This window comes from Oryx dammah, unplaced genomic scaffold, assembly GCF_014754425.2.
Source record: "Oryx dammah isolate SB20612 unplaced genomic scaffold, SCBI_Odam_1.1 HiC_scaffold_29, whole genome shotgun sequence".
NCBI classification, from domain to species: Eukaryota; Metazoa; Chordata; class Mammalia; order Artiodactyla; family Bovidae; genus Oryx; species Oryx dammah.
Window position 1 is genome coordinate 101,953,623 of NW_024070213.1, and position 72,089 is coordinate 102,025,711.

The 72,089-nt window shown below is 36.4% G+C and overlaps 1 protein-coding gene across 1 annotated transcript; it reads right to left on the reverse strand.

Moving 5' to 3' along the window:
* Positions 1-24,408: 24,408 nt before the first annotated feature.
* On the reverse strand, positions 24,409-46,272 carry ALX1 (ALX homeobox 1). The gene is made up of 4 exons (XM_040234474.1): positions 45,823-46,272; positions 42,452-42,756; positions 39,302-39,430; positions 24,409-25,042 (listed from the first exon to the last, which is right to left on the reverse strand). Exons 1-4 carry the CDS (start codon positions 46,046-46,048, stop codon positions 24,722-24,724), a joined length of 981 nt encoding a protein of 326 aa, XP_040090408.1. The 5' UTR covers positions 46,049-46,272; the 3' UTR covers positions 24,409-24,721.
* Positions 46,273-72,089: the final 25,817 nt, after the last annotated feature.

Genomic DNA, 72,089 nt, shown 5'->3' on the forward strand with positions numbered 1-72,089 from the left:
GTGGGGACCATCCTCCCTGGGACCTTGCAGTCATCTCTGTGTCACTGCTTGTGTCCGCTGACCATCTCAATTATAAGCACAGCCCTTTTCCATGCCCCTACCTTCTCTTTCCTCTTCATTTTTTTTTAATTTAGCACTTTATAACATACCATGTTTTCACTCATTCCTTTAGAATACAATCTCCATGGGGACAAAGAATTCCGTTCATTTTATTCACCACTATATAGCATGACCTACAACAGTGTCTAGCATTGAAGAATAAATATTTCTTGAATGAATGAACTAATGAATTCTATAAATACTGCATTTCTGCTATGTTCCAGATTCTCTGAACAAAAAGGACATCGTCCCTATATTCATGAAAAGTGATAGTGCAATGAGGAGATAAACACAGGAACAGCTATAAGTACAATAATTGCTATAACCAGGGAAACAGAAGGTGAAGGGTGACTTTGAGCAGAACCCTAAGGTCAATGTCACAAATGGTCAGGAAAGACCTCCTGCTATAAATGACTTTTAAGGCAGAACTCAAAGAGTGGGAGGATAACTAGATAAGGAGAGAGAAAGACAACACGTTTTCCAGGTAAAATCAGTAGAAAAGAATCTCAAAAGGAAGGACCACTTCAGATGGTCCTTCCGCAGAGACTCTGAGAATAATTATGAGGAATACTCCTTGTGGTGCAGGCTCTAAGATTTGGGATCATTTTCAGATCAGGATCTACAAGTGATTCACTGATTTACACAGTCCTTCTGAGACAGTCAAGCAGATTACTTCCATCAGTACTGACCAGGAGTCCAGGTGGAAGTCACCATTGCAGATGCTTAAATCAGTCTATTTAATAAATTGACAGTTGTTTAAAAAGAACCAAAAAAATCACCCAAACCCTAATGATCAAAAAAAGATCATAGAGTACATTCAGGAACTGAACAACAATTGGCCATGAGCTAGAGATGATAGCAGATGCTGAATTACAGAATCCCTTTTCAACTATGTTACAGGATTCTGACCTCAATCTAATACACTTGGAGACACTGAAGAGCTTGAAGCAGAAAAGTGACTTGACATAAGATGTGAGTTTTACACCTGATTGCAGTATAGAGCTGGGCTATGGACTGTGACAGAGAAGACACGGATCAGAGATGCAGGAATTCAGGTAGTAAAGGGGACTGTTGTTCAGTCACTAAGTCATGTTTGACACTTTGCAACCTCATGGATAGTAGCACACCAGACCATCTGTCCTCCACTGTCTCCCGGATTTTGCTCAAATTCATGTCCATTGAAACAGTGATGCTATCTAACCATCTCATCCTCTGTTGCCCTCTTCTCCTTTTGCCTTGAATCTTTCCCAGCATCAGGGTCTTTTCCAATGAGTCAGCTCTTTGCATCAGGTGGTCAGAGTATTGGAGCTTCAGCTTCAGCCACAGTCCTTCCAATGAATATTAAGGGTTGATTTCCTTTAGGGTTGACAGATTTGATCTCTTTGCTATCCAATAGACTCTCAAGAATCTTCTCCATCACCACAATTTGAAAGGATCAATTCTTCGGCACTTAGCCCTCTTTATGGTCCAACTCTCACATTTGTACGTGACTACTGGAAAGACCATAGCTTTAACTACACAGGCTTTTGTCAGCAAAGTGATGGTGATATCTCTGCTTTTTAATACACTGTCTAGTTTGTCATAGTTTTCCTTGAAAAAAGCAAGCATCTTTTAATTTCATGACTGCAGTCAGTGTGCAGTGATTTTGGAGTCCAGGAAAATAAAATCTGACACTGCTTCTACTTTTTCCCCTTTAAAAATATTTATTTATTATTTGCTATGCAGGTCTTCATTGGTACATGGGGTTTCTCTAGTTGTGACGAACCTGGACTGTCTAGTTGCAGTGTGTGGGCGTCTCATCCCAGTGGCTCCTTCTGTTGTGGACCAGGCTCAGGGGCATGCAGGCTCCAGTGGGTGCAGCAGGTGGGCTCAGTGGCGCACAGGCTCAGTAGTTGTGCTTCAAGGGTTCAGCAGCCCCATGACATGTGGGGTCTTCCCATATCAGGGATCGAACCCATGTCTCCTGCATTGGGCAGCAGATTCTTCACTGAGCCACCAGGGAAGCCAGGAAATAGGGTCTTCATTTGACTGAATTCTTCTATAAGGTACTGGCATACTTAATAGCGAAACTTCAGTTTCTTAGGAGCTACATGAGTTTTTTAAAGAGCTAAAGTTATCTATCCCTGCCAATGGAAAGTCCAATATTAAAATACTCTTAAAGTGGGATTTTTTTTCCATTCAATCACAGTCAATTTAATGAAAATGACATCACATAAGACTGTAAACATTTTTATGATCATGGTTGAACTATAAACCCCAGAGGGCAGAATCTATGTCTAAGGATGCATTCCTGTATCCTCCATGATACTTAACACAAAGTATATATTCAAGTTTGACAAACAGCTGTATTGTCCATATCTGACTCTAAATTAATTCACAAAATTTTATTGAACACTTCCTATGTGCTATTCATGGTGTAATGTATTGCTGCCCATCAGTAAATCCTGTCATCTTATTTTTTTTAGATTTTATGTATATTAAAAGAGGTGTTAAATAACATGAGAAAAAGATACATAACAATGCTAAGCAACAGAAAATAAAATGTGAAATTATATTCTCAAATATATGTATGTAATTATATTTATTATAAAGTAATTATTATTTCAAGCATGCATAAAAATGGACTCCAACTAAGGTAATACTGTAAAATAGTTTGTGATAATAGATTTACAAAAACTTTTTCAATTCTTTATCTTTTTCTATACTTGGAAATTTTTCTGTTCTGATCACGTATTACTATTATAATCAGATAAAACAATACTGAAGTTTTTTTAAGTTTGATATAAAATAGGAGGCAAAGACAACATATGATTTTACATCAATTTTTATTTTGTTATCGTTTAGTCACTAAGTTGTACCTGATTCTTTTGTGACCCCATGGACTATAGCCCACCAGGCTTCTCTGTCCGTGGGATTTCCCAGGCAAGACTATTACCTTATTTTATTAACATGCTGTACTGATTATTTCCTTAGAAATACTTTGCACAGAAGGTGATTTTTGGTGGCACATAAATTGGCAGCTCACACCATTAATATCATAAATGAAAGATGTTGTTTTTTATCCTTTCTTTTCTTTTCCTTTCTACACACCTACTTTCAAGAAGTTCTTCTCCAGGATCACCCTGGCCTCCAGGGCTCTCATGTCACTTGGCCTCCAAAGGTGTGTAATGAGGTGTCTGAGCCAGCGATAATCCCCAGAGGTTCTCAGTGTTCCAAAATTCCCTCTCTCCCTCCCTGCTCAACAATGAAAACTTGAGGCCAGTATTTTGGAAAAGCACTTCTGGAAGGCTGCCAGCCCCTGCCCTGGACATTAGTGAGGCTTGATTTCCATTCCATTCATGTGACCGTACTTCTTAAAAAAAAAAAAAAAAAAAAAAAAAACTGATGTGGTAGGTTTTTCAGAGGTGGGAGCATTGATAGCAAAGACGGTAGAAGAAGAAATTAAAGTTGTTTTACAGAAGCCAAAGTGAGAGAATTCAGTTCGTTTAACACTATTGTGCTCTTCTGAGGGCCGTATTATATGCATGCTTATGATTAATTGCACATTTACACTTTCTGATGACTCCATAGTAAAGAGCTTTTGCCAAAAATGAACGCTTGATACCCTGCTTTTCTGTTTGCTGTGTCAGTCTGCTCCCAGATTAACTGTACATATATATCTCAAGGCTTTGAAAGAAGAAATATCAGCACACAAAAGCTTGATTCAGTGATACAAGCTGGAAAATGCCCCAGAAACAAGTGGGCCTTCCTGTGGCTGTGCCACAAACGGGAATTCAGGATGTCCACTGGATTCCAGGATTCAGTCACCACTTCACCACTATATCCACAGTGAGCTTACCCTGCTCATTTTGCATCCTGGGTAATAAGACTTCACAGTTAGGTGTCTGAATGAGGGGCTCTGTAACACCACTTGTGGAGGGGTGTGTTGTGAAGTCAGTACTAGTCAGCCAGTCTCCTATGGGACCTAAAAGCATCTTAAAGGCTTATATTCAAAGTTCAAAAAGTGATTAAAGACCTGGGGGCTGTAGGTTTCTCTGAAACTTGTACCCAAACAGCCATGGAAATCAACATGGCTGGCACTTCAAAACATATGTTAAAAGTGAAAGGTTAGTGGAAGGTCAGGAGAGGGTGACAGGTCACCTTATGTCCTTTTAAAATGGCTCATAGTCAAAAGTACCTTGTTTGCAACGTTACCTAATTTTCTCCCTCTATCAATGGAATCAAAATTAATAATCCAGAGATCTCTTCCTCCTCGAGGCAGGAAGCTTCCACACTATGCCACTCATATATTCCTTGCAACTGATTAAGATTGCCTTAGATGTGGGAAAGCTGTTTCTGATCCCCTTATCACAGTGTAAAGTAAAACATGCTTGACTGGTTAATAAAAATGGAAGATGGAGTTACAAAGAGGAAAAGTTCACTTGAAAATCCAAACAAAGACTGAAGTTCTTTGGTCACACCCAAGAAAGTCAGACAAGCATATTTTGGAAATAGAGGGTTAAAGGGTCCAAGGCAAAATTTTTCTAATTTACTATTAATTATGAATTTATCTAAATAAAAGGGTACTCTATATTAGCTGTATGAATTCAAATACGTAAGACAAAATCCTCCAGAATGAATGTTTTCCAGGTTTTAGTTAGGTATGTATTTGCCAAAGGCATCTGTAAAAGTAATTTTTTCATATGTACAGGGAACACTAAATGAGTCCACTGTGCTTCATAAGTTATTAATATGTATGATTTTAACTTCTTCTTTCATAAATCACTATTCATTCTCTCTAGATTTTCCATGTATAATAGAATCCATTTCAGACACTGAATAAGTAGTCACTTTCTAAAGTTTTTCTATGACAATTAGAATCACAGGGCATTAGATCTTCAGTGAATCTTAAGACTCAACTAGATTTGGCCTTATTTTACAGATGAGGAGTCCAAGACATGGAAATTAAAAACAGAGCTGTGTCAGAACTGGTTCCCTAACAATGCCCTTTCCATGGAAGACCACATATACCATAATGGTTACAAGTGCTGGCTGTGCAGTCTGGTTGCCAGAGTTTGACTCTTTGGATAAATTACTCTCTAAACCTCAGTCTCTTCATCTGTAAAGTGGAGAGAATAGCAGTACCTGCTTCACAGAGTGATTCTGAAGATTGTTGATGAAGTGCTTAGCAGGATACCAGTTAGCTCTATTAACCTTTGTAATACATCAACCATTTTTAATAATCTCACCCTCTTTGGGCTGTAAGAGCTAAAACCAACGTTTTTCTCCAGGAGAAGTTTTATTGAATGAGGATGTTGTTTGAAATCAAACAATCACCATAACAAATCATTTGTTTCTATATTCCAAAGCCTCTTAGCAGAGTATCTGATACCACTAAATGTCCATTTTTTAGTAACATCAATATCTATTACCCAGTCATTCAATAAGATGCAAGAATTATGAGATCTCTGCAATGTGTCTACCTGGGTTTGATCCCTGGTTTGGGAGGATCCCCTGGAGAAGGGAACGGCTACCCTCTCCAGTACTCTGGCCTGGAGAATTTCATGGACTGTACAGTCCACGGGGTTGCAAAGAGTTGGACATGACTGAGTGACTTTCACTTTCACTTCAATGCGCTACTATATATATAAAAAATATATAGAAAATAATTAAAAGCCAATTATGGAATATAAAGAATATTAAGCATATACTGTTTAATTATCATGGTCTTCAGAAACAAGTTTTCAAGATCGAATTCTTTTGATTTTCAACAGGAGGAATGTCTTTTACGCACACTTGTTTTTAAGTAAGGAGACCCACCAACTTATATCTAGCTCTTGTCATATCACTTTGAGCATATTTTCTTAAAGCATACCCTTTTCTGTGGTTGAAAAGTTCACAAGAGGCCCCTTTTGTTTCTCAAGCCTCACATAAATGAAGCTGTTTCAGGACATTGCTAAGCACTTTAGAAGAGTTTGCAATGTGGTTCATTTTAGTGCTGGGAAATCCTTCTTGGTGTTACCCTGACCTCAAGTGGTCTATTTCCTAATGCTTTTAGCAGAAAAAAAAAATCATATTACATTCAAACCTATTTTATTACTTATACAGTTTATAAATTAGATAGGAAACACCAATCAACTTTAAACAGCCAGAGTTTTCCTTAAAGTATAAAACAGAATTATTCAGAAGGCCAACTTGCTCTTTGCAGTTCATCCTACTTCAATTTTGGTCCTCCTTTTCCTTACCTTCTCTCCAAGAAGCATGCATCTTTTTATTGTCCAGGACCTCACATTTGATGCTTCTACTTGGTAGTTACACACAAATCATACCTTTATTTTCCCACAGTGAAACCTATGTACCTATTCTCTCAAGACCCTGGGCAAAGCAGATCTATTTCCTCAGCCTTGGTTTCTCCCATGGTGAGAAGTTATAAGGATACCTACATATCAAGTGTTCTGAGATCTACCAAACTGTGGCATTATCATAGCAGCGTGGGTAAGACTGCAGGCTCACAGATCAGAAGGAGATCATGTCAAAGCACTTCTCAGCTTCATACTATGCCTCTTGAGTTAGTCACTTAAGTTGTCATCATCTGCAAAGTGGCTATAAATGGTGAGGCTGACTTCAAGGGGCTGTTGAGATAACTAAATGAAACAAAGCAAGTCGGAAACTTCACATTGTGAGCAGCACACAAAGCGCTCACAAAGACAAGCTACTGTCACCATCAACAGGCGAAGCAACTGGCACAGAACTTAACAAGTGTGGATAAATGAAATCATTAAAAAATTAGTGCTAAGGCATTTGACGACAATAGGAACAAATGCAGCCTCACCTCTAGGTTAATAGGAGATGTGTCACTTTCAGATGCAACACACTGTATATTAACTCTTGGGTGACACTCAGCCTCATTCGGATGATGAAGAGAAGTATGATTTGGAAGTCAAATCTGTGGTTCAGGACTCTCAAAACTCACAGGGGCCCCGTCTTGTACTCTGATCACAAAGCAGGCCTGCCCTGACTGACTGTTCCCTTTGGGGGCTTCAGCCATATCACATGTGCTTTTCATTAGTGAGAATTGTATTTTACCTTTGAAGTCCTTGTTTTTAAATCCAATAATACTAAATATTCAACCATCCAAATTATATATAACTGCTTTAGGATTTTACATACCTCCTTATGGGCTTACGAATTTCTGTGTCAAATACAAACTTTATTTTATATACACTAAATCCCAAAGACATTTATTTTAGAAACTCTTTGGCACTCTCTTTCAAAACAGATGAACGTGACCCAATGAAGCTGCATTTATTCGATAAATTATGTGATCACATCTCTGAGTAAGGCATTCCAAAAACCTGTTTTTAACAATAAGAAGTCCAGTCAATATACTCCCTTACCCTGAAGAGAGCATCAAAATCTATATTCCTATTTCCTAAATTAGGTGATAACTAACAAAAGAAATTCTGTGATTAATTAGACTAGAACAATTCCATGCATTATACATCACTTTCTAGAGATTCACATTAACATGTTAAAGTTCTAAAAATTCCTACAGGGCAGAAATCTGTTTCAACTAGTGTTGCCTAGCTGATAAACTTTCGTGTTTTCACTTGAGTAACACCTATTATCAATCTGAGGAACTAGTGTTCCTTGAGACATATTATGGAGAAAAAAAATATTAATTCAGTTGATTAATATAAATTGTTTTTCTAAATGAACAATATTTGGCATCTGACCTGTCATGTCCAGCCTCTGGAAAGGAAAGAAATTCCAATCTCTTGCTACGATCTAGGTCAGTTACATACTTAACAGCCTACTGTTGAACTTTGCATACCTCTGTCTTTGCAGTTAGAGGAGCTGAGGTTGGCCAGGAATTAACTGAAAATAATTTATCTAGTTTCACAAAATTCTAAACCAAGCGCTTTAAAGTGAAATACAAAAAGGAATTTCTATAAACACATCAAAAATAGGTGCAAAATATATCTTAATAGTTCATCTAATAGCAACCTACGACAGCAAAGTGTTAGAATTAAAGGTGTCATATTCATTCATTTCAAAACACTTAAGAAATATTTGTTAAGCACAAAATATCAGATATCTAGATGCTGGAGACATGCTGTTGGAAAAGATACAATCTCTGTTCTTAAGGAATGTAGGAGAGATGGATGTATTACACGAATAACAGAAGTGAATACTGTGATGTGATGAGCATAGGAGGCTATGGGAGCATATCAGAGGGGCATGTGACCAGTCCTAGGGATGCGGTTTCAGAGAAGGGTTCCCTAGGACACAGGGTTGCCAGAAAAAAAAAAAAATAGAGAATGCCCAGTAACATTTGAACTTCTGATAAACAATGAATAATTCCTTAATATATGTTCCATGCAATATTTGTAACTAGGTGCCCTATGTTTTTATTTGCTAAATCTGACAACTCCAATGAGGACATGATGTTGAAGTTGCAAACTGAAGGAAGAGTCAAATGGAGAAAGAAAAAAGAGCAACAGAAGCAAATGGCCCCCTATGTACAAAGACGCAGATTTAAGTATGAGCACACTGCCTGCAGAGAAGTTCAGGTCAGGATGGAAGACTTAGAGATTTGAAGGGAACAAGGAAGTTGTAAACATATTTTGGAGTGTCTGTTTTCTTTATAGGTGATGGGGGGCCATGAGATGGTTTTATGTTTAGTGTTAACGGATTTGTGCTTTAGATACAGCAGTCTGGAATAGGGCCAGACTGGATGCACGAAAGCCATTAAGAGAGTGCTGTTAGTAAACTTACTGAAAGATGATGGTGCCTTTATTAATATGGTGATAATGAGGATGAAGAGATATGAATGACTTCAAGATATATTTAGAAATTAGTGTCATGGTTGGGGGTTTATATCCTGAAGTCAAACTGCCTTGCTGCTTGTGATCTGCATCTGGTAATATACCACGGGGGTTAAGAATAAAAAATGGTTCAGTCTATTTAGAGAGTCCCCTCTGAGCTCAGGTTTTTATTATTAATATAAGCCTAAATAATAATGTAGGATTATTGTAGTATTATATTAAGTAACACATGTGAAGTGCTGAGCACAGGACTTGGTGGCTAATCAGCTATGAGAGAAAAGAGAGGGGAATCAAGAATGCGATTCAGAGTTCTCTTTGGGAAGTTAGAATAAGAGAGGAATAAAATTCACAGTAGCCCAGAGATAGACCCACACAAATATATTCAATTGATCTTTGACAACAGAGCAATGGTGATTGAAGACAGAAAGGATAGGGACTTCCCTAGTGGTCCAGTGGCTAAGACTCCACACTCCCAATGCAGGAGGCTTGAGATCCCTGGTCAGGGAACTAGATCTCACTTTCTGCAACTAAGAGTTCACATGCTGAAACTAAAGAACCAGCATCCCGCAATGGAGATCGAAGATCCTGGATGCTACAAATAAGGCCTGGAGCAAGTAAATAAATAATTTTTTTAAGCTGATTTTAAAAGAGAGAGAGAGAAAGAACAGTCTTTAAACAAATGGTGCTGGAACAGGTGGGCAGCAACATGCAAAAAAAGCAAATCTACACACAGACCTTACACTTTTTATGAAAATGAATGGAAAATGGACCAAAGACCCAAAGGTGAAAGCCAAAACTGTAAAACTCCTAGGAGATAATAGAAAAGAAAATCTAGGTGGCCTTTGGTTTGGTACATTTTAGATACAACTCCAAAAGCAAGGTTCATGAGAGCAAAAATGGATAAATTGGACTTCTATAAAATTAAAATATTCTTCTCTATGAAAGACTCCATCAAGAGAATGAAAAGACATGACATAGAATGAGGGGGGTTGGAATCGTCACAAAACATATATCTGATGAAGAACTTGCATCTGACAAACACAAAAACTCTTAAAACTGAATTAAAGAAATCTGATTTTTGAAATGTACAAAAGGTCTGTATAGACACTTCACCAAAGAAGATATACAGATGGCAAATAAATATATGAAAAGATTCTCAAGATCATGTGTCATCAATGAATCGCAACCTATTTTTAGGAGAGGAGCATGGCAATCCACTCCATTATTCTTGCCTGGAGAATCCCAAGGACAGAGCAGCCTGGTGGGCTACCATCCATAGCGTCGCACAGAATCGGACACGACTGAAGCAACTTAGCAGCAGTAGCATATACCTATTAGAATGTCCCAAATCCAGAATTCTGACAATACCAAATACTGTGAAGATTCAGAACACTCATTCACTGCTAGTAGGAATGCAGGTAGTACAGTCATTTAGGAAGACAGTTTGGCAATTTGTTACAAATCTAAACATACTCTTGCTCTACAATCCAGCAATTATGCTCCTTGATATTTACCCAAAGTGAATACTTACGACCACACAGAAATCTCCACATATGAATGCTTACAACAATTTTATTCATAATTGCCAAAACTTAGAAGTAATCAAGATACACTCTGATAGGTTAATGGATAAACAAACTGTGGTACATTTATCCATACAATGGGATATTATTCAGTGACAAAAACAAATGAGCTGTCAAACCACTAAAAGACATAAGGAAACTCAGATGCACTTTGCTAAGTGATAGAAACCAATATGAAAAGGTTCCATGGTTTCCTATACAATATTCTGGAAAGGCAAGACTATGGAAAAGTAATAAGGCAAGACTCTGGAAAAAGTAACAAGATCAGTGATTGCCAGGGGTTAAGGTGGAGGGAGGCATAAAGAGGCAGAGGATAAATGATTTTTAGGGCATCAAAACTATTCTATATACTACTGTAATGATGGATACATTTCTCAAAACTCATAGAATGTACAACACAAAGAGTGAAGTCCATGTAAGCTACGAACTTTAGTTAATAATAGTATGTCTAAATGGGCTCATCAGTTGTAACACATGTACCACGCTAATGCAAGATGCTAATACTTGCAAGATGCTAATACTAGATGAGGGTTATACAGGAACTCTCCGTACTTTCAATTTTTCTGTGAACCTAAAACTTCTCTCAAAAAATAAACTCATATCTATGAGTATATATGTATTATTAAGATACACACATAGACACATACCTCTCCTCAGAAGAGAGATCTGGTGTTTGGTCAAGGATATAGTTATTGCAGCAGAAACACCTGCAAAAAATATTGAGATTAAGAAAAGAAGAGGACAAAGTCGAGCACCCAGAATCATCACCATTTAGACACAGAGGAAGCATGGCCTGGGGAGAATAGGGAGAGGAAGAGGATGACTAGGTGACTGGCATGCCGTGGAAGCCAACACGGAAGAGTGCCTTTGAGGTGGAAGGGACAGTCAGAATTAGATATGCCAAATGGCTCTGAGAATTTGGATGAGTTTTTGCAGGCTGCTGTAACAAAGTGCCACAAAATGGATCTCTTAAAACCACTGGGATCGATTGACCTGAAATAAAAGTATTAGGCACTGCAGTTCTAGAGGCCCTGAGGGAGAACCTGCCCCCCAGTCTCCCAGCATTTGCTGACTGTCAGCAATCCTTAGTGTTGTGGCTCGTAGACACGCCCCTCCAGTCTCTGCCTTCATCATCAAATGATATTATCTTCCTGACTGTAAGACAGGGAGGGAATATTATTTCTCTCTTCTTATGAGCTCAGCAGTCATTGGATTAGGATCCATCCTCAACCAGTATGACCTTATCTTAACTGGATCACAGCTGTAAAGACCTTATTTTTAAATAAGGTCACATTCACAGGCACTGAGGGTTAGGACTTCGGAGGGACACAGTTCAGCCCAGTACAGAATTGATCAACAAAGTGCCCACTGGATTTAGGTTGGTGATCTGAAAATGTACTTTCTACACTATTCCATACATCTGAAATGAACACAATATTGTAAAACAACTATACTTCAATAAAAAAAAAATTAAGGTTGTCCAAAAACATTTAGGTAAAAAGATGACATTATAAAAAAATTAACAAGTTAAAGATCACTTAAGCATATTGTATCAATACAGTAAAATACTTAGCAGCCCTTAAAAATCCTGTTGTCAAAAAGACATAGGTGCTAAGTGAAGAAAAAGTTACGAGAAATTAAATAGGGTAGAAAGCTATTTTTAAAAGTATGTGTATAGAATGTAAATGTATTACAAAAGAACTGGAAGATGGGGAAAAAAATCCCACAGTATTTTCCATGGATTGGTAGAAATCAACACCTAGTTATGGAGATTTGAATAGTAAATGCTAAGTGAAAAAGATATTGAGGGCAGATGTACCTTCACAGGAAGTTTTGGGGCAAATCTTCACTGTAGGAAGTAATGAAGGGCCATGAAGATTTTTTTCCCCATGATTATTATTACCTATTAATTTATTTTTAACCAGTGAGATTAGGTGAATGGCAGAAAGGAGAAGTTTAGACAGGACATACTGTAAAAACTCTGACAAGATGGAAAGGGATGCAATACAGAACAAGGATTCGGATTAGAAACAGAGTATTTCTTCCTCCAAAATAAACCAGAAGAAAAATATTTATGGATTTAGGTATGTTTTAGATGCAGCGGCAGGAAATTGACAGAGCTCCCAGGGGCTTTTTCTTTTTTGTCTTGTGAAGAAGATGCAGCGAGGTGGAGGAGCATTCAGGTACCGGATTTGAAGAGTGGACAAGCTTGGAAAGGTTTATGTTTGAAAATGGGAAGAAGGAGTGACTGGCTTAGGCATACGGAGGGTCCCTTTGGGACCAAAGGCCCTCATTTTTAGTGGAATTAATATACATTCTTTTAGTGGAGATAATCTGCTTATATTCCTGATTTTCTTTTAAAGTGGTCAGCCCAGGTGGAAGCAGGTGTGATAAAAGGAAAACAGCAGGCATTGGAAGGGATTAGCCAAAGAGTAGTGAAAGAATGGGCTGCGATGTGTAAGCTGGAGAGGAAAAATGTAGATATGGAAGGGAGCGTCAGAGAAAACATGCCGAGCCGAGGGACGGGAGGATTTGATGGGGTCAGATGACAGGCACATTGAAGAAAGCTAAAATTTGTGAATGGCGTAGGATCCTGCCCAAGAACGGGAAGGTGGAATCTCAGATTGCCAAGAATGGCACAATTTTGGGTAATCTGAAGCTCTGAGCTGTCACTAGGGACAGAGATGCCTAAAGGAAAGGGGAAGCAACAATTACTGGAGTTGATGTTGCAACACACTGAACAAGCTGTAATCTGCTTACTAAAGTTTTTGAAAGTATTTTCTACATCAGCCAGAATGTAAAATATAGTTGAACAATATTAAAAATATATTTACCTTAAAAATTTATGCAACATCTTGTCTCTAAACAAAGTTGCAAATTGGTGAATTTTATGCATTAACATCCTTTTCTCTTTCTTGGTGCTTCTTATTACTGTTCCTTTGCCCTATTTCCCCCCATAACAGACCTACACATTCTCTCCCCTTTGAAGACCTCTTTGCTTTCTCCAACATTACCTCTGTGCTCCTAAAACTTCTCTGGTTCTCTAACTGGAATCTATCAGTTTTAATACCTTAGATTTTCAAGTCAGCTCTTTAAAGCTGTTGATTAGATAAATGAGTGATTCATGTCGGTGCATTGAAAGGGAGCAAAGCAAAGAGGACAAACAGTAGATCAAGTGTCTGGGCCAATTCCTAGTCCTACCACTTAAGTAGCTGTGTGACATTAAAGAAACTTAACCTCTCTGTGCTTCAGTTTCTTATCAAAAAGAGGAAATTGAAGGACTTGCTCATCTGTCATATAATAAGCACTAAGTGTTTGGAAAATAAAATGAGTGTTAATGAATTTATGCTCTTCCCTCACATAAACTTGTTCGGATTCCCGGATGTAATACTTTAACACTGAGACAGAATTCTAGTGGTGGGCCTTTCACACCAGCCATGCGGTTGATGAGCTTCTCTTGTAGACATCTCTTACACCTGTGCAGTGCCATCTACTGGTAAAAAATAATAATAGGTGGATTTACTATTTTTCCTCGATAAATTTTTTCAAGTTTCTGAACTTTTAAAAATACAGAGATCTCTGATCTTTTGCTGACTGCATATCATTCCCCTAAACGGCTTTTTTTGTTTTTCAAAAGGTAGAGCTTGCCCAATGAAAAATAAGACAAATACAACAGATGCAGAAAAGTTTTAGAAGGAATGGCTCTCTTCAAATATTCTGAAATAAAAGAAAGTGAAAGTTGCTCAGTTGTGTCCAACTCTCTGCGACCCCATGGACTGTACAGTCCATGGACTTCTCCAGGCCAGAATAATGGAGTGGGTAGCCTTTCCCTTCTCCAGAGGATCTTCCCAACCCAGGGATCTAACTCAGGTCTCCCGCATTGCAGGAAGATTCTTTACCAGCTGAGTCACAAGGGAAGCCCAAGAATACTGGAGTGGGTAACCTATCTCTTCTCCAGCAGATCTTCCCAACACAGGAATCGAACGAGGGTCTCCTGCATTGCTGGCGGATTCTTTACCAACTGAGCTATCAGGGAAGCCCACAAATGTCCTAAACTGATTATATTATTTGTGGGACAAAACAATAACTTATTTGTAACTAAGTGTCTAATTGCTGAATGTTTATACACCGATTCAGGAAGACAAGTGAAGAGCTAGACCGAAGCATTGCAGGTTCATGGTAGGTGTACAGCTTCCATGTGGTTTATCAGCTGAGTTTACTCAAGATTATGTCATTCACCTTAATAGCACCAGCCAAATATGCACTTTAGGCAAAGACAGTTCTTTCTTACAGTTGCTGTGTTGTCCCAGGGACTGGGAACTGCTCTTTCCTCAAATGTCACCTAAGGCATCAGACTTGAAAAATGGGTTTTGGCTAGGTATGGGCTCCAGGAAAAGAGAGAATAGATAAAGGAAGAGGGGATAGATAAGGAGTCCAGGAAAGAAACTATAGAAGAAAGAACACAAATTAAGAGATAAGTAGATTAAACAAGCTCATACAGTGAGCTGGAGAGAGAGAGAGAGAGTGCAATCAATCTTTTTTCTTAGGTACTTAAATTGAGATCTTCACCATTTTTATAATTGACTCTAAATGCTGAACTCTACAGTTTTGTTGTACTTGCTGCCATCAAACTGGTTTCATGGATTTCTTTAATGATTTCTGATCAGTTTGACTAATTGATAATTGTGGTTGACTTATGATGGCCAAGGATAAATCCATATGATTTTTTTTAAAGTATCCATGAAATTCTCTATGCATGGGAAGGCTGAAATGAGAGATGATTTCTTATCCTGTGTTTTAGATTCTTTTCAGGTGATCAGATTCAGCAGTCTTCACAGCAAAGCTAAGAGCACATCCAAAAAGAAAAAAAAAAGCTTCTGTTTGTGGACCAAGATAAAGGCAATCTTCCCCAAAGGGGTTTGTTTGTAAATTGCTTTAGTCCACTTTACAAGGTCAAATCCATTCTCCTAATGATGAATCTCATCTGTTCTGGCAGAGAAAGAAATGTTTTCTTTCACTTCTATGTGTGGCAAGAGCTCATTCATCTCAGTAAGTTCTGAAGAGAAATCTAACTACATCAGAGAGAGGAGTATTCAAAGGGCAACGGATGGCCAGAAAGATATATGGAATTCACTTTCCTGAGACGGACATTCAAATGGTAACAAGTGATAGAAAACAGCTCTATATTTCAGCATGATGTGTGTTCGCTCCCGATGATTAAACCCCCTGTGAGCCATCTGCGTTTAATGGGTTAGAACTACTTTGTAGCTGCAGTTTTTTCCTTCCAGCGCTCTCTTATTTATTTGAGAGGAGACCGAACTCCACTCTTTAAAAGTTAAGCATGTAAGAAACTCTGCCAAGAGAATCAGAAAGAAAAGGCAAATTTATAGCCTAGTGTTGTTTTAAGCATTTAGTAGTATAAATAAGAAGTGTAGATAAATGTGTACAAGTAGACGCATAAATGACCCTCTGTTTATCTCAGTTACATTATTTGCCTAAATTCCAGAGCAGAATTAACCCAATTAGTTTATATAATGGCTAATGCTGTCCCTCAGCTGAGCTATTAGGGACATGTATAATGAACGCTAGACCAGGGATGGTGTTATTTTACTTCTAAGTCAATCCTTGGGGACTGTGGTTTGTATCCAGTGACTTGTGCAGATAAAAATCAGAATCCAGTGTGGAAATTATTGTCGCTCAAAGCAAGGTACACTATTGGTGTTATTGATACAATCAAATCGAACTTCTGGTTTAAAATGCCAATGATGATAACGACTTTCTATATGCAACCTGGTCTTGCCTGAGACATGTCACATTTTACTAACATCTCATTATTTTTCTCTGACTTAGGAAAGTCAGCAACAATAAGCACTCAATAAATAGTTGTTGAGCTGAACTCTGAGAACTGAGAGGTGAGGTGGCACTGACTGTCAGTGACACATCTGGGATCAGCATCTTGATTCTGTTCTGCCAAACAGTTAGTGATTCCAGCTAAAGCCAATGGAAATATTACATGAAGAATTTAAGAAAATGTTCACACAGCTACGAACGTTAATGTGAGTCATATAGCTATATGAACCTAGGAAGTTCTCTCTTGCCATGTATTTTCAGTCTTAATACACTGACTAATTTCAGAGATTTTCCTCTTCATAACCTCTAGCTATATAGCTCTCTTCCTAGGTCATTAATTTTTTTTTTCCTAAGATATTTCCCTGAATAATTTCTCCTGCCTTTTTCCCTCCTTTCCTTTGAACCAGAAAACATATCTACAAGGGGGAGGTTTCTTAGGGCTTTAAAAACATCAATCAGTTTCACAGCTGAGAATGGAGAGATCTAGATGAGAGAGAGCAGTTCTTCCATTAAACCTCTGTTTATAAAATTTAGGCAAGAGTTTTGCATAAAATGAGACAAGCTTTGACCATGTTGAGGCAGTCAAAGAGTTAAATTAAAGACACAAAAGCAAGGCCCAGCTGCACTTCTTTTTCTTTTCCCTCTCATGGAGTAGGGAGTATTTTTCCTGTAGTGACCTCAGAATCTTCTGTCTTTTTCTTGGTCAGAGATCAAGGGGTACAACCAGGGTGAAACTTTCTTATCAAATTTTTGTATCAACTTTCTGAGTGTGTATTTTGAAGTTGCACTTACAAATTTTCCTTTTATTCCATTATACATTTATATAAAATCTTACTGAAATAGGTTTGCTATATTTTCATATTAGGTAAGTTACAGTAAACGTCATCTATCCAACTAAACAGACTATTCTTTGAAGACAAAAGTCATGATTGCATTTATTCAAAACCTCCATGGCTAGCATAGCACACTGTAATATTATGAGCTCAGCACATATTCACTAAATTATTTGAGAGTAAAAAAACTTGAAAAATATTATTGAATAAAACAATCTCTCTGCTGAACCTGAGAACTTCAATCTAGTTAATAAAATAATACGGAAAAGAAACATCTAAGTGGTATGATGTACATTAAAAGAAGTTTGGAAATACTTTAGTATGGACATGGCTTTCCAAGACACACTTGGATTTTCTTTCAGAGAAATAGATAAAATGCTGTATTCCTATAAGTTTCTATTCATCCTTCAATGTCTGGCTCAAATGCCACTTCTTCTCTACAGCTTTCTATGACTATAAAGGTTGAATTAATTGCTTTGTTACGTTTCTCAATGGTATTTTGCTTGCACATCTTCCAAGCCATATTTTAATTATTTATTGTACTCTTTCATCTCCACAACAAGCAAGTAGTTTCTATAAGGTCTTGGCACAAGGGGAGTTCTCAATAAATGATAAATTTAGCTTGAGTAAAACTGAATTTAAATATTAAAAATAAATTCAGAAAAAAATTAACTGACAATAGGAGGAAACAGTCTGTGAAATACCATATTTCAATTACATATTTCACAGACTATGACAAAGTGTTTTCAAATGCATATTTGAATTATTTTTCTTCATAGCTTTAGGGAAAGCATGTAGAATAAGGACAGGAGAGTTGTTGGACTTAGAAGCTCCTTATCCTGACCATAAATTTAGGTGAGAACACCCACTGTCACAAAATGATGAAAGTTGCCGAAAATAAATATGAAAGTGTGTTGTTAATTCAAAGTTTTATACAACTCTTTCAAACACCAGGAGAAAACTAAGGCTCAGAGGAACTGAATAACCTTCCAGACTTTAAAGCTAAAATGTGGGGGAACAAGGATCCGTAAGGCCAAACTCCTTCCACTGTGCCGCCCAAACCATTTGCCTCTTCCCAAATGCCCAGCAAATGCCTAGAGAAGGAAACAGCAACCCACTCCAGCATTCTTGCCTGAGAAATCCCACGGACAGAAGAGCCTGGCAGTCTAGAGCTCATGGGGTCACAAAAGAGTCAGACACTTCTAAGCGACTTAACAATGAACAGCAGATGTCTAGCACCCATCTACTGCGTCCCAATTCCTCGGTGACCCTCACTAGAGTGTTTCATTCATTCATTCAACTGCAACTGCCTGCTTGAAAAAGTCCTGTTCTCTTTCAGCCCTCCATTCAGACAATCTGATTAGGTTTTTATGCACTCTTTTATACTCTTTCCATCACATAGGACCATCCTCTAGGGTAAAAATTATTTAATCTGGAGAAATGACCCTGGTTTATCAAAAGGGTATTTTGAGGGTAGCTTTTGTGCTATGGACTCCCTCTGGTAGTTTAGTGATCTTGTAAACTCCTTCGCAGATGTTTTAAATAAATAAAATGCATAGGCTTAAAAGGGAAAGCAATTATATGGAAATACAAGTGTCTAAATAGATCATGGCATCTGGTCCCATCACTTCATGGGAAATAGATGGGGAAACAGTGCAAACAGTGTCAGACTTTATTTGTTTGGGCTCCAGAATCACTGCAGATGGTGACTGCAGCCATGAGATTAAAAGATGCTTACTCCTTGGAAGGAAAGTTATGACCAACCTAGATAGCATATTGAAAAGCAGAGACATTACTTTGCCAAGAAAGGTCCGTCTAGTCAAGGCTATAGTTTTTCCAGTAGTCATGTATGGATGTGAAAGTTGGACTGTGAAGAAAGCTGAGCGCAAAAGAATTGATGCTTTTGAACTGTGTTCAAAGTCTCAAGAGAAGACTCTTGAGAGTCCCTTGGACTGCAGAGATCCAACCAGTCCATTCTAAAGGAGATCAGTCCTGGGTGTTCTTTGGAAGGAATGATGCTAGAGATCAGTCCTGGGTGTTCTTTGGAAGGAATGATGCTAGAGATCAGTCCTGGGTGTTCTTTGGAAGGAATGATGCTAAAGTTGAAACTCCAGTACTTTGGTCACCTCATGCGAAGAGTTGACTCATTGGGAAAGACGCTGATACTGGGAGGGATTGGGGGCAGGAGGAGAAGGGGATGACAGAGGATGAGATGGCTGGATGGCATCACCGACTCAATGGACATGAGTTTCAGTGAACTCCAGGAGTTGGTGATGGACAGGGAGGCCTGGCGTGCTGCAGTTCATGGGGTTGCAAAGAGTTGGACATGACTGAGCGACTGAAGTCAACTGAACTGAACTACTTACAAAACTAATTTTAGGATGTAGTAATATTTGTGAATCTTTATTGATACATAACAAGATCTAGCAAAAGAGATAAAAAATACCCTAATTTTGAAATAGTTTGAAAACTGTTCTAATCATATAATAAACTTCATCAACCATTATTTCAAGATATCATTAATACTCTATGCAAATATCTGTTCTATTGGTGACAAAGTGCAGGTACTGCTAAAGCTACTCTGATTTGTTGTCCATATTTATAAATAAAATGCTACATTTCATTCTAGGTGTTATTTGAAACAAAGACCTATTATTTTTCTATCACAGTTTATGGATCCTCTGAGTTCTATCCAGAGGTACACCCTCTTTAATCCACTCTCCCTACATTATGAATTCTGCTTGTAGAGGTATGGAGAGTTTGAGCATTTGAATCTTTTCATATTCTCTAACTGGACTGTATAAGTAACCTGTGAAAGTCACTCAGTTATGTCCGACTCTTTGTGACCCCATGGACTATACAGTCCACAGAATTCTCCAGGCCAGAATACTGGAGTGTGTAGCTTTTCCTTCTCCAGGGTATCTTCCCGACCCAGGAATCAAACCCAGGTCTCCCACAGTGTAGGCAGATTCTTTACCAGCTGAGCCACAAGGGAACTGTTTTTATAAGTAACCTATAAAGGGCTCCTTTTGCTTTCCACCAAAAACTTACATTTTGCCAATGCTGGTTATTGTTCTGAATTATTGTCTTAAAGTGTATGTCAAATTAAATAGATAAGAAAATATTACCAGTATATATTATATGAAGATGCATGAAAACCTTCAGTATGTAGTGTCTTTTCCTAAAGTCCGACTTGCTATAAAATAGTGTCATGATGAAATGCTCATTTATTTGTCCCTTGAACTTGGAAAAATGCAAAGTGGTATACAACTCTAAGAAAAGAAACACTTCTGTCAATTCTCTACTGCTTTATGCGGTAAAACTGAAGAAATAGCTAGACCTTGCCTTGGAGTCTTGCTTGCCATGTTTGCAATATATTTCCAAGATAAATGATGGCAGTATGTGTATTTAAAAAGTAGTTACTCAAATAGAACAAAATCTCATTCTAGCATTTACTATACACTGTAAAACCAGTGCCACATTTGTTTTTGAGATTCTGGGCTGACTCTACTACTGTTAGGCATTTTACTTCTGATTTTGTTTTCATTTGCATCATTAGGGACATTACTGCCTGGCTTGTATAAAGCACATGCAATATATGACAAAAACAAAAGTGTAACTTAATATATAACATTTTATTAAATTCCCTCACCAAAGTCATACTTACCTTAATGCAGAATATGAATAGCTATAAGAAGATGTCTGTTGGATTTTTAGATGCCTAATTTCTGTAAGTAGAAATGGCTTGACGTTAACCAATTATCACTAGTGGTATAGAACCTCTGACTGCCAACGCAGGAAACACAAGATACACTGGTTCAATCACTGGGTCACAAAGATCCCCTGGAGGAGGAAATGGCAACCTACTCCAGTATGCTTGCCTGAAGAATCACATGGACAGAGGAGCCTGGTGGGTTACAGTCCACAGGGTTGCAGAGAGTTAGACACGACTGAAGCAACTGAGCACGCATGCACACACCCACGTATCTTTATAGTCTAATCAGGAAAAAGATAAGTCAACCCAAGTTGGATCTTAATAATAAGCTGCTGCTGCTGCTAAGTCACTTCAGTCATGTCCAACTCTGTGTGACCCCATAGACAGCAGCCCACCAGGCTCCCCTGTCGCTGGGATTCTCCAGGCAAGAACACTGGAGTGGGTTGCCATTGCCTTCTCCACTTAATAATAAGATGGTTTCCATATTTTTCCTAAAATACTTGGCAGTGAAAGTGGTCATTATTTTTAGTAAAAATATATCTAACATAATCACTCATCATTTACAATACTATTTGACTTAAATGTTGAAAGACAAAAGTCAGGGTCATTGGTAAGTTTAGAAAATTCTTTGAGAATTTCAAAAGGCTTATACAAACACTGTAGTTGATCTTTTCACTTATTTTTAGCCAAGGAATTGTTTAGTTACTGATAAACTAAAACTATAGCATTACATGTAAGACAGCATTACATAAAACACGAGGTGAGGAATGAATGGTACTATGGAAGTCAAATAAGGACCCAGTTATTGAACTGAAAACATAGATACTAAAAGGAAACAGTAACATATCGTCTTTGTGAAAACTGCATTGGTCTGTCCCTTACCCCTTCCTTGGAGGTAAAAAAATCAACAGCCAACTGAAATGATGAAATTAATACATTCCAGTAACTTATACACACAATTTCATGAATTTCCTTAAGGTTATTCCAGTTAAGCAATCTGTTATTCTTTTAAGATATGTTGTCAGGACTGAGGGCTAGGATTACAATGGCTTTCTCTGCTTTCATAAAAAGTTACATAAGAAGAAAATAATCAATAGTTACTATATTTAAGAAATAAATATTTTCAAAATTCCACAAACCATTTTCTAAAATTTGTTTTTCAAAGAAATGGCAAACTTTAGCTAGTATTCCATTAAATTTGCTTAAGTTCAAACCTTAACCAACTCACTCAGAAAAAAAAAAAAAGAGTATAGGAATCATCTACTAAACCATCTGTGCAAGAAAAGTGTGGAAGGGACAAATAGAGGATGAGATTGTTACAGGGACAAATGTCCATGTGGATCAACTATATGATGAACAAAGACATCCAATTTCAACACTGTTGAGCCCAAATAAAACGAAATGCTCCTAAGTTTTTCCTTTTTTAAATATGTACATTCAACATTTTTGTGAGTGTTATGAATTCTAGTATATATAAATTTTTTAACCTAAGTTCAGAAAGAGCAAGAGAAAATTCAGGAAGTGCCTCTATGCACTCTTTATTTTAGCTTTGTCTTATTACACCAGAAGTAATTATATTTGTTAATTTTTTGTTATATTTTAGCAACTTAAATACATAATAAAATTTTCAGCCAATAAAAACAAAGGTTGGAATGTTAACTGAAAAAAACTCATGCAATTCTTACTGCCTTCATAAAATGTGAAGCATGATTGAGGGTACAAACTTTAGGCACGTGTCTGTCCACAAAGATTACAAACTCAAGAACAAGAACTATGGATCCCTTACTTATTTTATTACACACACTGTAGGTGTCAAAAAAAAAAAAACCCATGCTGATTGAATTAAATTTATACAAGAACTGATGTAGAACTTCAACTAAAAACATATTATTAAATTGAAAAGAATTGAGTTACAGAAGCTCCAACTAATTATTAGAATATAATGAGGATAAAAACTTAAGAGAAGGAAAAAATAAGATATGAAGTAAAATTCAAACCTGATTTAAAAGTTTTCTCTCTCATTTTAATTAGGCAAGGGACCCTAATTTTCAATTATGAAAAAAAGCAGGAAAAAGTGAACATGGACACCACTGAGTGGGGAAATTTCTGAAAAGAAAATCTTACATTTTAGTTCTATGTTTTAGTTCACAAATTTCTACTGACCACATACATGTGTATATTAGAAGTCATTCTCTTCTAAAACATGAAGGATATTTAACAGCTGCCTGAACAATCCTTGAACAAAAGCTCCTGCATGTAAGCATAATTTTCAGGGCCAAAGTTGCACAAGTTTGTCTTGGGAACAAAACTAAAAAGAGAGAACACAAAAGTCATAAAGAACAGAGTGATTATGAAGTCAAGGAATGTTTGTTTAGGACGTCACTCATCTCTATCATCTGCTTAATTTAAAATTTTATTGCAGAAGATGTCTAACTACTGTAAATATTTTCCCACTAGAGACACTTACCGAGTTTAAGTACTTTTCCTGAAATTTAATTTTTAAAAATCAGTTAATCTTGTCCTTTAACCTTTAGGACTTCCATTCATATCTCTAAAGGCTGTAGGAACCACAAGGAAGATTCTGAGTACAAAGAGCAGATGGTGCTCTGATCCAAGTCATGGAAGTCATCTTCATTTCAATTAATTTACTTTGCCTTTATGAACTTAAGAGTCTTTCAAGGAGGCTGACATTTCACTCATCTGAAAAAGCCTGGAATGTGACAGGGGAAAGGGAGGAGAAGTAAATCAAAGGGCTTAGCAGTTTTCCAGATGCAATGTATTTTTCTTCTCTTCTTTTCCACCAGAAATTTGAGAGGCTTCTGACATTTTAATTCCATGCAAAACCACAGTAGCAAAAAATGTGTACAGCTTCTATGTCAAACAAACAAACACACACACGTACACTTGGACATACTCATGATACAAATATACATTCCAATTTGCTGTTCCTTTAAGTGAATATTTTTTTGAGTGTATTTATTAGATGTTTGTGTAGTTTCACCAACCCCATTCTAGTTTAAAAGCATCAGCAGATTTTGCAACTTTCTTTTTCTCTTGTGTGTGATAACTAATCGCTGAGGCCATGCCGGCTTGTTCATTAGAAAAGATACTATTTATAGAAACTGTTCTCATAATTGTACTTTTAATCATATCAGGATATTTCAGTTATCACCTTTGGCCACATGGTTTCAGGAAACGATGCCCAAATACTTCATGCAACTGCTGGTCATTTCTGAAGAGCTCTTTTTTCATTGCATGGATATTCACTAAAACATCTAGAGGTAAAAAAATCTTCGAAGCCCATAGATAAATTCTCAGCAACAGAGGATATGCCCGTTATGCCTTGGAGCCAGAGATGGAAAAATGGCAGTTAACTCCCCAAAATACCCTGCTTCAATATTTACCTGACAGTTTCAGTATCTTGACATTTTCCCCAGTGCATTTCCTCCTTTTTCAGGTATTATTTTACAAGGGATTTCTTGTTATACAGAACTAACATAAATCAATCTATAACAGAGGAATTTGTTTAATACATTTATTCTTTTAAGAAGTTGCATGATCATATTTCATTGACTCGTACAATAGAAAGAAAAATCTTACTACTAAAACAGAGTTTGTGGAGATGGGTGCATGGTAAACCTATTTAGTCTTTTCAGAGGTTCATTCTTAGATTTTAATGTTAAATAATAACAACTATTCATTTAAGCTGGTCTCACTGTATATCTTGACCTTTAGCAATTCCACACACAGCAGCTTATTGTGGTATCCATTAAATAGGAGAAATAAGAATGTTTTATTTTGCCATTAAGAGAAAAATAAAAAGAGTACTGTATGTTACATGGCCCATGAAATATTGGCAGTGTGCTCCTTGGCTTTCATTCGAAGAACAGCGATACTGGAGGACCTCCTTTCAAACTCTGGCTTTGTTTCAAATGCATGTCCATTGGTAGCCCCGGTAAGAAGAGAGTCAGTGAAAAAATTGTTGAGCGGCACGTGGCTGAACTGGTTCTGGTGGTTTGAAAACCCTGTGTAACTGGAATCTGTCCGAGGCGAGTGAGAGTAAGGTGTCATACACGAGGAAGTGTCACGTGGTAACATGCATGAAGTAACCACAGAACCACCACTTGCATTTCCTGCCCACAAATTGTTCTGAATCTGGAATATATAAAACAACAAATATTACATTTACGCGTTCTCACTTTTGTTCCTTACTTTGGGAAACTGAATTTACAAAGTTGTGCTAGCTGTTCTTTGTCTGCTCCTATTGGGTGGTCTATAATTTCATTCTGAGTACATCAAGCAATTACTGAAAAATAATTATTTGAAAGATTCTTCTGGTTTGTTATACTGGAATGGATCACCAAAACCCACATACCTGGTCACATAAAATACTCTCAATACATGTCAATCTCTTGAGGATTCTTTTTACAGTCATGACTTTTAAAATGAAATCTGATTTAATCATTATTTTTTATCAATTCATGTGTTTAGAAAAGTGATTAAAATATGATTAAGTTTAAATATAGTTTTCATCTTTCTAAAGAATATTACAGAATTGCATTTTTTTAAATTTCCATAGCTGACTCAGTGTGGTATTCTTCACTGGAAACCAATGCTGATACCAGGCTGGTTGTTCTTTAGAGATATTTTTAAGCAAAATTCATTTTGGAAAATGTTTACTGTTTCATTGTTTTTCATTCCCTCTAGTCTTGAATATCTCTGTGAAAGGACAATTCTATACATATTTTAAATATTTATTCTATGATTTATATATGATATAATGAGGTTGCAGCAGAATTATAACCTGTGAAGCAGATTTAGAATTCTAAAATTTGACCAGTACCCAATAATGGAAGCACAACTGAGAAAAATACTCAAGTATTAGCAAAAATACTATCTGAATAAAAATTAAGTATGAGGTAACAACTTACATAAGATTGAAAACTGAGTTGTCACTTGTGCCCAAGAAATTCACAATCATCACATTAAATCCCTATAGGAAACATTTCTATATTGTGCAGTATTATCAGCAAACACAAATTTCTTTAAAGTTACTAGGATACAAAAGAAACACTAAGTCAAATTTGTATACTACGAATTTTTAGGAGGCATCTTAGACCAGCTATTTAAACAAGAGCAAGGAAAGTGATCACACGTACTACTGAGAAGCAGAGAGAAAATCGTGACAAATGGCAGGAGCTGGGAAAAAGCAAGGAAAATGCTGCTTGGTATAGCACAGTGGAGAGACACAGCCTTGGAATATGAAATTTGAAAATTTATGCCTTTTATAATATTACACTAGATTTAGATTTATACTACTAAAACATAACAGTAGTATATATGTTTATCCAACCTGGCTTTCTTTTCTTTTTTAAAATCATAATTAGAATACAATAATCAATTACTTAACACATACAGAAGAATGGTTTTCTTATATTTCTTTTTACATAGAAATTTCAGTATACTACTGTAGCCTCTGGTATACTCTTAAAAACTCAAGCTTAAGCCATACTTTTAAAGACAACTTATTTTCAATTAATATCCAAAATATGTAAATGAATATTCTAGATTACATTGTAGAGACGTTACTCTGTAAGTCTGAAAAGGGCCACTTAACCATTTTCAGGACTGAACAAATATCATCCTTCAGGTGGGGCTTCAATGATTGGCAAGATGCCCATTTTAGTGTTGTTTTTATAACAGTTCTTTATATAAGTATTTTCTAAGCTGCTTTAAATATGCCAAATCTGTGAGAGATATCTATAGACCTCTATCTAGCTATGTAACCAGCTGTCCGTCATGATTTTCATACTTTATCAATCTTTAAATTGTCATGGGCTGTGCTGTTTAAATTTGGCTCATCTTACTATATGTATCCCACTTTACCCAAAATATGACTGGTGTCAGTGATTGCTGAGCTATGTATCTCAAACCAACAGGAGGGGATGTTAATGTCATTATTCTGTCAAACTAGTTCTTCTAACTTGATCTGGGTGATTTTCCTCTGACATTCAATCAAACATTGTGCTACACTGAAAAACCACAGTCACATGTCTGACAAAAGGGCTTTCAGGAAATGAAAGTGAACTTGCTTGCTTACTTTTGAAAAAATAAATGCAAGGCAAGATAGTGGTGGAGAAAGATTATGTAGGCTTTATGTTTATTAAAGGATTCCTCAACTTACAAAGCCTGTTGCTAGAAATTATTATTGAACTCATCTACTCGTATTCCAAATGCACAAATATATTTAACAACTAGGTAAAAAAAAAAAATAAGGAGAGTAAAAGCAAGGAAGGTGATCTATGAATTTAAATAAGTATTTTCACCCTAAATGAATTTAGGAAAATCTCTCCATTTTCTATGACATAAGCAAATATTGTCATTTTGATCAAAACTTCTTACCTCAACATGATCAAGCAAGTTAAATGCATTATTTTTCATGAAACAGAACATACAGAAAGGTCTTCTGAACAGAACAGATTAATAAAGCAAGTTACTAACAGGAATACTTTAGTTTTCCTGACCGGTGAAGCTGTCACACATTTTTGCGGATATGCCCGGGTTCCCTGATCTCTGTTTCCCATCTCTTTCCTGTCTTTCTTTGATTTTCAAATTTCTGACATGTTTTCATTTGACTTTGGGGATCTAGATGGTTTCTATATTACAGCTGGATGCAAATCATAAAAAAATAATATTCCCAGTGAACAGAGGTCTTGCTTCCTTGGAAGCATTTCCTCTGGAGGTGTCAAACATCTGATGAGGGCAATCAAGATCATGCTCATGATATCTAACAGTTATCAATTAATGGCCACGTGTCAAGCATTTTGGTTAAAAGCATGATGACTTCTGAATCATTCCAATGCACAAAAAGGTATGTGCTTTTACTATCCCCATTTCGTAAAAGGTAAAACTATAAAACAGAGAGTTTAAGAATCTCACCCAAACTGGGTAACTCTCAGGGAGGAGGTCAAATCTGAACCCCGGAAACCTTATGAAATGCTACAATGACATAAAAACTAGTCTTATGAGTTGAAATTATTTACTTATTCACAATCCCAAATTTGTATTTATAAATTCCACTTTCTGAAAGCAAACTTCCCAATGATCACTCACAACTGTTTCTCATCCCCAGGCTTGACACAGTACATGATAAATCCGTAGTACACATTTATTAAATACTGGAAAATCTCTAAGAATATGAAATTTGGACTGATTCTTCTTGAAGATATAATCAAAATTTTGCGGACAATTTATGCTAACATATCTAAATTTTTTTCTCATGATTTGAATGCCAGAATCACTATACTACACAATCTTAACAGAAATCATCAAAATTACACAGCTAGAGACCCTGTTGACCCTGTATCTTTAGGAAAGTAATCTTTTTTTCTTTTTTGTTAAACACGTATTATCTTATCTTCTGGAGATTCTGATTCATTAAGCAGGTAGTGTAGCTGAGGGGCTCTGTACTAAAATAATGGCAAAGATGATAATGGGGCTGCCCAGGTGGTTCTAATAGTAAAGAACCCACCTGCCCATACAGGAGACTCACGAGACGTGGGTTCAATCCCTAAGGATGGTAAGACACAAAAGCAATTCAGAACATCAACTAGGATAAAGAAACACTATTGAAGTCCAATTTCCTTCCAAATGCAAAAAATTTTCGTACATTTTCAATTATGTTCAATTTCTGTGATAAGAAGCTCACCCTGTTTTAAAAAAACATTCCATTCCCTCCTGGGGAGCTCTGTAAAAAGGTGTAATTTTTCTCTATTTCTGTTCCTTATACAGAATAAGCAGCATCCTTCTTACATGAGAAAATGTTCAAATATCATCATGAGATTATTACACAATCATAAGTCTCTCTTCTCGAAGGATTCTTCATATTGATTTCCAGACAGTATCATTCTAGGCACATTCCTTTGGATGTGTTGGAGGTTGCCAATGCCCTTTCACTCTTATAAACATCCAGCACTGACAACAGAATATAATATTCTAGATATTGTCTGATCACTGTGGGGATAATCTAGCAGGTATCATCTTTGTTTCAGATCATCTACTTCTATTAATGTCTGAAGAAGTAATGTGGTTAAACAACCAAGTTGTTTGAGCTTGTAAAGTTTAATAAATCTACCACTGTTCAGGTGGGCTCCTTCGATGTCTCCTTCATTCCATTCTTCTAAGTGGTCATTTTAAAATGATGTGCTAGAATCTGTAAGTCCTATTGTCTAAAACTACATATTTAACAACAGAGAAGTCATACAAAAATCTTACTCTCTGACTTATGAAAAGAAATACTATATTTGCTGTTAAATTTTGAAATGAAGGAATGTTATTTTTTCTAAGATCACTACTCATCTTTCTAATATTTTTTATACTATTTCATAGACACTGCTACTGCTGCTGCTGCTAAGTCGCTTCAGTTGTGTCCAGCTCTGTGTGACCCCATAGACGGCAGCCCACCAGGCTCCCCTGTCCCTGGGATTTTCCAGTTAAGAACTGGAGTGGGCTGCCATTTCCTCCTCCAGTGCATGAAAGTGAAAAGTGAAAGTGAAGTCGCTCAGTCCTGTCCGACTCTTAGCAACCCCATGGACTGCAGCCCACCAGGCTTCTCTGTCCATGGGATTTTCCAGGCAAGAGTACTGGAATGGGGTGCCATTGCCTTCTCCATCATAGACACTAGCACCAAATAAATTTCTGTAAGCTTTTAACCGTATGATATGCAAGAGATTTACAACCAGGAGCAATGTTATTAAATGCCCATATTCTTTTTATATGTGCTTTAAAAAAAAGAAAAGAAAAACGGAAAAAGAAAGATTGTCTGTCTTTACATTTTTTCTTCTTTGTTGTGTTTAAAAGGAGCGGATAATCTAAAAATATTCCATGTTTTAATGTGGTTCACAGCATTTTTTAAAGTTCTGGGGGTATGTTAAAAGCATTGTCCACAGAATTTAGCCAACTGCCTCCCATTAGCATGAAAGAAAGTTTAGCTGACTTACTACTCTCCACTTTGAATGTTTGCCCCTTAATGTTTTTCTAATCAAGTGAAAACCTTATATATTTAATTATTCCACAACTTTGAATTTTGGAGGAAAAATTTTTTTTTGTCTGATTCTTTCCAAACTGAAATCATTTAATGTTCACCTTCCTTCCAAGGAATTAAAAGCAATAATAGCTAAAAGGAGAGGGTTAATATGTAAGTATACATACATATATTGAGTTCTTCACTGTGGATCTATATATGTCATGGATTGATAGAATAGAGTAAATCATGGATAGGAAATCATAAACCTCATTTACCTTCACCTTAGAAACTTGATATAGATATATTCTTTACATAACCAAAGCTAGAAAGAAAATTTAGTATGCTAAATGTGGTATATATTTCTAATGTATTTTCTGATTTTACTGTAGTGGGGAGTTTTTCATACTTCTAAAAAACCTCTTAATCTCAGTTTATTATTTTTTCCCTTAGTTGTAAAGTAGCATGATGTGTAAAAAAAAAATCAAATAGTTTCCTGATTTATACACTCTATATCTCAATGTTATGGTATTTATGGAGGTATTAGCCTACGGAATTTAATTTGGATTTAACAGAAATACTGAAAAAATGTGAGAATATAGGAGTAATTTTAGAGCATTCTTAATTTTAAAGCATCTCTAAAGCCAACTAAATAATTTTTTTCCTACTAAAATAAGTTTACTTAATCTTACTCCTCTACATATAGACTGTTTCTTTCTGCCACCAACATTTATATGTACACGAGACACACACACACACACCAGGATACACGTATTATCCTATACTCATAAGACCTTCACATCACAGCCCCAACAGTTCCCTGTGGGAGTTAAAAGGCTGCTATGAAAAAACAGAGAGCAGGGATTCACAAAGAGGTATTTGTGATGATGTTACAGCAATAGTTTCTTTCCATTAAAATCAAAAAGTTGATTTTGGCTTCTCCTGTTTGACAGAATGCTTACTTTTATTGACTACTCTGAGTATTATTCTATACTTACTATAAAGATTTATTACCACATTATCACTATAGAATTTAATTTACCAGATTTTTATATGGCCTCTTTTGAAAACGCAAACATCACTTTTTACAAAAGTAGTTTGACTTTTTAAGAGACCATTATATTCTTTATTGGCATATCCCCCCTTTAAAATTCAGAGGGATAAAGTATTAATAAGAATCATATGCTTATTAACTTGCAGATATTTTTAGCTGTTGGGACCTTAGGGTCCCATTAACTTTTCTAGTAACTACCTCAGTAGGCTTCTGGCAGAGAGAAAGGGTATAGGTGTTTTTCTAAACAGTGAATTTGCTACCAGTGAATAAATAACATACACTGAGACTTTGTGTACCTGGGGGAAAAAAATCCCAAGTTGAATTAATCACACAGTCAAAAGATAAACCTGAGCACATCTAGGTACTACTTGAGATAGAAATGAGGGTACGTTTTCATCAGAGCCCTCTTATTAGATGTAATTTTAACTAAATATATATATATAAATACTAAGATTTTGGAGGAATTAATTTCAAAATTTTTTTAAATGTGTTTTTAACTCATAGTATTACTAAGTTGAAGTGGTCAGAAAGTCTTTATTCATCAGAAAAGGACCACATGTTAATTGTTCATTGCTACTTTTGAGTTCTTAAATGAAATATCATCTTAGAAATGTATATATGGATTTCAAACAGGAGGAATGCCTTTTCTGTTAAAAAAAAACAACACTATTAGATGTAATAGTCATGTGAGACTAACAAACTGGAAAGAAATTTGCTATACAGAAAAATAAAAGTGTGTGTCTCTTGTTAGTGTAAAACTTAAAAGACTATCTCAATTAGTCTCATAAGCAATGTTAATGTCTATAAATTTCCAGAATGATATCATATAAATGTTTAAATTTTGCAATTCAAATAATATTTGAAATATGCTCCAAATAAAAGATATAGGAAACATTAAGAACATCTTTCTTTCCCTTTACTGTCGAATGTGTTCTTAAATTTTAAATTGTGATCATTACAAAAAAATTTTATAGGAAATATCACCCTACATACCTTAAAATGAAATCATAGCACTTGGCATTTGCTATTATTTATCCAGCAGCAATTATCAATTGAAGTATTTTCCAATTATTTGTCACTTTATTTTTCACCTATTTTAATGCATGCATGCTAACTACTATTGATTCATGAGTGCCTAATTCATTTTTAACGAGAATTCAACTATTTAAAAAGTTCAGAATTATAAGAAACAAAAATTATGTTTTTTTTGTAAATTATTAACCTAAAATGTAAATCAAGTATGCAAACACAAAGTATTTATTCAGTATATTTTTAATCTTAGAGTGTTTCACAAGGTGTCATATACAAGCTTGCAATTTATTCTTAAAATCCTGAGTCAAGTTATCAATACTATTCATCTTATATCTGAGTTAACTCTAATTTGGAATTTTATTTTTGTTATTTTAAAATCAACTGTGCATTTGCACTAAAAAGTCTATTTAATGCTCCATAACTTAGAATAAAAATGAAAACTCACAGATGCATGTGGTTTAATAAATGTGGTGCACATACAATTCTGGATTAAAATATATCCTGAGGTTCACACTAACAATAATGGTTTAAACTGCAGGTTTTAATCCAGAAGTTCTCGTAGACTTTTCAGACTTTGATGCTTAATTTCCCCCCTCCTTCTTCCATAAGGTAGTTTTAATATGTATGAACTATTTTTATATTTTTACTTTTTATTATTTTGATAATCTACTCAATTTATTGATTTACTCCTTCCTCTTAAAATACAAAATATGTACAACCAAATCAGTTAAATACAACACTTAACAGTGTTCACTTAACTAAAAGCAAAACAAAAAAAAAAAACCCAGCTAAGTTATTACTACTAAGTAAAGTCTTTAAATCACATTAAATTTGAATATTACATTTCAAAAATAAGTCTATTTTCATAATCAACAATGTGAAAGCACTTTACTTCTAGAGGATAGTCTTTACTTCTTTAAAGTATCTGGGATTACTTTCACCAAATAGAAGAATTATTCACCGTCTGTGTCTAGCTGTTCCTTTACTTAATCAATACTAACAAAATCTACCTCCTGCTACACATAACTTAGTTTTAACATATACATATATGTGAAATACACTTTATATGTTTTTATATAAATATATATTTAATTAAATTAGGAATGGTATCCATTGTAAAAACTATATTGATTTGAATAAATTATATCCTTCTATAACTGTAAATATTTGTGCTTACTATCAGTGATAAATTGTATCACTTGTTGTCCTAGTGCTGTTAATACTTTGTCCCTCCATTCATAAAGGAAGTGTCACTGTACTACAATATATGACCATCTCATTGCTTGTTTGAAAGATATGGAATTACTCATTACACAATGCATCATGGATAGCTACATTATTAACATTTTTAAAAGATCTTGGGGTCTTTGTTTACTTCAAATACTTGGGAAAAAAACAGAAATAACAGTGATAAAAATGATACTTTTTCTAAAGGTAAAAACTGCTCCAGGTGCCCTTAAATCACTAAACCACAGTGGTTAAAGGAAACAAGCTACATATTCTTTATTTAGCTTAAGTAAAGGCAAACTTTAAGATTAGGAGAGAAACTTGTTGATAGAAGAAGGTAGGGTAAACAATATCTTCATAATCACTATTTTACAGAAACCTTAAAATTTCCTTTTAAAAACTGTATAGCAATATTTGAAAGAGTATATGTTAAGCTAAAAATACTTTACAGCTTTTCATCTGTTTTTTAAATTATTTTAGTGACTACAAATTATCTATAAAGTGAATCCAATGTTTGCTAGGTTCAAACTCCAAGTGGCATATATTTCTAAAGGCATCAATTAAATAACAGAAAGCAAAAATACTACAAGGGTCCTTTTTTACCTTTGGGAAATAGATGTAATTATGATTCCACTATTTACTAAGTAAAACCTTACTGAAAATTTTGGCAGGAAAACTTTCAACCTTTCTTTTGAAATTTTTGATGAAAAAATATTTTCCAAGTGAGAAAATAATTCTGGTGGATTAAGAATATATCCAAATTTTCCTAAAACTACCATCTTTATTTGGTCATTCTAATTTAAAGAAGAAAGTGTATTTAACTGAACTTGTTCTTTCCCTGGGATCCCCAAATAGTAAATTTACTCACAGAATGTATTGATTTAAGTACTGCAACAAAAAGGGGCATTCAAACCACTTAACTACTTCCCTACTGCAGAAAAAAAATTAATAATGACTAATAGCTATTAGAGAATCATGACTATTTATTGAGCCCTCATTATGTACTAGGAAATACTTTGCATAAACTATTTTAATTCTCACAAATAACATATGAACTTCTATCACCATTTTATAAATGAAGAGAAATGTTCCTAGCGGTTAATTTATTTGCCAAAGGTCTAAAAATCTATTAAGTGGCACAGTCAGGATTCGAACCCACAACTACCTGATTGTGAAGCCCGGAGTCATCCGTGGCCCACCCCAAATCCCAGGATTTAGTTCCACAGACTATTTAGAAATCATTTTAATCCTCTCCATAACAGAAAAAGTATCATCAACATCTTCATCTACAACCACCAACTCTAGTACCAACTGTACCTCAACTTTACAAATAATCAAGATCAAGGAAGTCCAGAGACTTTTTCAAAGTCACCTAGCTAGTAAACGATCAAATTAATATAAGCTTAATCTGAACTAACCTAATGGCACAAAATGAACACTTCTAAGTATGAAGGCTGGCTATAATCTTTCGATCGGTCATGTCCGACTCCTTGCAACCCCATGGACTGTATGTACATGGAATTCTCCAAGCCAGAATACCGGAGTGGGTAGCCTTTCCCTTCTCAAGGAGATCTTCCCAACCCTGGGATCGAACCCAAGTCTCCAGCACTGAAGGCGGATTCTTTACCAGCTGAGCCATAGGAAAAGTCCATAATCTTTCTATAAACTATGTGTAACTTAACAAAAAATATTTTATTCACCAAAAATAGTTAATTTAAAGATGCTTTGGTTTTAATAAATTAGAAACACATTAGAATCTAATGTTGATAGATACTTGCTTGGTTCTTAAACTCAAGGACAAAATTATGTAAGTCTCTTTTGGTGTGCTAGATATAGTCTGCATCAAGAAATGTTTGCAGAATTTGTAATATCTAATTTGCAATCTGTCTAGAAAGCAGGAGATTTTGTCTGGATCATTTGTATAACCTCTGTGCCTAGAACAAGACCGAGCATGTATCTGTTTGATAAAATGCAAAACTATAAAATGATAAAACTCTGGAAGAAAATGAATTAAGCTGAAAGGGGTCTGCAAAATCTTTATAGTCTATTTCTTCCAAAGAGGAAAAGTTAGCTGCTTAAGACCACAGAGCTGGTTGAGAGCAGAGATTCAGAAACCATCTGTTTTATTTAAAATAGACTAATTTTGTTTTATAATGGACTCCTGAAAACTGAAGAGAACCAAAACTTTTTTCACATCTATTCAGTATATATATAAGTTGCTTAATACTGTGATGATACAATGTGAGTAAGAACTGAATCATCTTTTAAATACTTTACATCCTAAATGGCGTGGCAGACATTTTTACACAATCCACCACAAGGTTGGTCAGAAAGTGACGCACTGACTGAGGGAAAATTGAGAGGAGGCTTCCAGGTTTAGGTGAGGGAAAGGGAATTCAAGATAGAGGGAAACAGATTTAGCACAAGCAATGAGACTCTCTTCTAAAATATCATGTAATGGAGAACATCGAATAATTTAATTTAGCTATACTGTATTGACAAATGGTAACTGATATTGTGACCCAAAATAGAGCTTTAATAAAAAACACTACTATTTTCACTACATCAAAATATACTACCTTTCATCACTACTGACATCACAGTACTCACTTTTTTATTTGCTTTCAAACATAAGCAAGTTTTTAAAAAAGAGTAACTTAGTCTAAGAAGTATCTACATTTTTAAAATATTTTATTATTTAGGCATTTTTCCTTTCCAAAGTAAGGTGATGTTTCAGGGTCAAAATTGAACTATTTCAAGACTCAGTGTTGGTTTAAGGAGAAAATGTTGCATAAGGAGCCCGGGACTCCTGAACTCAAAACACTTGGGCTCAAATTCAATGAGTTAATGGCTATAAGGAGGAAGCCTGGCTTAAAACAAGCCCTCAACTGGTAGTTACTATTTTTACTGTTACAGCTGTTGTTACTACAGTGTAATGAAGACCAGTGAAAACAAAGTATTTATAACATTTTAGAAAGTATTAATTACTATTCATAAATAAACATTATATGTATATAGATACTTTATGCTAGGTAAGATTATGATACAAAGGCTTACTATTATGAGCAAGCTGAAGGAGATCATTTTCTAAACCATTTCTGGTTTTGATGTATTTCTGCATATGCTTTTGCTTCCCTGCCAAATTGCTAATTCTTTATTTCTGTCCTGCCGCCAACTTTTTCTAGTTCCAACTTTTTTGTAATTAATAATTTTTTTCTGTAATTAGTAACAGTAACCACATTCAATGTCTTATTGCACTGAGTTGGTTAGACTCTTTCAATTCCTATTTTTCCCATTATAAACTATTTTCAAGCCACATGATTTTTTTTCTTTTTAAAAAAGCAGTTTCCTTAGGCCGAGTCTTGAGACATGACTTTGGCATAGTTATTTTTTCAAACAAACTAAAATAAAGTCAACCACATATTTTTAACTGAAACAGAATTTTCCCCTGACTTTCTTTAATACCTAGAGTAGGGGAGTGGCAGACACTTGATTTCAGAATTTTTGGTAATCAAACATTAAATGACTTAGCAATACAGAAAAGTACTGTGGATTTGACAGTATTTTTATTATTGTTGATGAACGCACTGTCAAAATAACTTCAACATATGATGTCTGTGTTCCCACATTTAAATTATGAGATGGTATAACCAAATATTACATAAAAATTATGGAGAACCCACAAAGAGAAATGAGTGCAAAATTCTATTATCTCTGAGGGGAATTTTTTAAATTAATCCTTTGTTGGCATGAAAAAGACCATCAAATGTATAATTTGACCATACCATTTCCTTTCCTGCTTGAGCTACTAGGTGACCTCATTCTGCTAACTGCTAATATCCAAAGCTATGAGGCACAATAACATAATGGCAAGATAATTTTAGGGGGTGGCTAATATTAAGGGTGACTAGTTAAGAGTATATTGTTATATTAAGTTTTCACTCAGAGCTTAATTGGTGCAAGGCCCTATTCTACACATTTTACGATATTCTAAAGAAGAAAGAGGGGTTAGCAACAAGGCAACTAAGAGCAAGGAGCAGAAAAGTGGAAAATAGAAATAAGAACAATAAAAGGAATGAAGACTGAAATAATAAAGTGGAAAAAAGGTGCGCTACAGTCAAGTGCTGTGAGACAGACTTAGCAGTTAGACTGCTTCAAGGCTACTTGAAAAGAATTCACAACTTGTGACTTTATTATTTCTAAAGTCATCACAAGTAGTTTAAAACTATGTAAAGTATATGCCATCTCTGTTATTTTTCTATTGTTATTTCACTGGTTGGCAGGGAACATTTTCTGCTCCCTTGAACTGAACGGCAGATCTGAATAATGCGACTTAAGTCTTATGCTCTTTTGCTATTAATCATGTAATCATGTTACTTACCCTTAAGAGCCACATTGCCTCTGCTTAAATCTGAGCTATACTACACTAATAAAAGTGAGTAAATATCTCACTTTTATTAGTGGCAATAAATACCTCGCCTCTCTGTGCCTCAGTTTCCACATATAAAAAAATGGGAATTAATATCACCTACTGCATAAGGTTACTGCGAGGATTAAATGAGTTAAATGTACACTGCTGAGAACTGTGACTGACAGAGAGGGCTATCGTCTTGTTGACAACCAGGAACACTGTAGTGTCTGCTCCCTTGGAACTTACCACCTAGAGGAGAACCATCCTTGCAGCATTTTGCTTAAAACTCAACTAGGACACTCAAAACATATGCTGATGGTAAGTAACCAGGGGATACACATATTTTTAAAATAGGAGAACATATAGAGGAACTACTTTAAGATAAACTTTTTGAAGTAAGGGAAATAAGATTCCTCTTAAGGTATCGGCCTTTATTCAAAAGGTACCCGTATCACTGGTCTTTAAGGAAACTGCAGTGGCAAGGCTTAGCTGTAGCAGCCCTTTATAGACCGCCCTGTAAGGAACCACTCGTGTGATCATGGACCAATTCTCTTTCTTAACTCATCTGGGTCTGGTTTCCTGACTTTTAAAATGAAGGAACTAGGTGATCTCTAAGGCTCTTATTCACATATAATATTACATTAATAAATTTCATGAATAAAAATTCATGGAGGTGTGAAAGTCTCAAGATAGATTTTTTAAAAATCATGAAAGGTACAAGAACACAAAGACAGCATGAAATTAAAAGACTGAATTCATGCTCACAAGGTATGAATTAACAGTTGAAAAATGAATATCCTTAAGTTTGGGCTATGATGATTTGTTTACTGGACTATCAAAATATTCCATCAGTATATGTGTTACATATTCATTTTCAAAGTAGTCTCTTACAACACACATCATTAAACAATAAGGAATTAAATAACAGATGGCTTGTTCCTTATAATACACATATTCTTTATGTAGCAAATATAATTCTGATTATTATAATTCAGTAGCAGGAAAAATTAATATCCAGTTACAAAAACAAAATATATTTATGTGCATTACAAAGTATGAAAAAACAACCCTCTCTAAATTAAAAGAAAAAATTAGAGGAAAAAATTTTCTAAATACTCTTAATGAGATACAATTTAAAAATTAGGTCCAGAACTAATTCTATACATGTTTTAAGTCACAAAGGGATAAAATGTTGCCTTGAAACAGTAAGCAGTTTCAAAGCTGAAAAGACAACATAGGAGAAAAAATAGTTTTAAGTGGAAATGAAGGTTTCATCAGCCACATTTAACAGTAGGTTATGGTACAGTTCATAAAAAAAGAGCCACAGAGCCTAGCAATGTTTTATGTATTTTAAAAGTTAACAAAGGGAGTAAGTCTGAATTATCAAAATGCAGACTAATTAAGAGACATATTATTGAATGATGCTACTTAAGTTGTTGCAATGTATACCAAAGAAGAGACCTTGAAATATTTCAAGTGAATGGCTCTGGAAAAAATAAAAATAAATATTTTAGCAAAATAAAAATCTAACAAACATGGACACAATTTTTGGAGATTAAAATTTTCATTCTTAACTATTATATTAGATGTGATAAACCTTACACTAGCCCTCTTAAGAATATACAAACCACACTTGTGTATCTCAGTGTTCTGTGCAATTTACCGTACCTGTGGATAGCTGTCAGTTCTTGGCAAAACTGATATGTCATAGGTAGCAGCAAAATGGCTCTTAGCTTGTTGGATCTGGCCATAACGTTCTCTTTTTCTCCACTTGGCCCTTCGATTTTGAAACCAAACCTAATTTTTTAAAAAAGTAGAATTTCAGCTCAGGAATAGCTGGTAATGCAAATATGATGGTCAAAGATGTTAAATCAGAAAGGTAAACCAGGTCAAGAAAATTACAAAAGCAGAAATGTTTTTATATTAGAAAGGGATCCACAAGTTTTACTTTCTATTTTATTTTACCCCGATATGATACGTGCCGTGTCTACTAGGCAATACAGTTTAATAGAATCAGACAAGATGTTTTCAAAACTTTATTTAATATGTCTGAGCCTCTATTTTTTTTACTTATGGAAAATAAAAAAGAATTAGATCCTTGAAGATTCCTTATATCTCCAAATGATCATAGATAATAATCCTCTCTCAGAGAATGCAAGTCTGAAAGACACTCATAACTTTTTAATTTGGGGTTATGTATATAACATGAACTCAGCCAATCTATAACCAAATTAATATCTAAGTCTGTCAAAACAATTATCTTTAAAACATGTCACAAAGTGGAGGCTCTTCTGGGCTGTACCCAGACTTACAAAAACTTAGAAAAATGTAAACAAACACATTACATCTAAAACATATGGCACCAGCAGAAAGACAATGATTATTTAGAAGCAAACTAGTAGGAGTACATGTTATATTGAGCATGATAAAGATTATGGGTACAATGGTGTCATCCGAAGCTGAACTATGGCTTTAAAATATACAAATTGTTTCTAACATAAAATATACAAATTGTTTAGAACATAAGATTTATTTTCTCTTATAGAAAATGCTCACAAAATCTTAAAGATAATTTCTCCAATGTAAAATACTTATGGATAATATAAATTTTAAAAGAAATAGGACAGATATAATCAAGTGTCAAGAAAGCCTGTGTATTAGTATGGCCTCCACACAGTTCCTAAACTATTTTCCAAATTTCTCTAACTAATTATATAGCAGAAACATCTATTCTATCTCTTCCTCAGAGGGTTAAATATTAACCAGCTCACACTTGTAAGATCTCCAGAATCTTCATTTTAATATTTTAGGTGTTAAAAGGTTATACAGAAAATTAAATTCAACATGTATAATTTGATATATAATTTACATGAGCAGCTTTCTGAAAGCTGTTTAGTCTTCAGAGAACTATCTTCAGAATACAAAATATTTAGGAAAAAAAGCTGAAAAGACTTATAAAAATGCACACTGTAAAAAAAGCATTTCACTAAAATTTATTTGAACTTTTTATGCTTTTTTGTATTCAATTCTACTCTTTTATATCTTTTCCTTCACACTTATGGAGACATGTTAATATTCAGTCTGGAGTGTAAGCAAGTATTGCAAATTGAAGATGGCAGTTTGAACAGTTCTCAGAAGAAGGCAAAGAGAGCTACCTGTTCAGATGGTTTCTTAGAACACTGCTGGTAAGTGTATATTACCCACTATATTCAGGGCTTAAGACAACATTAACAACAAAACAAAGCAAAACACTTTTTTGTTTTCTCCATAGACAGGCACCAAGAGCATACTAAGGGAATTTAGTAATGAGGGCTTTTTTCTTTACAAGAAAACCTTGACAATCACTTTAAAATAGGTACTGATTACCACTCTTATGCAAAAAGCAAGGAAACTACCTGAGTAAATTAGGTTCAGGCTGGCTCTCTGTGCCTATTCGTAGAGCAAAATTAACCAGCACTTGGTGAAATGTTAAGGCGAAAACACACTTTGTTGCACAGCTGATCATCTATGTGTAAACATATTTTTCTATGGTTATGAGTATAACTAATTTAAATATATGAACACAAGACCAAAAAACACATGGGTGGGGTTTGTGTTACTGCTTGACAATTCTCAAATTCTTTCTTAGGACTGACTTTCTGCATATTTACTTCCTGAACTAAGATAAAATAACCATTTGTCTCTATAAACTAAAGCAAAAATCTGCTCCTTGTTACTCCTGCACCACCAGATGTTGTCTTTAACTATGTGTAAGAGACTTACAATGGGTCAGTCTTCAGAAGGAATACTATTACTCCACTCAGAACAAAAATTTATTTCTTTATTCTAGAGGTTTATGGAAATTGCAAAATTCAGTATTATTTTTTTTAGAGTCGTAAAAACACACAAAAAGAAAAAGGTCATTCTCCTGAATTAGTCTTACTTGCGAACTAAGAAAATTGTTTAAAAATATCAGGGCTAGGAAAAATAAAATACGCTTAAGAGGTAGAATTTTACCCAGTATTTTTGTTTTTTCAAATTATTAAAAAATTTAGTATACTGAATCATCTAATTTGATAATTTGAACACATTTTATAGATATAACAATTGAATCTATACATTTAAAAGTTACTTTTAAGATTATTATTCCTACTGCTTCTGAAAAAATCATGTAAGTTATCCAGATTTTAAAAACTACAATGGAAGGCATGTATTGACAATTGCTGGGACTAGAAAATTGTAGATGTGCTTATACAACTTTTCTTTAATTATGTATAGTGAAAATAGTTTACGGTATACCTAACAGCTGAGAGTTTGTGAGACTGTTGTTTTTTTATTATAACTCCAACCTCGGTAAAATTATAGATGCTTATGGGCCATTATACAAATAATTTACAAATCTAAGGTATATAACCCAAAAAGAGCTTCGACAGCTGATAGAAAAATAAAATACATGAATTACTAAATTGGAGAGCTATGATTCTGGGTTCTTGTCCTTTAAAGATCACTTTTTGAAATCAGAGATTTGGTATCATATTCTATTCTTTTAAAATAATCATTAGCTTTTATGCCTAAGTAATAAGTCAAGTTCTTTTCTCTTAGGCTTGGGTGTGAGTTGTTAAATCATTTGCAAGTAAAAAGTAATTTCAGTAGACTTACATGCCTCTGCTACACTGTTCTCTATCTTCAGCAGGAGAATCAGTTTCTGCCTTTGTGGTAAAACTTTGGGATAAACTTTGTGGTAAAACTCTGTGGCAATTATGGAATCATTCTAACACTACCCCCCAACCACCTCCCTGCTCCAAACACACGCAGCCTCCAGCGTTCATTGGCTCCTACCTGGACCCTGGCCTCAGTCAGCTCTGTCCTCAGAGCAAGCTGTTCTCTGACATACACATCCGGGTAATGGGTTTTTTGAAAGACCTTTTCCAGCTCCTCCAGCTGCAGGCTGGTAAAGGTGGTTCGGTGTCTCCGCTTCTTACTGCTGGATACGTTGCTGTCACATTTATCCCCAAGTTCATCCAGTTCTCCCTTCTCTGGAATCCCTTTCACGGGAGACAGCCGGAGACTGTTACAGTTGTCCATGGCTCGATTTAGTTCTGTGTGAAGAGGCTGTCCTTCTACTTTAGTGATCCCATAGTTCACTGTGCCCAGAGAGGGGGAAAAACAGTTCTCAGCATTGCAAAACACCTTGATGAAAGAATTAAGTTGAAGTGATAACAGAGCATCAGGCAGGTAGTCTGTTAGGATTTATCGTGCCAGTATTGATGTGATCATCATATTATCTACTATTGGGCTTCCCTGGTGGCTCAGCTAGTAAAGAATCCACCTGCAATGTGGGACACCTGGGTTCCATCCCTGGGTTGGGAAGATCCCCTGGACAACAGCTACCCACTCCTGTATTATTGCCTGGAGAATTCCACAGACTGCATAGTCCATGGGGTTGAAAAGAGTCAGACACGACTGAGTGACTTTCACTTTATCTATTATTATTAATTCACTTTGGGCAAGTTTAGAATCATCTAAAAATGTGTACATGGAACTTCCATAATTTGCCAGCATCACATATAGTTCTGTTTTTCAGGTTTAATGTAATAGTTATCCAGATAATTTATAATCAAAGTAGTCAAATTAAAAGATGCTCTGGTTAAAAAAAAACAAAACTAAATGACCATAATTTTTGAAAAGTGAGCCGAATTTCATGTCTTATTTACTCACAGCAGACAAAAGTAAGCTACTAACAAGGCTCAAAAAGGACATTTCGATTTTAAATACTGTCTGTAAACCAAAATCCATCTTCTCTCTTCTCAAGGTTATGTTTCTTCTCCACACAAAACCTATGGACTACAAATTTAAGAAATGGCATTGTTTCTACTATATTTCCAATATTTCAACTGCATATCATGTCCACATTTAACATTTTAATTTTAAAAAGTGACCTACTAAGTCAAAAAAAGAATTTTTCATCCCTTTCTCAAAGTGTTTTTACAGAAAAGGATAAGATTTAAGTAGACTTCTTTAGCTTAAAAACTCACTTGGAGTTATCGAAACATGTCAAATTTATGCTTAACTCTTTTAAAACATGAAATTGTCCTAAGATAGAAAGCTTTACTCTTCCTTTCAGTAAAGCACAGAAATTAAAACCTCTATTAGAAGATGACAAAGGATATCATCTGGCATTCTGTTTAGGGGTGTTTTAATTTCAGTGACTTCCTCCAGATTCCATTGTGCCCCACACACAAATATAATGGATACACATAACGAAATAGGAAACATTTTTTTAAGTCGGCTCAACCATAACAATCATTTCCAATGAACTGCTATACTTTTTTCGTTTTTGTCTATTTTTAAATTCTCTCTTACAATGTATTTTTAGCTTTTTTTACAATGTATTTTAGCTTTACTTTGGTCTTTATACGAATGTATTGAACTCTAGTACCTAGGTAAATCAAATACCCAATTGCCTTTAGGCAAAAAAAAATTTGTGATGTAAAACTAAATATAAAAGAGAGCCTTGACTGATTAACAAACAATACAGTTTTGTCTCCGTGGGCAGAGTTAATGGGGAACTGCGGTAATTAGCGATGGGGGAGGGGAAACAGGCGTTTGAGGGTAAGGGCATCTCAGGAAAAAGGCAGGAACTTTCCTAAATTTAGCGGACTGCTTGTTGCCTACATTCTCCTTACTTAAAACTTTCCTATTAAAATCCATCCTAACAGTGTGATGTTCTTTTAAAACTTTATAAAGTATCAAAAATCACCTATTTTTCTTATTTTTGGAATCCCGACAATTTAAATAAAATATTATGATTCTTATCCAGCAGTCAACAGAGGACATTTCAGAACCATTTAAAAACAAATCCTGTCCATGGAAATAACTTTATGGATACACTTTAAAATTCCAAAATATAAATACTGCAATACAGACAGAAAGTCAAAACTTCAGTATATTGAAATAAAATTATTTTTTCGCGTCTGTCTAAATAAATGGGACTTAACGGATTTTTCTCTATTGTTTGTTCCTTCATTTTTTAATTTAACCTTGCAAGTCAAAAGTAATTTGCAACGCTGAACAAAATAAGTAAAATATACGAGGCCTTTTTTTTTTTTTAAGCTTATTGCGTACTAAGTATTTAGAAGAGGAGCTACTATGAGCCAGTGGCTCGCCAGATTGTGAACCTCCATTAAAATAGGGGGCGGGAGGCTTGTTGTAAATATTTCACACTTAATTCATTTGTTATTTTAAAGCAACCCGCTCCTTACAGCTTAGCTGTGGAATATATACAATGATAAGGAAAAGTCTTCTTGGAATTGTAAACTTGCTTTAGCTGTCGCGATCTGAAAAAAATAGGTTTGTATTGGGTTACAAGATAGAAAAGATAGATGGTTTGTTTTGATAACATTTTGACTTTGAGATACTTGGCCATTCAAAGTTGAAGATTTCACCCAGAAGCATTCCGAAAGGCTTCTTAGGCGACTTCTATCGTGGAGTCAGAAAAATCAGACAATGCGGAATTCGCGAGTGATTATATTGGGGATTCTTTGCCCGAAGCTATGTAAAGTGATTTGGCTTTTAAAAAACATTTATGTTGTTGCAGAACAAACCCAAAGAAGCAGAAATCACAAATCCACAGAAACTCATCTAGTAAGCCTCTAACTTCACAAAGAAAGATATCGTTGCGTCTTGAAAATTAAAAAAAAAAAAAAAAGGATTTTCACCTAAGTTTTCTTCTTCGTGACGGCAGTGACGTCCTCTAACGAGCTGTGATGGATTTCAGCTCCCCCGGCCCGGGGCAGCGCGGCGGGCTCGCAGAGGAAGCGCGCTGTCTCGACTCAATTACGCTCTATTTAGCGCCCTATCAGTTTACGCCCGGGTCCCGGGTAGCGGGACTCCAGGGCCCGTGAGGAAGGCGACTCGGCAGCGAAAACAGAACCGCGAGGATGCACCCCAGGGGCGCGGGCTCCTTCCTTGGCTTCCCCCCCGCCCCGGCTAAAGTCTGCAGCAGCCCCAAACTCCGCTTCCTAAAACCAGCACTGTTCCACCGACCTCCTCCGCCCTCCAGCTCTCCCGCTCCCCCTTCCTTTCCTTCCTTCTTTCCTTCCTGTTTTCCTTCCTTCCCTCCGTCCTTCCCTCCCTCCCGGTCCCTCCCGGTCCCCGCCCTCGGATTTGCGGGTGGGCTTCCGCGACCCCCCTGGAGCAGGGGGACTCACCGCTGCTGTCCTGACAGGGCGAGGTCCTCTCCAGGCGCACGTGATGCTCGGCGCGGGGCAGGGGCCCGAAGGCCTGCACGCATTTGCCCGCCGACGCTTTGCTGTAAAAGGACTCATTGTCCAGCGTCTCCATAACGTGCTCCAACGCGCCTCCTGCGCCCATGTAAAAATCACTGTTTTTACTCGGTGGGCTCTTGAGGGCAAACTTCTCGCTCAGAAACTCCATAATCCTGGAAGGCTGTCGCAGAGCTCCCGGGAGCTCGGGGGGCTGGAGCGCGCTGGGGGAGGGAGCGAGTGGGCGGGAGGAGGGAGGGCCGGAGAGGAGGGAAGGGGAAGCGAGCGCTGCGGCGCCTGGAGCTGCCCGGCTCCGAGCCCTTTAAGACGTCCCGGCTGGAAAGGGGGCACCCGAAGTTGCTTTTATATCTTGAAACTCAGCTGGGCTCCTCGGGCAACCTCCCAGATCTAATGAATATGAAAATAGGCAGGCGACTAAACTCCACCCCGGGCCCCCCCTCCGCCCCCCACCCTACCCCCATCTTCCCCTTACTTACCAGGGCAGGGCGCGTCCAGGCCTAGGTTAGACAGACAGCTCCATTTCAGACAAATGCCAGCAGGGACGAGGCCACAACACTCAGAAACATTGTCGCCGCGACAGTGGACTGGCATTTCGGAAGAGCTTGGTGAGATCGCAAGGCAGTTAACCTTCCACTCCCCGCGCTTTGCGCCCTCCGGGGCCACCCGCCCAGCACCGGGTCCCCACCCCGCCCCCACGCCGGCCACTCACTACCAGAAAGATTTAGAGGCGTCTTAAGAACTTGAAAGGAAGTAATGCTCTAAGGGGCTTTTATTTCATCCGTAAATCGTTTATGTGGAAGATCCACATTAATCCGAAGCCCAAGAAGCCGGATACGTGGGCAGCTATTAACTGGGCTGGCCGTGGTCGAGGGGCCGCTGCTTCTTCCAATCCCGAGGAGTTCGGCGTCCGGGCGCTCTCGGCGCTTACGAACCCGTGGCCTTTCCTTTCTTTCTGGAATGCGGCGGCGTGTGGATGTGGTGGCAATGGGAGAGGGAGGCCGAGCAAGGCACTGAAACCATTATACCAATATCAACCTCATTTCTCCACCCTCTCCCGCCCTCCCCTTGGTCCACGATTTTATCATTAGATCCAGATTATTTTAACAAACACCGATAGGAAAAGTGCCTCCTAAGGGTACTTACTATAGGCCAGAGGAGTTACACAAAGGGGTTTATGAAAGAGGAAGGCGTTCATCGTGGTTTTTAAAAGATGATTATTTTACTTTTAAAGAGTCGCGATGGAGTTTGGAAAAGCGCGTACGGGGAGCGACGGGCGCGCGCGGAGCTGGGCGCACTGGCTAGGCGGCGTCCCGGCGCGGGCTGGGCCGGGGCTTCGGCTCCCGCCCGAGGGGATGGGAGGAGGTTGGGGAGCTGGCTGCCCTCTGAGGGCAGAGCAGCGCTACGGGATGGAAAGCCCCTCTGTGAGGCTTTAGAACTGCCTTTGGTTTCGGAGGATCCCGCCGCGTCGGAGGGAAAAGCGTTCAGTGCCTTGGGCAAGAAAAGGCCGCCATTAGCAACAGGCCTCTTAAACTGGCAAATTTGGTGAAAACTCCCATAAGTTGGGCATTAAGGGTTGCGCCCTCCACGAGAGGCCTCCGCCGGACAGCCTTCCTCGTACAGGCCTTAGCCGCGCCGATGGCGTCTCCCCAGCCCAGCGGGGCAGCAACCCCGCAGCCTTGGGCACGCCGGGCACCCCCGATCCTGGAGTGGGGAGGCCAAGCCCCATTCTGGCAAGCCTTCGGAAGGGCTCGGGAATCTCCATATTCTTCAGGGTCTTGGCTGACCTAGGACTCACTGGAGACCGTCTTCGAGGCCACAATGTGCCGCCCAGCCGGGCAAGAACAATGATGGAGCGCTCCGCATCTCAGACTTGCGCCTCAACACCGCTTTATAAGCGCGGCGGGTCTTCAGCCCAGATCGGGCCGAGTGGAACCTGAACAGGCGGCCCCGGAGCCGCAGCCTCGCTCTCTCGGGACGCTTCTCCGGAGCAGGGGCACGAGATCGGTTAGTTCACGTGGCGCCGCGCCCGGCCTGGTCTTGAGCGCTCACTTGGGTTCCTGCGAGTTGACACTATTCCTGAATGATGTAACTTTTCCTGTATTATTATTACTATCTCCAAAGCCAGACAGCCGGCATCAACCACTAATTGTTAGATCTCCAAGGGGCGCAGTCAAAGAAAAGCTTTCGGGGACTGCGGTGAGGGCGAATTCCAGACTGCACCAAGGCGCACGAACTCCTAGCCTGGCATCCAGGGATGGGAGGAGGGGGCGAATGTGGCGGGGGTTGGGCGGGAGGGCAATGCCAAGGAAAAGCTGGCGAGAAGGTACCCTGGAGCATCCTGTCCATGCTTAAGGCGGAGAAGCCGGCTGTGCGCTTCCTGAGCTCCTGCTAGCGGATTCTGGACCGCCCCTGTAGAAACGTTGGATGTTATCTACTGAGTCTTATGCGGGTTGATGATTTTTTTATTCTCTCCTAGCCCCTTCTGTACCTTACCTCAGATGCTCTGAAGGTACTTTCTCTAATAGACACGGGGAGGGTAAGATAAATGGTCGTTTAATAGGTTTTTCAGAAATTCACAGCAGCAAGAACAACGCCTTGCTGATTTGAGGAAATATACAAACAACTCCTAGCTATAAACTTAGTTACATCGTAGAGCTCTGTCAGCTTGTTTATAAATATGCGTCTTAAGAGCCCTAAATTCCCTGAAAAACATTAGGTGTCTCTTAAATAAAAGACATATGATGCAAGCTCTAGAGTACTTGTAAACCAATAAAGGTCCAGTTCGCAGAGAAAACTACAGGAGAGCCAGGGTCGACAGCTGCATAGGAAAGCTGTTTCCACCCCACACCTCAACCCCACTTTTGATGGTAGTGGTTGGCGGGATGGGTGCAAGGTGTCACCAACCCCACTTAGTATCCCTGAAGCCTCTTGGAAATGCAAACCTATTACACAGAATCCCGTATGTTTGGGGACATGTAACCACATGTGCCCAAAACAGAGGGAACAGCTAATGACAAGCTCCCATAACGAATGCTTAATCTGCAGTTTTTGGCAAGAAGCTGGGTCTCTGGTTGCCAAGAGCTGGGTTAAATGGATTCTGAGAGGTTGAGATGTAGGTTATGGTCACTTCACAGCTCTAACCATTGGAGCATTAAATAAAATAATACTAATTAAAACAGCAATAATTAAATGATTTCTGGAAGTCATAAAAAGGAAGAAGAAACTGGAAGCTAATTGGGTTGGAGTCTGTCTCATCCCCCCTTAGATCTACCTGGACATTTTCTACCTGGTGCTTTGAAGATAACCTTAGAAATTGACCATAGCACTTTGATAAATACTTGGAACTACTCTATTCAGAGCGGACATTGAGCTTTCCTCTTCAGCAGGCTTTAAAAACCTGCTTCTAATCCACATTCCTTATCCCAGCCCTCCCCAGTTCCAACCAGTTAGCATGGCCAGGGCTCCAGGGGTCAGTACTTAAGGAATCATGGCTGGCAAGAGAGACTCAGTTTATTAAACCACATTCTCACTGGGATTTTATCTCAGCACACTCAGTCATCATTCTCAGGCCCTTATTTCCTCCACCTTTCTATTTTGCCTTGGAGAGAACTGTTCGTCCCTTTCCATACCTGGAACCTGGGTTCCAAACCCAGGATTCAGCTCCCCATCTTTCATATTAGTCAAGAAATTTACCTGGCTGATAGCACTTGCAGGAGGTGGTGGGAATGGGGTAAAAGTGGAGTAGGAGAGGGGATGTAGGAGTAGGAGACAGGGATGGGAGGACATCCATTTCTTTTAAATCCTAATAAAATTTATGACATTCTAGGATGCCAGGGCTTTCACATCCCTGGATAGAGCTACTGATGCTCCTTCTTCTTCCCATCTCCTTGATAAGACTGAGGCACAGTGAGTCAGGAAGGAATGTGCAGAGTCCGGGAAAGGAAAAGGATGAGGGTTAACATGACCTACTGCAGGTTCCAGTCTCAGCCTCTTTGCAACACTGTTTTCTTATTCCTCTGGCACCAAGGGTGCTAACACAGTGGGAAGGCTATTTTGTGAAGTGACTCTGATGTTCCGATTTGAAGTTACATTTAACATTCTTGCAACCAGTTTGCCCTTGCTGCTGCTGTTGTTAGGTGCCAGCTCCCCAAACACAGTGATTTGGGGTATGTTTAAAGTCTTCTTTATTTAGCACCCTTTAGAGCCTAGAATTAAAGTATCTGAGTAAACTCAAACTAGTTAAAGTCTGTTGAAATGACTGACCCCAACCCCCATTGCCCCACACACAAAGGTAATTCAACTAAGTCAAGTTCAGATAAAGGATTGGCTGCCAGTTTGACTTATTACATTTTAAAAAATTCTCACAGTCTGAAAGCTGCTTTTGATGCTCCCCTCCCCCATGAGAATATATTTTGGGAAATGAAAAAATATGTTGAGTACATGCATCAAAGCAACAGTTTTTGTGTATACCACTATGGTTCCTTTCTCAACTTATTGAGAGAAATATCACACTTATATAGTAATAGTGGGAATGTCAAGATAGGGTTGCAAGAATTCTCATCTTAGCCCTTTCTTTTTTTGGCAAGAGTTTGAGGCATATTGGTAAGTAACGCTAGAAAAAATGCATGCTGAATTAGATGAACTATGACAAATGTAGAAAAGCAAAAGTCTGGAGAGGGGAGGGGAAGCTGGGTAGAGGGAAAACTCTCATGAAAAAGTACTAAAATAATTGAATGTCATGTATGATGGCAAGAAGCCAGCTGGCCTCATGTTTTGTGTGTGCCCTGCTGCTGTTTTCCTTCCCTGGCTTCATCTTCATCCTTCCCACAGCTCTACAGACATAACAGATATAAAAATGTATTTTGCATTTAAGCAGCTCAAGCAGTTTTCATGAAAATAATGTATATATACAAACCCAAAGAAACATTTAAGCTTTTCTTTAAAATATATTTCCCAATCCAGCATCAGCTACTCTGGAAAGCACTCCTACAGATTATAACTTTGTCATATTTTTGAAGCTTCTGTATTTTAATTAAAAAAAAAAGACAGTGGCCTGAATTTTAATGATTCCTATCACAGTCTTTCAAGTGTGCTCTTAATGAAGCTCTCAAATAGGTTAAATTTACCTGTGATTTCAATCATAGTAAATATTTTGGCATTTTAGAAATCCATAGGCTTTTTCAAAGACCTATGCTTGTTTTTGAATTTCAACTTGTTTCAGTAATAGTTACTTACAAAGTTGCCCTTAAAGAGAGAAATGGACTTAATTTCTGCTCTCCAAAAGGATCTAATTTAAATGTGAAAGTCTAAGATGACTATTTTCCCCACTTGCAAATATTTTGACTTATCTAACATGTCATTTACTATAGAAATGTATTTTATTACAAATATTAAAAAATCATCATTCAACTGCGATAATCCTTTCTCATTATGACTCTCGTCATTGCTCCAGGAAGTTGTGAATATAATAAAATAGAAAGAAACTGAAATCTCTATGACACATACACTTTCGTATAGTGTATAGCTGTATTCAATTCCTAAATCCAGATTTCACTAGTATATTATTAATCGCTTACCTATAACATGTCTTCCACCGTTTTGAGATGTGAATTATTTAAACTTCTATCCAATATGTTTTCAATACCTTTTTTCCTGTTGATTTGTTAGATATGTCTTAAAGACAGAACTTACTTTCAAGAAGATGCTGTGGACTTTTACGCGTTTAGTTTTCCAGTCTCTGGGAGAGACTTCCTAACATTGTAATATAGGTAGAAGCAGAATGACAGGACGAATGTTTCTCCTTTGGACTGGAATTACACGTAAGTCCATGGTCTTTAAACAAATCTGGCCAGGGTAGGACCAAAAGACATAATCAAGGCAGGTACAAACTGAGAGAAGCAGATTCTCCTCCCATTAGACCCCTCCAGCTACTGTGCCCCTCCCTCGCCCTCGAAAACCTTTTGCCTCGAGTCAAGAAAACGGTGTGGGTGCAAAGGAAGTGCGGTTAGAACGCGCCTCACCGTAAGTAGCTGAAAGCCATTCGTGATTTAGTTGAACCTCTTTGCTGCGGCGCTTTATAAATTCGACAGGAAGAAGAAAAACGCGTTTATTACAACAAGGATTAGCCGGGGAGTGGGGAGGAGGTATGGGAGAGAGCGCCAACTCCTTTATTGGAAAAATCATTAAAGAACTTTAGAGAAAGCTCAACTTTAATTGCAACCTCTCCTGCCCAGCCCCAACAATTCTGCTGTGAATTTTTATAAGGGAGCTTTAACTTGTAAAGTGCCCTGAGCAGAGATGCGGAATGAAAACGTCTCTGTGGCTCGCGTTCGGAGAGCCGAGCTGCTGGGACACCCCTCACCCGGACGCAGGCTGGACACGCGGCTGCGAGCGGCGCCCGGCGGCGCGAACCCGCATCCCAGAGCCGGCACTCCGGTTCCCCCGCAGCCGCGGTCGACCCCACGCCGGCGCTCTCCAGTCGGGAACCGGACAAGGCTGCGAGCCGAGCAAACTTCCGAAGGCCGGCCGCCGCGATCCCTGGCCCGCGTGGGTCGCCACCTGGTGCGCACCTTAGGTGGCGTGGGAGGGGGGGTAGGACCACCCTGCCGGCTACCGGCCGGGGGAGCCGCAGGGCACCGCCCGAGCGCGCCTCTGGGGTGAGGGTTGAGTCTTCAAACGCCGCCTGAGCTGACCTCAAAGCGGTAGGCGAAGTCACCTACCGGCGAGAATGACGCTGTGGTTGAGAGAGCATATGTGGAGGAATCTCTATTCTGAGCAAAGAGAACCAAGTTTCGCTTCTCCTGAAAACTTAAAAAGAGCCTCCACGACTACAGAAAGAAGTTAGTGGTTAACCGATTTGCTGTTACTGTTTCATCAGTGGTGCTCTCCCTCCTTTAATGGCTAACTCTTGGGAAAACGACATATTTTAAGCTTTCCATCCAAATATTGATATTGGCAAATAGATCATCCAACCGTCCCCTGGTCAGGACAGGGTACTTTTTGTTTCACAAGTTGGCAGTCGGCATTAATCCATATCACAAACTGCTGCTGATGTGGGGGATGAAGCAGAAGACCCGTCATTCTCTTTAACAGTAACGTATACTCGTGAGTGTGTGAAGTGGCGCGCACACTCACTCTTCTCCCTGCCTTCCACGGGGAATGAGCCCCTCTGTAATGGGGGAAAGCCAGGTTTCGTCCTGATGGCAAGAGGCTCCTAGCGGGTGGGTTCAATGCCAGGCAACGGAACGGTCTTCTCTTAAGATCTTGCTTTGCAGTAAAATTTCTTAACCTTTACTGGATTAAAAAAAAAAAAAAATGTCCTTTTTGTTACACTGACGCACTACCTCTAGCACGGTGGCGCCCGCCGCCTGGGAAGATGTCTACTAAGAAGGAATCCCCTGGACCTCGGATTACGTCATTTCTTAGCTCCCCATGGCAGACGCCCCCAAGGACGTTTGCTGTAGAGTCAGACCAGTTAAATACTTTCCGAGGTTCACAGTTTGCTCTTATAAAACGTCATGAACGCACAATTTATTAATGACGTTCAAATATAAGAAGCAATTAAAGTATTTACTGCTGTTCTACCAAATCCTTCGGCGACTCTTTTTCAAGTTCCCCTAAAGAAAGGGGGAAAAAATGGCTCTAAGTAATTCATTTATATTAGATTCTTTGTTAAACTTCAACCACTTGTGCAATACCAGATATATGTGTGTGTACATACACACGCACACACACACACACACACACACATATATATGTATATGTATATAAGCTGAGTTCTGGAGGACTTTTAGTTTTACAGAACTAATGTGAGGGGAAATCTCTTTAATGCACTAACGTATAGGGAACCCCCATATTTCCAATAAATTCATTTCAGGTTCACATTAATGAAATTATTTGTTTTACTCTGTATTTGATTCCATGTCCTGCTTTTGGGGAGAGCGAGATGCAGTCATTCCTTTGCTACAGTAAGAATTGCTCAATAGTTCAATTGAATTAAAGAAAATCTAAGTAACCGATTATTCTGTGTTTAGTAAGAATGCCCTTTAATCTTGTATCCTTTTTCATGTTACTACAACTCTGGATGTTGTCTTAGAGTTTAAAAAGAAGTATAAACTTTGGCAAAATAAAGGAAAAAGACTTTATTAATGTAATTTTTATTTTTCATGAAATAAAATAGATCTGTGGGCACAGTTTTATTTGAATTACATGAGCTTCTTAGGGCATCTTTAAATGCTGGATCACAGTGGAGGCAAACCACATAGGATGTAAGAGCCTCTCTAAAGTATCTCATGCAACTTTCTGGCTCTAGAAGTGAACACTGTATAATCTTGTAAAGCATTTTTAAAAACTGCCTTCAAGTATGATCTATTCAAGGTGGGCATTAATTCTATTCAATGTTTTCATCAACACATATATTTATTTCATTTACAAAATTTTATGAAGTTTAATTTCTTAGGAGGGCTAGTTAAAGTCTTAGATTACAAGAAAAATAGGGAGGCAAATATGTTTGGAGAAGGTAGAATAGTGAAATTAAACCAGTGAAGATCAATATAAAGTCCCAAATTAAGATTTAAAAATATATGTATACAGGAGAAAGGCAGCAAAGCTTTATTATAAGGGGCCCATAGATTAAAGATCTGAAGACACTTTGAGACAACAGTGTGACTTAGTTGCTAAGGTAGCATCCACAAATTTAGCTTATTTGCATTAATAAAAGGGAAGCAGTCACATATGAAGAAAGATCAGGTCCCCACTACACACTGTATTATGCAGAAATCTAGAGAACAGAGCATTGCTCTGGAGACTGTTTTTACTGAGAGAAAATAACAATTTTGAGCTTTGCTAGTGTACAGGGGGTGAGTCAAAGAGAATTTGGAAACCATATTATGGAAAGAATTGCTAAAGGAGTTAGTGATTTTTTAGCTAAGACCTACAAAAGAATAGTTAAATTTATTCAGTTTAGCCCCAGTGTGGAACTAAGTGTATCAAGGTCAGTTAGAAAACAGTTTTTTTGTTTGTTTGTTTTGTTTTGTTTTTATGTAAGAAGCAAACTTTTTTCTTAAACAGTGATAGTTCTCTGTGACTAAAGCAAGCTGATGATCAAAGCTGCGTGCTGCTGGACAAGAGATGTTACAGAAATCTGTCTTATCTAAGTATCTCCCAAATCAAAGCTTCCAAATCATGCCCTTAATGCCTACACTAGCATCACTTCACAACAGATTCCTATACGATCAAGTTCCAAATTAGGATTACTCTTTTCTGTAAGAAAAAATAACTTTTATCATATTTTACCTTAATTATGAGCTAAAATTAAAGACTACACTTAGAAAGCAGGTGTTTTCTGTCAAACAACCATAGTAGTCTTTTGGTCTGCTTGTATTTTTCTTATCTAGATAACTTTATCAACTTCTAGCATAATGTATATATAGACATTTCTAACATCAAAAATACCGCAAAGTACAAACTAGACTCACCCATGATTTGGGTCCAGCTCTGTCCAACACATGCTAACAGTGTGATCCTGAGAAAGGTATGTGCCCATTAAAGATTCAGTGTCATCTTCTGTGAGATGAAACTAGTAGTACCTGTGTCAGAGGAGGGGGGTAAATATAGAAGGAGTTAATGTCTATAACGTATTTAGAGACAATGCCTGGCCATGTTATAGGCACTGAATGTTTACTATTATTATAATCTTTAAAATTCAGAATGGGGAAGCATTTTAAATATTTTTTTAATGTTTACAAAAGTTTTTTATTTTTAATAAAAATTAAAATATTTTTTATTTTTAAGCATTTTTAATAAAAATTTGTTGTTTAGCTGCTCAGTTGTGTCTGACTCTTTGTGACCCTATGGACTATAGCCCGCCAGGCTCCTCTGTCCATGGCATTCTTCAGGGAAGAATACTGGAGTGGGTTGCCATTTCCTTCTCCAGGGGATTTTCCTGACCCAGGGATTGAACCTGTGTCTCCTGCACTGGTAGACAGGTTCTTTACCACTGAGCCACCAGGGACACCAAATAAATCTTACGGACATAGTAAAAATAAATTGATGTTGCTAACTAGTAAAAAGTGATTTTAAAAACAGGAAATTCAATTATTTAAATTAAGAAAATGAAATATATAATTATGGCTATTTAAGAGCTAGAAAGAGGAGAAAGGGTCACATATCAGAAACAAATCTCCATGAAGATTCTATGTCCTGAGGGGTTCGTACTAGTGCAAGGTAAATGTGCTTGCCCAAGATGACTGTTCATTTAGGCTATAAGCACAGGTATTGCCTTTAACAAATTTTCCAAGATTTTTGTGACTTGGAAGACTTGGATCCTCTTCCCAGCTCTGTTATTAACCATCAATTTGTATAACCTAAAAGAAATAGAATTACCTGTTAAGGTCTCAGCTTGTTTTGTTAAGATATTCCCATTGTAAATCATGTGTTTTTTTTTAAAGACTATATTGAAGTTGTTAGAAATATAATTCTTATTAATTAAACTATCTGGTCTCTAGGAGGCTGCTATGGTCTGAACCTTTGTGTCCTCCCCAAATTCTTAATGTTGAGACAATAATCCCCAATATGATGCATTTGGAGGTGTGGCCTTTTGTAGAGAATTAGAGTTATATTTGGTTATGAGAGTGAAGCCTCATGATGAGATTAATGCTCTCTTAAAGGGATGAAGAGCCATGGGTCTCTCTCCTGCCATGTGAGATCATGGTAAGAAGATGACCTAGTGTAAGCCAGGAAGAGGGCCCTCCGCTAGAACTGATCTCTGAATTCACGATTTCAGAACTGTGAGAAGTATTTATTGTTTACACCACCCAGTCTAAGGTATTCTGTTAGAGCAATTCAAGCAGACTAGGACAGAGGTCCTCCAACTCTTTGATTCTAATATACTCCACATACATACTAGAAATTCTAGCTTTTTCCAGCCATTGCTGGGATTAGAGGACTCAGAATAGTGCTCCTTCATGGACTCATTCCCTGGGGTGGAGCAGCTTGTTCAGGATGTCACTGTGTGCAGCAATATTCTTGTGAGGAAAATATTTACAAAGAGTTCTGCCAGTGTCTATACTTGGAAGCAGCTTCACTCAGATTTAAGAAGTATCAGCATATGCAAAATCAAATCTCAACAGACTCTGAAAGACTAATGCCTCTTAGACATTCAGTTTTCTCCCACTTAACATGCATTTTTTAAAAAAATGAAAAAAAAATCAGTGTACCCATAAATCAGAGACTTTGTGATAGGTGACCGTACTCTTATCATTTTGTATTTGAATAAAATTAGTATTTTGCCTGTGCTCAGTCATGTCTGACCCTTTGCAACCCTATGGACTGTAGCCCTCAGGGTCCTTTGTCCATGGGATTCTCCAGCAAGAATACTGGAGTGGGTTGCCATTTCCTTCTCCAGGGATATTCCGGACCCAGTGATCAAACCTGCATCTCTTACATATCCTGAGTTGGCAGGTGGGTTCTTTACCACTCGCTCTACCTGGGAAAGATTTGCATAGTCATGTTTATTATTATTTTGAAATTAGCAAGTAATTGTTGGTAATAACATTATCTGAAAATACTGCTGCTGCTGCTGCCGCTAAGTCGCTTCAGTCGTGTCCGACTCTGTGCGACCCCATAGACGGCAGCCCCCCAGGCTCCCCCTTCCCTAGGATTCTCCAGGCAAGAACACTGGAGTGGGTTGCCATTTCCCTCAACAATGCATGAAAGTGAAAAGTGAAGTCGCTCAGTCCTGTCCGACTCTTAGCAACCCCATGGACCGCAGCCTACCAGGCTCCTCCATCCATGGGATTTTCCAGGCAAGAGTACTGGAGTGGGGTGCCATTGCCTTCTCAGGTCTGAAAGTACTAACACCTTCCTATTTTTGAAAACTATCACATAGCAATTTCCCACCTAGAGATCACACATGTAACCTAAAATCTCTAGACTGGACAGGTCTCAAGGGACTTTATCCAAAGCTACCCTCCAGTCCCTTTCGCCATAATTCCGTCCCTCAGCAGGCTCTTTTGGTTCTGTCCAGTCCCTGACCTGTTCCACTCTCCATTCCCTGTGCGTGTTGCTGCTGTCTCCAGGCATTTATTCAGACTGTATCCTAAAATGCTTTCCTCAAGATCAATTAACCTTTCAAGGTCAGTTAAGGAAACACTCTTTCTCTGTCCATCCTCACTTGGGAATTCCATGCCCCAGATATTTTTTAATCCCCTTTAGGATACAAAAATGAAAGTTTCTTGTAGAGTTGTTTATTCGTGTACTCATCTTTTAAAATTATATTTGTGAAGATAATAAAAGATATGTTTTTGTTCTCAATTTAAAAATTGAATAAATAATTGAAAGAAAAAAAGATCAAGGGATGGATATCTTTTTTGTTTGTCTCCCTAAAGAGATGATGAGCCAATATTTTCCTTTGAAGAGAAGGCATAGGAAGTAGAGAATTGGGACGGGAGGAAACTGTGAGCCAATCTAGCCAATTACATGGCATTCCCTTTGGGACCTGGAAGTGGAAATATTTTCTGAGTCTATTTTGGAGTGTAGAGAGTTGCCTAGAGTTGTGTGCTGACGTTTCCACCTGTTTTCTAGAAATATATTTTTTATTTGTCCATGTGAATAAATAAGTTAACATGCTATTAGCAATGTATGCCTTTTACATTTCCAAAGTGTGCTGCACACTTTCTATGGAGGAGCACTAAATTCCACTTCTATTTCAAGGCAAATATTGAAAAGTTGGTTTTCAAGATCTTTTAAAAATATTTTGTCATTTCATGGAAATACTTCCTAAATAAAGTATGCAGAATTGATCCAATTTGGGGTTTAACTTTGGAAGATTGGTTTGGAAAGCTTTTCTGTGTCAAGTCACCATTTACTGAGTGCTTGTGATACCCAAGGGATTGAGCCAGGGGCTTCTCATCTACTTTGTCACTTGATCTCACGGCACCCCATGAGTTGTAGTTTTAATTTACTGGTAAGCAGACAAACTCAAGAGTCTGCTGCTTGTCCAAGGTCATGTATCAGAGTGTGGGTTAGAATACACGACAGTTAGATTACCCCCAAAAATGTGTTCCCACTTTCTTCCATATATGTCATATCAAAATATGTACTGAGCAGAACAAAATTGATGTGCTGATTTCCTACTTTGTACTATATATTATACTAACTTATTCTAAATGATAGTTTCATTTTGAAGTTAATAGAACCTCCATGGTTAGACCATATCTAATGATGCAGAGAGAGATGAAAAACAGACCCACCTTTTCTGCCTTCTTGTAATTCTCTGTTGATACATGAATTTGGGGAGAGAAATCTTGAATAACTGTGGGAGGAAATCTCAAATCCATGTCAACGAACGAAACAGTAAAATTAACACTTATTTATTTGACTTGGAATGTGTATAGATGAATATTACTAATTGTTATAGATATCTAATCAGGAATCGTCTTGGTTTTAATACTTTTTAAATTTTTTCTCCAAGATAAGAAATTTTAGAGATTGGTAGAGTAGAAGTTTTCTCTTGTAAGATAATGTTCTTATAGTTCCATTTAATTTAAAAAATGTATTGCATATGAGTTAAATAAAATATATTAATTTTATCAATTTCTGTTTACATTTGTAATGTGGCTACTAGAAACATTAAAATTACATATGTGGCTCACATTATATTTGTATTGTACAATGCTGATTTAGACCAATTCTATGAAAATTATAAAACAAGTTTGAAAGTTTCTAGTATGGCCTTTGTAGGAGAAAATACCTTTTTAGAAATTCCAAAACAAATTGGAATTAAAAATGTTTTATTAAAAAGTTTTAATATTATTTTAAAATTATTATTATTAAATAAATTTTTACATGTACTCACCTGGTTACCACTGGTGGGTGTATTCAGGCCTTTATAAGGGAAGCATGGATTTGAAGTGGTTTCTCACCGTTGCTCTTGTGATATAAAAGTGGTTATAACAAGACCTTCTAAAATGTAGGGATGCTATGCAAGTTACACTCATAGTAAAAGCAAACTTTTGTAATGTTAATTCAATTGGTTTACTTTTCTTTAAAACTTCATAGAAAGGATTTGTCTTTCTGCAGTGCCTTGGTTAGCTATTATCCAAAAGCAAGGATGACAAACACCAGAGAAGCCCTCACTCTGACCTCTCAGTGCTAAAGCAGATGCAGCCAACTGGCATTCCTACCTGCTGCTTCCTGCACCCGTCCTCACTGAGCTCGAAAGGGTCCTCATGACCCCTTCCTACTAGTAGCCATTCCAGATCTATTGCACAGGACTCTGGCTGGCCCTTAAGTGTTGGCAGGGATACAAGTTATAAATGAAAAGTCACACCAAACATTTCACCTCGGTAAATTTTTGACTTCGGTACAATTCTGGATCCTAGAAACGGTATATGAATTGCATGATATTTGGAGTGAAAGAAGATTGGTGGTCAGACTGTACTGCATAAAGCATGCATTATCAACACATTACAATTGTTATTTTCAAATCCATTCTATTCATTTATACAACCTTTATGTTTTAGGTCTTAAAAATGGATTTATAATATAATATGATGCCAAATATAATACGGCTCCCATTAAGAGATCCCACCTCTGTCACATTTCAAATCATATCATTTGAAAAATTAACAGCAATATAGTCCTGGGTGTTCACTGGAAGGACTGATGTTGAAGCTGAAACTCCAATACTTTGGCCACCTGATGTGAAGAGCTGACTCATTTGAAAAGATGCTAATGCTGGGAAAGATTGAGGGCAGGAGGAGAAGGGGACAACAGAGGATGAGATGGTTGGATGGCATCATTGGTGATGGACAGGGAGGCTTGACGTGCTGTGGTTCCTGGGGTCGCAAAGAGTCGGACATGACTGAGCGACTGAACTGAACTTAACTGAATACATATGGAAAGCCTGATACAACATAGACTACAACGTGGATGCAAATTCTATTTCTTACCACCAGTAACTTCAACCTGACTTTATAAGATCATCCCTTATGAAAAATCAAATTAAAATAATCAAATATACACACATACCAAACAAGAGTTAAATTAAATAAAGCAGAGTTAAATGCAATGATGCCATCTTAAAGTCTAGAACTGCAATGGAGGGCTCTTCTTTTTTATTTAATAATATTCACTATGTTTAGTAGAATCAAAGTTTCCTTTTCTTATAAACTAGGATTTTTTTTTTTTTACTACAGTGTCCTGTAGATACTGTTTTTTTTTTTTAATCTATTATCTTATCGATTATTTTCTGCAACAATACATTATACCTAAGTTATCTCACAGAGGGATTCTCTGGTGGCTCATATGGTAAAGAATCTGCCTGCATTGCAGAAGAGTCTAGTTCGATCCCTGAGTCAGGAAGATCTCCTGGAGAAGGGAATGGTTACCCACTCCAGTATTTTTGCCTGGAGAATTCCATGGACAGAAGAACTGGTGGTCTACAGTCAATGGAGTTGCAGACTCCAACACGGCTGAACAACTCACTCACCTCACAGGACAGTGTCTAGGTCAGTGGTAATTTATAGAAATGCAAGGTTAAATATACATGTAACTTAACATTTTTAGTACTCCCATTAACAATTTTTAAAACCAAATGATATTATTTTAATAATACATATTTAATCCAAAATACTATTGTTTTAACATAGTCAGTACAAAATTATAGGGCAACTGTGCATTCTTTTTTCATACTGTTTGAAACCTGCTGTGTATTTTATATCTCAGTTTAGACTAAACATATTAAGAGGACTCTGTAGCTACCTGTGGCTTAATGGCTAACATTTTGGACAGCATAGATTTGAATTATAGTTTTTTATCTGCTAGAAAGAGGCTTTCTCTGAATCTCACAAATTAATGTAAAAACAGTTCCATCTGGGTAGGCAAAACTATCATGGTAGGTAATGGATTTCATCCTATACTAGAATAGTAAGATTACATCTCCTATTAGTGCTTAGTTAAAACAGCTTTGACAGACAATGTTCTATAGGAAGTTTAAGGATCTTCTTCCCCTAAATTAAAGCATACGCGGTAGATAACTCACTTGCCCCAGTATAGACATGAGAATCATAAATCTTGATGGTGAAAACTTTTCTTGCCTCTAAAGATGATGGAAACTGCACTTTGTAGGAAATATGTGAGAGCTGTAACACTAACACATGAGCACAATAAGAAATTAGGGTTTGGATTTTGCTTCCCACAGCATCTAGTAAAATCTATAAGCCAATATCATTAACTCTCCTGTTCAGACATTCTGGAATCTCCAAACATTCCATCAGCCTTTTTGTGGTCAGAGATTTGCTTTGTCATTCTTATTAGAAGTGACTGGTGATGATTGTGATAGCACTGAGGGAGGCAGCCAGGTAGGAAGGTGAGAATTGAGAATGGGGGCTGGGCATAAAACATAGGCTGCAGCAAAAAACACAATGCCATTTTGAGACGTTCATTTGAATAGTAGCATTTCCTAAGTCCATTACTGTCAATTCAAAATTCAGTCAACTAAGTGACAAGGTAAGCTTATATTTCTACCTTCCCAAATATTGGAGACAAATATTTGTCTTAATATCTCATCAAGAAAACAGGAGAAAGAGTATCTCTTCTTTTGATTTATTTTGAGGTTTTAGTAAATTTTTAAAATTAGAAAAAAATTAATTAAAATTTATTCTTTTAAAATTTACCTTTTCTATTATCATAAGCACAAATGAATTAGTGTTAAAAAGATAATTTTTAACTTTGAAAGATTTTTTTCAATGACCATTTTAGGGCTGGACACAATAAATGATGCTGCAAAGAACTTCCAGTATAACTCCATAATTAGGAAACTATTTTATTGACAAATAAATCAGCCATAATCTACAAATTTAAGGAGCATCAACACCCATCATCTTCCTCAAAATTAATATTATGAAACAATTACACAGATCACAGAATAAGCAAACTAGAGATTAAATTATTTGAGGCTCTAAGGCAGTTTAATCATAAGCATCTTACTTCTCATACCAGCCTTTCCATGTTATTGATTGCACATATGAACCATAAAACCCCATCAATATCAGCTTTAATGTGGTTTTCTCTTGTAGGGCTCACATTAAGCTGAGATAAAATATTTTCCATCATTACATTATGTTGGTTTGTGGATGCTGTTAGTAAAAATATGACATAACATCGTTCACAAAACAACTACACATGAAGCTTACTTCCAAAGCCTCAATTTCTAGGCCACAACATATGAATTTATGTTTTCTTTATCAATTGACAGCTCAAGGCTCATTAACATTTCCATCTCAATCAAGTTAAAAGACATTTACAGGCTTGAGATGCAATAGAGCTCCAAAAGTAGATGAGGGATGCAAACTACATGAATGCCTCTCTAAATCTGCTAATCATTTCAAAATGAAGAATTTCAATAAAGAATAGGGAAAGCAGCAAAACAACCCAAAAGCTCAGTGGATCCTATTACACAGCAACAGACTGAAAAGTCACTGGAGAAGTGAAAAAACCCCCAAACTCAGCAGAGTTAAAGATCCTGAGGGGTATGAAAGGCAAGTGCAGCATTCTGCGTATTGTGCTTGCTAAGATATCACAGAATAGTAACCACACAATAGTGACAGTTTAATAAAACTCATCTGCAGTTTTAGAAAATATTTTAACCTTATAAAATTATAAGACCAGGGTTTACAAAATTGGAAAGATTTTTTAACAGTAATTATTTTAAAGCACTTAAAAAAATTAGAGTACTTTTGAATCAGAAGAATATTATTAATGAACTTGAATGAGCATTTACCCTTAATAAACGATTAGAATGAAACATTACAGATAAAATATCCAATTCATTAAATTGATATTTAAATCTGTGTCATCTAAATTTAAATGGAACATATATATTTTTACCATAACTCTATAATCTATTTCAGATGACAAACAAAAAAGCTATTTTCATTTTCTATTCTGAATTATTTTATATAAAAATTTATGTTTGAAATATACAATTATAATAATACAGTCAAATAAAATTTATTAATATATTAACCCATTAATACTATAAATGTTCCAATAAAATATAGCTATATTTTCTTATGATATATTTATGGTATTACAATTTATTGTTGGTAAAAAAATCATCTCTAGTACATGTGTTATAAACATTTTAAATAAAAAAGAAATTGGATACGCAAATTCCATTACAATGTTTCAAGAATTGACTTCTGGAAGTCATCCCACATGAACCCAGAAACAAGAGCAAAACTGTATTTTACAGATGGAAAATAAGAGAAGTCCATCAGGAAACAGAATTGTGAAATAAGTATATTAATACAAATTAAATACAGTACTCTAAAACATTGTATCCAGTTGGTAACATGACCAGATAGCCACAGATCTCTTGAAGCCATGTGCCATAGGTTTTGAATGCTGAAACTTGAAGGATTAGTTTGAAGTTTTCATCTTCTTTTTGCCACTTCCCCATCCACCACTGAGTTGTACAGGATTGTCACGGAATGATATACGTTCTTTCTTAGAAGATCTTGTATTTGTTATCATTGGTGCAAGTATTCCCTTAATTGAACAACCTAGACAGTGGTAGTAAATGTACACATTCACTTAACTTGGTCCAAGTAAAATTATATTTAGAACTAAGAAATATATTTGCCAGTCAAATTCATTTTAGAACTATGTGGTCTTTGAGTTTAAAAGAAAGTATAATATTTCCTTTTTGTTTGCAATATAATATAATCAAAATTTAGTATAAATTATATTTAGTTTAAATGAAAGAAAATGATTTTAGAGGTTAAATAGATATAACAATTCCTTCTATCTACAATCCAAATATCCCTGGTATTTCAACACTATGAGATATGTCTTCTAAGTTTCTAGTATATTTGCTTATGTTTTCATAATTTAAATTTTTATAACTTTATATTTTGTAAATAATGAGTACATTAAAATTAGTTTTAGAAGTGGTCCTATTGAATTAAGAACTTTTTCAGGAAAAAATAATGCTTGGCAAATTTTGGGGGAAAGTATATTAGATGTAGACTCTAAAGATATTCATGGGTTCTAGTCTGGTTGCATAAAACACAGCTTTATGACTGGACAGGTCACAGCCTTTCTGAGTCTTGGTTTTATAAATGAGGGAATGATTATGCATTGCAGGGCTGTTGTGAAGATACTGCGAAGGTGGTTAGACCTGGTGGAATGCTTTGTAAACAGGTGCTATAAAAGTGGAAAAAATGATGATTTACACTCAACAAGTTAGAACTTACCCAGAGAAAAGTAACAAAAATTGTGAGAGGTGCAAAGCACATAGTCGTTATAAGAATGGGATAGCATTTTAGAAATATGTTACTCAGCAAGAACCTGAGATACCCTATCAAGAATACTAGTAAAGAATTATGATCGTCTGCTTCACGTCTCCTGAGGATTAAACAAGTGCACAGGGCTGTCTCTGGGGGGAAACGGCCTGAGACGCAGCAAGTGAGGCATTCCAGAGCTCCCTCAGTCCTGGTTTGAGGCAAAGGTTCAAACCACGTGATTCTTCTTCATTACGATGCTTTTGTCTTTAAATAAGTTTAGAGGGAAATATATCGATTTTTTTCAATATTAATACTTCTCCAACTTAAATTTAAAATAAAGTATATGTCCAAACAGAAAAATTTGAAAATATTAGACCATTTGTGGAATTTGACCTGTGATTTCAGATTTGGTACAACATGAGGGGTAAAACTGATTGTAAAAGTCCACCTTATACTTAAGAGCTTTTTAAAAACAGAATATTACTTTTTTATTTTTAATCTTAGAATTGTGACTAGGAAAATAAATTCAAAAGTGTTAAAGGAGCCTCTGTAAAAGGAGCAAATTTTATTAGTCCACAAAGAAAATCTTACTAAAAGGCAAGGGAAAAAAAGTTAAAAGCTATTGTCTTAGGAAACGATATTCTAGAAATGGAAAGGCTGACACTTATGCCTATAGGCAGAAGTCTGTAATGGAGTTAGAATGGAGTGCAATTTAAGAGGCCTTCACAGCTGCCACTTGTGAGGACAATCTCAGCAGAGAGACAAAGGAGAAATGCCAAGTGAAGTCGGCTTCTATGTGCCGGCCAGATTTAGCCTGCGTTAAACTACCCCTGGTTAAGTTAGTCAGTATCCTTTGTGAAGCTGCAAGAACTCTTTCAAGCAACAGGATGTTACTGCTGCACAAAAGCAAGAATTTCCTAATGATAAAATAGTGACCTAAAAAACTAAGAATGCATCCTCAAAGCTTGTCCTCTATTTACTAGCTCCAAATTGGAAATATATGTATATATATTTTAAATGGAACATCCACTTTGGTTTATTTAAAACAGCAACAATAATAGTAACAGTCAATGACTTGCCCTAGCAGTAAAAATTCTTTGATGAATAAACTATTTGTTGGATAACAAGTATCTATTTATGAGAACACATCAGTAAGGGAGAATGCTTGGGCTTGATGGAAGGTGTAGCATGCAGGATTGAGAAATGGGACATATTTAGAATTCAGGTATATTTATTTAAGATAAAAAATCGAGCTTGATAAAAGGGTAAGCATATTTCCACAAATGGCTTAACACAATGTTTTGTTCCAATAGAGAAAGCTAAATAAAGTTCCTTGCCAGTATTATTCAAGCTAATAAGTAGAAATAAGTATATATTTTAAAATACAATTTGATAACATAGTTCATTATTGGTTAAATATTTTTGATGAAAGTATCTTAATAGTATATAGATGTATTATTTAATGCCTTTATTCTTAACATAAGCTTTTCATCAAGTATGGCGGATAACGTGTAAGAATGGTAGCACTTTCTTTATAAAGTATTGAAATATTTAAAAATAATTTCATGTATTTTAAAAATAACTATTTCAAAATTAAATAAAATGAATTGCATTACAATATAGCTTTTTTGTAGACCAAATCCTGATTCTGAACAGTGTTTCTGAATTCTAAAAAATTTTTCTATTGACTACAAGTTTATGTATGGTACATTTTTTTCCTAATAGTGTTGCTGTCTTCAGTATTTTGAAGCTATTGATGAATCTTCAAGCCTTTTGTACTTGTCTACAGTGTAGCCCTATATTTAAAAGGCAGCTTGTAATTTTTTATTGTTTAGTATAATTCCTTCAGCAATAATTATAATTTAAAAACATATTGTGTGATATTACAAAATAGATTTATAACAATTTTGAAGTACATTTTCTTCAAATGGGATGGAATGAAAATTCTATAGGAAATTAGTCTTTAAAATTACATAAACACTTATGTGAATATATATATATTTAATATTTTAGATGTGATTAAGCTTGCATTTCATTATTTTGCTATGTGTAAATAAGCAATTTGAGCAGTAATCAATATAGCTTATTCTCTCATTGCATTTAGTGAGAGCCTTTGTTATCATATGAATTCTTGACCCACCAGAAATACAGAAATAAATTGAGGAGTAAAGCAAGACATCTACGAAGGAACCAAATACTGGCATTCATTGTAAAGCTATTACTTTGTCCTATGATTACTCTAGAAATGAAAAAAGAAAATAAAGAAGCAATTTAATAAGTCAATGTATAATCATTCTGAAATTACATACTCACATGAAAATACGATAGTGAGAGATTTTACCTCAAAAAATGGATGGAACTAGACTACTGATGGGTTCCTGGAATAAAAAAATTATAACTAAAGGATCTTTGCCACTTTTTCTCTTTTCTGAACATTATTGTTACAAATTTTACCTTTTTTTCGACAACAGTCAACGGCATATTTGCAGGTGACCATACAAATCCACCAACCAGTCTCTTACATATATGCTGAAAGTATGTCTTGATAAGTACGATCTATCTTCCAGTAGGTCGCTTCTTTGCCACATAATCTGTGTTCTGCTACAGATTTGTTCTGGTCCTTTAAAAATTTTTTTGGGTTAAATCCTTGGTTCTTTAACAAATGTCAAGGTCTATATACGCTGTGTTTTGATAAGTAATTTAATATGTAAAATGCTTTGAATGACGCTCCTGGTATGTATAAGAAAAACTTCCTTAAACAGGTTAAAGTAGAAATTTCATGATGTATAGTAATACGTCATTGGATTTTCGTTGAAACCCTATGTGTCTGGACATAAAAATCATTTCAAAGTCCTTCTCATATTGTACTGCTTAACAGCAGAAACAGCAGAATAAAGCATGAAGGAAAAAAAATTCAACATTTTAATGAAAGTGACCAGAACAAATTTTTTGCAGCAAAGCATTTACATCAATTTAAGTGCTGTGAGTGAGTTACACTGGCTAAGTTTGAGGCTGAGGTAGATATTACAGTGTTCAAGTAACAGTTGCTTTTAAAGGCTATTGCTATGCCAAACCTTGAGTTGTAATGATCATTTACAGATAGTTTAAAGTCTAACACTAAGAATGAAAATAAAACAAATAAAGGGGTTGTTTATATCAGATTTAGATTGCCTTTGTATAACATGGTGATTTTGCTTGTTTTGAAATTGTTTTCAAGGTTTTTCAGTGAATAAAAGTTTTCTCTATAACATAAAAATACTAATAACATTTTCCTGTTTCTTGAAATCCCAACTGAACAATGACATTTACAGTTATCCTTCTTACCCAATATTTAAGAGAGATATAAAAAAGAAAACCAGTTATGTTTGGTACCTTTGATAGCCACAGACTACCCACGGTATTCGTTATTGTTGCTAAAAATCATGATGCCTGATGTTTCTTTTTAAACCAACATGACACATATAATTTGCTTTGTCTATGTACATTTATTTTGAAAAGGCAATTCCTAATGTGCATAAAATCTAATACATATCATAGAGGGTGGGGTATCCTGATATACAGCGTAGATTTTTACTTTAGTATTTGGCGCATTTCTTGATCTTTTATAATAGCTACCATTCATATCTGATCTAGAATCTTTGAGGCCTCCCTATAGTATGCATTGTTTCTGGGTTTTATTATTTTTAACACACTGTTGTGTTGATTTCTTCTTAGAGATGTGTTTGCCTAGACAAGGATGGCTAGAATATGGTGCTAAAAATACTATCTAGTTTCTTTAAATTTTGTTTCTTGTACTTACATTGTTTAATGTTGTTCTCATTTTTTTCCCATAGGAAATTTTTTTTTTTTAGTGATTTAGTGATTTTTGGTTATAAAATCTAAACAGGTTTTATGATTTTTTTTTTCATAATTAGATTAGCTTTCTGTCGTGTGACCATTAAATAACTCTTCTTTCCTGGTGTTTCTGGCTTCCCACCAAACTACTAGATGCTTATTGAGTATTTGACTCCTACTAATAAATTGACTAGGTAATAGAAAGTATAACTCAATAAGGAATTAAGAATGAAATTTAACAATCTATAAATTATCTAGGCATCTGTTTCCTTCTATATACAGTTGGTTTAAAAATCAGGTCATAGGTCCATTATTCTTGTCAATTCAGAAAAAGTCTGTTCCTAGATTCTCTAATCATTCTAAAAATATTCTTTGCACTACTCTGTTTATCATACTTATAACTAAGTGTTCCTAAGTATTTGTATTTAAAGAGTAATGGCATGAATTATGCTAATAATTGAGAGTATTTTTTACACTTAAGTGATATGCATATTCTTTTGAAACAACCCAGTTCTTTGTCTTAGTCCTCTTTTCCCCATGTTAATTAATTTTGCCGAAAGTAAACATTTAGCAAAAAAATATGCATTTTAAGTCAATTCCCAAATGTTTTATCACTGCACAGTTATCCTTTGGCATTTAAATATTTAAAACCTAAATTAGATTTTCAAGATCACTTGGAGTCTTTGAAAGCTTGAGCTCAAACTCTTCCTTTTATTTTCACATTCATTCAATATGTATTTATTTAGTGCCTATTATGTAGCAGGCACTGTTCTATTCTGCCTTTCAATGAAGCTCCCCTGTCAATACACTTCCATGTGCCAAGTAATATTAGTAACCATCATTCCACAGTTGCTTTCCATTTCACTCTATTCTCATAATTTCATCTTTACAATCCTCATATGGAACTTGTATAAAACAAATATGTATTTCCACATTCCCAGATAGTGAAGACTTGTGGATAGGTTTCCCAAAAACTTTCATGGAAACTTTCATTATCCCTTTTCATGCTTATTAGTTCTTAGCAGGGAGACATTTGGCAACAATCAACATGACTCGCCTGAGGATTTATTATATTATTGCACTTAGTTTCATTCATTTGACAAATGCATTTCACATTTGACCATACCCATTTATTTTTGCACATTAAGCTAGTGTAAGAAATCAGTTTGAAAGTGACAACAATAACCAAAATAAAAAAGGAGTCAGTTTATTTATGAGGGAAAGGGGTAAAAACTAAAATACTACAGTTAGAAACATGATGCTTTAATATATTATCAATAGAGCATACATAGATCCTGTCCTCAAAAATGTTAAAATGTGTGTAAGTTGTTTTTTTATTACAAAGAATAAATGTAGTTGACACATGTATAACTAGCTCTCTCACAAAAGTACAGTTGAAATTTGTCTTCCTCTGGATAATATCAACTGCTGGTGAAACCACTGGTTTAGATCTGTAAATATTATTCTGTGGTTACTAATAACTGTTACATTTAACTATGTCTGGAATCATTGTTGACTGTTTCATTAGACTGTCTCAGATTCTGGAAACAGGCTGTATCGGGCTGTTAAAGGACATTAAGTCAACAGCTATTTATTATGTGCCTACTCTGTGCTAGCCTTTGAATATATGTCTATTAGATGTTTCCAGCACCCATGTAGACATGAGCGTGGTATAATAGTCATTAGTTTTGACTCTCCAGATCTGGTTACGGGAGTATTTTTAGGGTTGAAGTGTTGATGTTAACGTGTTTGTTTATTCAGGGACACAATATTAAGACCTAACAAATCTGTGTTCTTAAAGGTCCTGCCAAAAAAATTTGAGATCCAGAAATATCAGAGTTAATGGTTTAAGCAATAATAAAAGCCTTAAAATAAAATTTTTATATTGCTAGAGACCAGCTCTTGCTGAACAAACTTTTTTAAAAAGAATAATTCTATGATATAGCTCTAAGCTTCTTTATTGACATGTTTCTTTAAATCAAACATTTCAGATAAGAAACAAGAGGATAAACAAAGCCAGATTTTATTATACATAGAATAAAAAAAGTTTAACTTGGCCACAGTTGTTTATAAAAATCTTATTTACCTAATTTTTATCTGTGGAAAAAATATAACATCAATGTCAGGATTAAAGTTTGAATATTTTAATAAAGAAGTTTGAGAGTTAGTTTTTACCTCTACAATGAATTTTACTACAGTTGGCATAGACAATGGTATTGTGGAATTATTTTATCAGAAGAATTTGTAGACTGAATGCCATCATTTACAACTATGCCAGTTAATTAAAAGTATTACTAGAGTGCACATTTTAAACAATTTCTTTATTGTGCATTTATCATCAACAAAAGTTTGCACTGTACAAAATTACTCAACTTTTTACTATCAACTCTATTAAAAGACTAGTATGTGCCATTGTCTGCATTTTCTCATCACACATTTATCTTCAATTCTGCCAATATTAGTTTACTCATGACCTGAAAATGTCATATCTTGAAGGAGTAGCAGGGATCTAGGAGTTCCTCATGTTCCAGGTCCTGGCATGGCACTTTATATTCACCATCTCATTTAATCTACAATATAGCTGTGCACAATACATTATCACCCTCATTTTTTTTTTCACCCTCGTTTTAAAGATAAGGAAACTGAGGCAATGAAGTTAAAATTTTTGCCCAAAAGTAAGTGACAGTAACATATTTGAAACTTGACTTTATATGACTAAGTTTATCAAAAAGAAGACAGTATCATTTTTAATTTTAAGGAATAAAAAATACCTCTAATATCATAGTACCATAAAGGAAACCATTAGGCAGCAAATGTGAGATGAATATCTTTTTTTCCATTGCTTCCAATGGAAAAAACTGTCCATTATAAAACAATATCATCCTTAATTTCTATAAGTTGAGGAAACACAAGAGAAAGACATTTCTTAATCTGTATCCATATCTAAATTTTGTGCTGTGCAGTGCTTAGTTGCTCAGTCATGTCTGACTCTTTGAGACCCCATGAACTATAGCCCACCAGGCTCCTCTGTCCATGGGGATTCTCCAGGCAAGAATCCTGGAGTGGGTT

Coding starts and splice junctions, on each gene's coding strand:
- ALX1 (XM_040234474.1), bottom strand. CDS start 46,048: ATGGAGTTTCTGAGCGAGAAGTTTGCCCTCAAGAGCCCACCGAGTAAA. Junction 42,757..45,822: donor GCCCTGTCAGGACAGCAGCG/GTGAGTCCCCCT, acceptor CTCTGGGCACAG/TGAACTATGGGATCACTAAA. Junction 39,431..42,451: donor TGACTGAGGCCAGGGTCCAG/GTAGGAGCCAAT, acceptor TTAAAAAATTAG/GTTTGGTTTCAAAATCGAAG.